Source organism: Botryllus schlosseri, chromosome 15 (genome assembly GCF_051294905.1).
Source record: "Botryllus schlosseri isolate E-star chromosome 15, Bs_hap1, whole genome shotgun sequence".
Taxonomy (NCBI): Eukaryota; Metazoa; Chordata; class Ascidiacea; order Stolidobranchia; family Styelidae; genus Botryllus; species Botryllus schlosseri.
The window spans coordinates 5,684,624-5,756,712 of NC_137250.1; the positions used below are offsets into that span (position 1 = coordinate 5,684,624).

The 72,089-nt window shown below is 40.1% G+C and overlaps 2 protein-coding genes and 1 long non-coding RNA gene across 8 annotated transcripts; 2 read left to right on the plus strand and 1 right to left on the minus strand.

Moving 5' to 3' along the window:
• Positions 1–3,933: 3,933 nt before the first annotated feature.
• Positions 3,934–5,556, minus strand: LOC145457585 (general transcription factor II-I repeat domain-containing protein 2-like). The gene has a single exon (XM_080335808.1). It carries the CDS (start codon positions 5,554–5,556, stop codon positions 3,934–3,936), a length of 1,623 nt encoding a protein of 540 aa, XP_080191934.1.
• A 14,509-nt stretch (positions 5,557–20,065) lies between these two features.
• LOC145456657 (receptor-interacting serine/threonine-protein kinase 1-like) lies at positions 20,066–47,383 on the plus strand. Of its 6 annotated transcripts, XR_013920675.1 has the most exons (16): positions 20,068–20,440; positions 26,503–26,740; positions 29,761–29,886; positions 34,404–34,473; positions 34,543–34,630; positions 34,696–34,745; positions 37,052–37,210; positions 37,292–37,389; positions 37,891–38,064; positions 38,126–38,195; positions 38,855–38,965; positions 39,026–39,205; positions 39,279–39,388; positions 43,536–43,614; positions 43,729–43,890; positions 47,025–47,162. XR_013920675.1 is itself a non-coding variant. In XM_080334748.1 (15 exons), the coding sequence occupies exons 1-15, from the start codon at positions 20,226–20,228 to the stop codon at positions 47,250–47,252; spliced, it is 2,079 nt and encodes a 692-aa protein (XP_080190874.1). In that variant the 5' UTR covers positions 20,075–20,225; the 3' UTR covers positions 47,253–47,383. The 6 variants fall into 6 exon arrangements, 4 of the variants coding, with proteins under 4 accessions (XP_080190877.1, XP_080190874.1, XP_080190875.1 ...); XR_013920674.1 differs by having other exon boundaries at positions 20,069–20,440; positions 43,536–43,890; XM_080334748.1 differs by lacking the exon at positions 43,536–43,614 and having other exon boundaries at positions 20,075–20,440; positions 47,025–47,383.
• A 12,426-nt stretch (positions 47,384–59,809) lies between these two features.
• Positions 59,810–62,285, plus strand: LOC145457647 (uncharacterized). Its single transcript, XR_013920948.1, has 3 exons — positions 59,810–59,970; positions 60,928–61,806; positions 62,182–62,285. It is a non-coding gene; the product is annotated as an uncharacterized LOC145457647 (long non-coding RNA).
• Positions 62,286–72,089: the final 9,804 nt, after the last annotated feature.

Sequence of the window (72,089 nt, forward strand, 5' to 3'; positions counted from 1 at the left end):
TGTAACTGTAGGCCCTCGGGAACATAGAGAAATCTTGGTGGAATTGAACTTTTCATAAATTTTCATACCCCCCAAAATGGCTAAATCTGCCAATATCTCCTAAACTACAATAGCCAGGAATACGCCGATAGGCTCATTCGATGTAACTTTTGAATTGCTACAATCTGGTAGCAGAGTTGTAACTGTAGGCCCTCGGGAACATAGAGAAATCTTGGTGGAATTGAACTTCTCATAAATTTTCATACCCCCCAAAATGGCTAAATCTACGAATATCTCCTAAACTACAATAGCCAGGAATACGCCGATAGGCTCATTCGATGTAACTTTTGAATTGCTACAATCTGGTAGCAGAGTTGTAACTGTAGGCCCTCGGGAACATAGAGAAATCTTGGTGGAATTGAACTTTTCATAAATTTTCATACCCCCCAAAATGGCTAAATCTGCCAATATCTCCTAAACTACAATAGCCAGGAATACGCCGATAGGCTCATTCGATGTAACTTTTGAATTGCTACAATCTGGTAGCAGAGTTGTAACTGTAGGCCCTCGGGAACATAGAGAAATCTTGGTGGAATTGAACTTTTCATAAATTTTCATACCCCCCAAAATGGCTAAATCTGCCAATATCTCCTAAACTACAATAGCCAGGAATACGCCGATAGGCTCATTCGATGTAACTTTTGAATTGCTACAATCTGGTAGCAGAGTTGTAACTGTAGGCCCTCGGGAACATAGAGAAATCTTGGTGGAATTGAACTTTTCATAAATTTTCATACCCCCCAAAATGGCTAAATCTGCCAATATCTCTTAAACTACAATAGCCAGGAATACGCCGATAGGCTCATTCGATGTAACTTTTGAATTGCTACAATCTGGTAGCAGAGTTGTAACTGTAGGCCCTCGGGAACATAGAGAAATCTTGGTGGAATTGAACTTTTCATAAATTTTCATACCCCCCAAAATGGCTAAATCTGCCAATATCTCCTAAACTACAATAGCCAGGAATACGCCGATAGGCTCATTCGATGTAACTTTTGAATTGCTACAATCTGGTAGCAGAGTTGTAACTGTAGGCCCTCGGGAACATAGAGAAATCTTGGTGGAATTGAACTTTTCATAAATTTTCATACCCCCCAAAATGGCTAAATCTGCCAATATCTCCTAAACTACAATAGCCAGGAATACGCCGATAGGCTCATTCGATGTAACTTTTGAATTGCTACAATCTGGTAGCAGAGTTGTAATTGTAGGCCCTCGGGAACATAGAGGAATCTTGGTGGAATTGAACTTTTCATAAATTTTCATACCCCCCAAAATGGCTAAATCTGCCAATATCTCCTAAACTACAATAGCCAGGAATACGCCGATAGGCTCATTCGATGTAACTTTTGAATTGCTACAATCTGGTAGCAGAGTTGTAACTGTAGGCCCTCGGGAACATAGAGAAATCTTGGTGGAATTGAACTTTTCATAAATTTTCATACCCCCCCAAAATGGCTAAATCTGCCAATATCTCCTAAACTACAATAGCCAGGAATACGCCGATAGGCTCATTCGATGTAACTTTTGAATTGCTACAATCTGGTAGCAGAGTTGTAACTGTAGGCCCTCGGGAACATAGAGAAATCTTGGTGGAATTGAACTTTTCATAAATATTCATACCCCCCAAAATGGCTAAATCTGCCAATATCTCCTAAACTACAATAGCCAGGAATACGCCGATAGGCTCATTCGATGTAACTTTTGAATTGCTACAATCTGGTAGCAGAGTTGTAACTGTAGGCCCTCGGAAACATAGAGGAATCTTGGTGGAATTGAACTTTTCATAAATTTTCATACCCCCCAAAATGGCTAAATCTGCCAATATCTCCTAAACTACAATAGCCAGGAATACGCCGATAGGCTCATTCGATGTAACTTTTGAATTGCTACAATCTGGTAGCAGAGTTGTAACTGTAGGCCCTCGGGAACATAGAGAAATCTTGGTGGAATTGAACTTTTCATAAATTTTCATACCCCCCAAAATGGCTAAATCTGCCAATATCTCCTAAACTACAATAGCCAGGAATACGCCGATAGGCTCATTCGATGTAACTTTTGAATTGCTACAATCTGGTAGCAGAGTTGTAACTGTAGGCCCTCGGGAACATAGAGAAATCTTGGTGGAATTGAACTTTTCATAAATTTTCATACCCCCCAAAATGGCTAAATCTGCCAATATCTCTTAAACTACAATAGCCAGGAATACGCCGATAGGCTCATTCGATGTAACTTTTGAATTGCTACAATCTGGTAGCAGAGTTGTAACTGTAGGCCCTCGGGAACATAGAGAAATCTTGGTGGAATTGAACTTTTCATAAATTTTCATACCCCCCAAAATGGCTAAATCTGCCAATATCTCCTAAACTACAATAGCCAGGAATACGCCGATAGGCTCATTCGATGTAACTTTTGAATTGCTACAATCTGGTAGCAGAGTTGTAACTGTAGGCCCTCGGGAACATAGAGAAATCTTGGTGGAATTGAACTTTTCATAAATTTTCATACCCCCCAAAATGGCTAAATCTGCCAATATCTCCTAAACTACAATAGCCAGGAATACGCCGATAGGCTCATTCGATGTAACTTTTGAATTGCTACAATCTGGTAGCAGAGTTGTAATTGTAGGCCCTCGGGAACATAGAGGAATCTTGGTGGAATTGAACTTTTCATAAATTTTCATACCCCCCAAAATGGCTAAATCTGCCAATATCTCCTAAACTACAATAGCCAGGAATACGCCGATAGGCTCATTCGATGTAACTTTTGAATTGCTACAATCTGGTAGCAGAGTTGTAACTGTAGGCCCTCGGGAACATAGAGAAATCTTGGTGGAATTGAACTTTTCATAAATTTTCATACCCCCCAAAATGGCTAAATCTGCCAATATCTCCTAAACTACAATAGCCAGGAATACGCCGATAGGCTCATTCGATGTAACTTTTGAATTGCTACAATCTGGTAGCAGAGTTGTAACTGTAGGCCCTCGGGAACATAGAGAAATCTTGGTGGAATTGAACTTTTCATAAATATTCATACCCCCCAAAATGGCTAAATCTGCCAATATCTCCTAAACTACAATAGCCAGGAATACGCCAATAGGCTCATTCGATGTAACTTTTGAATTGCTACAATCTGGTAGCAGAGTTGTAACTGTAGGCCCTCGGAAACATAGAGGAATCTTGGTGGAATTGAACTTTTCATAAATTTTCATACCCCCCAAAATGGCTAAATCTGCCAATATCTCCTAAACTACAATAGCCAGGAATACGCCGATAGGCTCATTCGATGTAACTTTTGAATTGCTACAATCTGGTAGCAGAGTTGTAACTGTAGGCCCTCGGGAACATAGAGAAATCTTGGTGGAATTGAACTTTTCATAAATTTTCATACCCCCCAAAATGGCTAAATCTGCCAATATCTCCTAAACTACAATAGCCAGGAATACGCCGATAGGCTCATTCGATGTAACTTTTGAATTGCTACAATCTGGTAGCAGAGTTTTAACTGTAAGCCAGAGGTGGGCAACCTTTTTGGCGTCCACGGCCGCATTTCGAATACTTCGGCGCCATACGGCCGCCAGCCATATGTGAGTTGACTAAAAAAATCTCAATCTTCCGTTTTGAATCCCGAAATACCCGTTAACGTTATTTGGGTTGATAAAGTCAACCATACCCATTGTCGTCGCGAAAGCCGAAATCCACATTTCACGCCACTTTAGTGCAATCCACAAGCATAAAGACGCGGTATAATTGCCTACGAAGACATTTGGCCGCCCTCGGAGGACATTTTAGCTTTGTTTAAAAACTTAATTTCTACTAATCTTATCATATCTAATAAATACCAAACATATTTTGAAACGAATATATTTAAGGAAAGTCTCTAACATTGAAATCAGTGACTTCCTTGATTTTGCATACGAGATGACAAACTTGCAAAATTGGGAACCTCACGCGACACCATAAGTCTTAGTTGCGACTCTAGGTTTCCGTTCAGTAAGCGAGTTCGGTACTCGTTTTTCAGGTATTTCATTTGCGAAAAGGCAGACTCGCACATGTAAGTGCTTCCGAAAATAACAAGAGTTTCTCTAGCCAATTCTCGCAAAAGTGGATATTCATGGGCCATTTTCCACGTGTCAATCAAATTCTCCTCGCACTTGAACTTTGTCACAAGCTGCTCATCATTCTTCAATTCCAACAGCTCCATCTGAAGGTGTGGCGGTGCACTTTCCGTTTCCACCAGGTGTGGAAAGGCAACAAGTCGTAATGTATGTGATATTTTTTGGAAATCTTTGAAACGATCTGCGAAATCCTGCAACACAGTATCAAAAATCCCCGAAAATAAAGTGATCGGAATCTTTTCTACCTTTATTTCGCAGCTGTCGATGAGAGACTTAAGTTGTGTAAAATGGAAAAAATCACGCTGCTGAATATGAAGTTTGAGGAGACGACATTTTTCACGAAAATCCGATACTTTTTTGTACATGGTGCATATCGTTGCTTCTTTTCCTTGTAGGCTTCGGTTTAAAATGTTAACATGGGACAGAAAATCCACAAGAAACGCCAAATATATGACAAAGCTCTCATTTTGTAAGGGGCAGTCTTTATTTTTTGTGGAATAAAATTCCAGTATTTCTCCTCGCAACTGTAGAACACGACGAGATGTGTCTCCTTGGGACAACCAACGTACTGCGGCGTGGTAGAGAATGTCTTCTGCCGACGTTTCGCGCTCTTGCAGAAGTTCTTGAAATTGCCTATGATGAAGACCATTTGCACGAATGTACAAGATGATGCGATTGACGTCTTTCAGAGTGTCATTTAAGGCAACAGATTTGACACTCAGGGCTTCTTGGTGGATAATACAATGAAGGTTTGTGAGCTGGTTATTATCGTACTCTTTCGACACGAATTCTGAAAATCTTGTCACAAAGCCATTTGTGTTACCTATCATTGCAGGTGCTCCATCTGTACAAATACCGCGAAGATTTTTCAAGTCTAATCCATTGCGAATGCAAGCATTCTTAACAGCCCCAAATATGTCTTCACCACGAGTGTGGGTGGAGAGTGTTTCCATTGAGAGCAGATCTTCGCAGAACTCAAAATTTGGAGACAGAGAGCGAATGAAGATCAATAGTTGTGCAGAGTCCTTAATGTCAGTCGACTCGTCGATAGCCAGTGAAAATAAAGTTGCTTCCTCATTAACCTTTGTCTGTATGGAGATCGTCAACTGTTTGGCAATATCATCTTGCCGACGCTGAATTGTACGACGCGAGAGAGGAATTGGAGAATAATCAGTTTCCTTACCAGGATGAATGCACCTAACAACGTCCACGAGACATCGCTTATGTAGTTCGCCATCTGAATAAGGCTTTCCCGCTGCACCAAGATGATATGCGACTATATAAGACGCTTCGCACAACTTATTTTTCGACTGAATGAAAGATGATATGCAAGATGTCTGCATTTGCACACTTTTCTTCAAACTTTCGAGACGACTTTTCCTCGACTCACCCACCATTTTTGCGTACTTGTGTGAATCATGACGACGAAAATGCTGCCTTGCATTATCTCCTTTAACAGTTTTGACCACTTGATTGCATATCAGACACATCATAGTATGGGCTGCCGTTTCTACCATAAAATAATCCAACTCCCATTTGATATTAAATGCCCTCTTCTCCTCTGTTACTGTTCTTTTTCGTTTTACTGACATATTGCGATGTAGACCAACTTTATAATGTAATTGGGCTATAAGGAAAAAGTTTCGTCGCAATGTATTATTCTCTTTCCGTTTGCTCAATACACCCACACCCACTCAATGTTATCCGCTTACCAAGGCTTTTATAACTACGGTTCAACCTATCGCAGTATCGCCAATAGGCCACTCACATTTGGACTTCGCGACAAGACTGACTAAGCTTAGTCCTTGGTCCTCATACTTAACCGACATTGGCGAAGTGTGACGTAACCATGCAATAAGAAAACGCTAGGCGAAGTCAGCTTTACCGGCAACCGGTAGTCATGACAAGTGACTACTGGAAATAAAATTATCCAATTCACTGAAGGCGTTACACAGACAATTACGGGTTCATGTTAATGGAAACTTTCAAGATTGTATAGAAACTCCTTCTGTCCACATACATGAGGATTGGTCAATTTCATAATGGTTGACTCCAATACATACAGATAAGGAGCAGATCTATATTTAGCAATCATTATTGTGCCCTCAACTCTCGATAAAGTGCACGATAGTCGCATATTCGTATCGCAGGAAGCCTAATAAGCAAATCTGAAATTGAAGAACCCGGACGAGGACGGGGCTCGTTCACTTTCGGACCAAAAACACATTTTCCCCGTAAGGATGTAGTGAGTTTGGTCCGAAAGTGAACGAGCCCCGCAGGTCCGTCTTTTAGTGGGTAGGTTGCAGTATTATATTATGTCGATTGAAGCAGCTGGAAACGCAGTCACAGAGTATGCAGTGAAAGAGTTTACCACAGTGATTCAACAATACCCTCCATCGTCGCAATAAGTTTTATCATACATGTAACATATGATCCATCAACACACGGCCGCCAGCACATGCATTTCACATCACGCGCTCACGGCCGCACAATTATGCCTCCACGGCCGCAGGTTGCCCACCCCTGCTCTAGGCCTTCGGGAACATGGAGAAATCTTGGTCAATTTCATACCCCCCAAAATGTCAAAATATGCCAATATCTCTCTAAGTACAATAGCCTGGGAAAAGTTATTGCGTGCAATCGATCCAACTTTTAGAGTTATACACTCTGATACCGGAATTGTAGCTCTAGGCCTTCGGGAACATGGAGAAATCTTGGTCAATTTCATACCCCCCAAAATGTCAAAATATGCCAATATCTCTCTAAGCACAATAGCCTGGGAAAAGTTATTGCGTGCAATCGATCCAACTTTTAGAGTTATACACTCTGATACCGGAATTGTAGCTCTAGGCATTCGGGAACATGGAGAAATCTTGGTCAATTTCATACCCCCCAAAATGTCAAAATATGCCAATATCTCTCTAAGTACAATAGCCTGGGAAAAGTTATTGCGTGCAATCGATCCAACTTTTAGAGTTATACACTCTGATACCGGAATTGTAGCTCTAGGCCTTCGGGAACATGGAGAAATCTTGGTCAATTTCATACCCCCCAAAATGTCAAAATATGCCAATATCTCTCTAAGTACAATAGCCTGGGAAAAGTTATTGCGTGCAATCGATCCAACTTTTAGAGTTATACACTCTGATACCGGAATTGTAGCTCTAGGCATTCGGGAACATGGAGAAATCTTGGTCAATTTCATACCCCCCAAAATGTCAAAATATGCCAATATCTCTCTAAGTACAATAGCCTGGGAAAAGTTATTGCGTGCAATCGATCCAACTTTTAGAGTTATACACTCTGATACCGGAATTGTAGCTCTAGGCCTTCGGGAACATGGAGAAATCTTGGTCAATTTCATATCCCCCAAAATGTCAAAATATGCCAATATCTCTCTAAGTACAATAGCCAGGGAAAAGTTATTGCGTGCAATCGATGTAACTTTTAGAGTTATACACTCTGATACCGGAATTGTAGCTCTAGGCCTTCGGGAACATGGAGAAATCTTGGTCAAATTGGAATTTTCATACCCCCAACTATCTCGATTTATGGCAGTATCTACCAAACTACATTAGCCTGATTGAGTCAATACGCTCATTCGATGTAACTCTTGGTATACCGAAATTTCATATATTCAAAGTATTCGATCCCTATGTTTCTGTGAGCTGACAGCTAAGTTTCAACTGTCATATCGTATAACACCAAGAGTTATATTGTTTGGACGTAATTGAGAATTCCTCACTAGTTCAGGAGATATTGGCCGAAATGGACATTTTTTGGTATACCAACATTTACCAAAAAAATAGTTTTATCTATTTCCCTGTGGGCTGACAGCTAAGTTTTTGAAGTATCAAATTGTATAACTCAAAAAGGTATATCGTTTGCAATCATTTTCAAATTCCTGATTACAGTAGTATAGGAGATATTGGCTGAAACGGACATTTTTGGTAAACTAACATTTACCAAAAACAGAATTTTCTCTATGTTTCCGTGGGCTGACAGCTAAGTATCAAGTGTCAGATTGTATAACTCAAAAAGTTACATCGTTTGCATGCATTTTCAAATTGCTGACTACAGTTGTTTAGGAGATATTGACCGAAATGGTCATTTTTGGGTATACCAACATTTACCAAAAATAGACTTTTCCGCGTGTTTCCGTGGGCTGACAGCTAAGTTACAAGTATCTGATTGTATAACTCTGAAAGTTACATCGTTTGCACACGTTTGCACACATTTGCGAATTCCTGACTACAGTACTTTAGGAGATATTGGCCGAAATGGACATTTAGGGGTATACCAACATTTCATGAAAACAGAGTATTCTATATGTTCCCGTGGGCTGACATCTAACATTCAAGTGTAAGATTGTATAAACCCAAGAGTTACATCGTCTGCACGCATTTGCGAATTCCTCACTACAGTACTTTAGGAGATATTGGCCGAATTCGACATGTTTTGGAATACCAAAATAATTTATTTCCCAAAAGACTTTTTGCGTTTCCCTTGTCAAGTGCTAATGGCACAATAAGAAACATACAGAATGAGATTCAAACGAAAACAAAATTGGCAAAATATGACGTAAGAACAGAGTAATGAAACAAAGGAACGCTAGCCTAAGTTATCTGTACCGGTACTCTGATAGTCATAATAAAGGTATAAGAGAGAATTATATTATACAATACACCGACGATGTTACACAGACAATTAGCGGTATATATTAATGAAATATTTAAAGATTGTATGTATAAACACTTTCCCCTTCTTTTTGTGCGGGTGACTCTTGATAAGGGAAACGTGTAAAGTCTTCGTGGTAATAAATTATACCGCAATGAATGTACTTCTGAAAGCCCTATTCAAGTAGGGTTATCAATATTACCATACGTTCTCCTTTAAAAGGATTTGTCCTCCTTTTTCGGGTTTTTAAAAATGTCCTTCGAGGAAGCCTAAATGTCATCGTTTTTGAGATTTCGTCCTCTTGTTTTAGAATTTTGGTTAAACACGGGAAAAAATTCGACCGAGAGCCCATAAAATAGCACTGAACTAACGCTCAGGCTGGTATTCCGAGAGCTGAGCGAAAGTTGACCTTTTTTTTAGTCAATCGACTACGAAGTGTATGAAATTTACCATTTTTCAGGATTTTTCACCGGTATTCTAACTTTCAAAATTCTGAAAAAGTGTCCTTCTTTACCGATTCCAGAATATGGTAACCCGATATTAAATTTTAGGGCCGCATATTTGAGGTATCTTTGCCTTTTATATGACACCGGAGCCCAAGTATCAAATATCTAGTTGAAGAATCCGGACTAGGACGGGGCTCATGCACTTTCGGACCAAAAACCCATCATTTTGTTTATAAGGCTGTAGCAGATTTGGTCCGAAAGTGCACGAGGGGATACAGAATTCGTAGTATTTATATTCTTTGCTCATACAGAAAGGTTTGTGCGTCCGTTAAATTTCCAAATAAATCTTTTTAATTGATAAATCTCCGTATTAAGATGTATATTTCAATCATATATATTTCTATAACGTCGACTTCATAACCGCAGGAGAAAACATGCGGACCAGCGACGAAGACGGACTTTAGGGTTTTCTTCCATGTTTTAGCTTTTAGCTAGCGGATTGCGATTCTTCCAATCTTCCAGAGGTACAAGTCCAGTACAATCGACTTGAGCTGGCATATCCCGCGTTGAAAGGAATGTACCGTCGATGTCAGTCGAAATATCTCCTGTTTAAAATTTGAGACATGATATTTATTGAAGACGTTCGCTACTGATGTTGGACACTAGCTTATAGCATACATAAGCTCTCAGCGCAGTGCATTTGTTTCAACAGCACTATTTTCTGCTTATGTTGGTTGGATCACTGACAAAGTCGCCGCGCACAAGATAGCCGAAATGTTGACATTTTTCTTTTTAATTGTTACGCACTGTTGTCCAAGAAACCGGGCAGTGAGTTGGTGAGTGCGCACAGACTCGTGAAAAATTAGAGTGAACATTAGTTTGGATGCAATGAGATTTAGAGACCGTACCGATGTGTTCCCATGGTATATCTGCGCTTTGGATCATATTGCGCGCCACATTTTGCCAGCATTTGATTGAAACAATCATGTGCTGTTTATTCCTTATTAAGGTCGCTGTTCATACGGCGACAAAAAGCCCAGAAAATAAGACCTGATATATAAAGTAAAAAGAGCAAGAATTAACTTCTAAAAAGGACCGACGAAGAAAGAATAACAACTGTGACATCGGGCACTAGGTCAAGGTGGGTGCTAGTTCAAGATACCCCAACTGGTTTATAGTTCGGCATCCCCTTATCTGTTCATTACATCACATTGGGTGTCTTGTATACAGAGGTGGTCAGTAACGAAGTACGTCTACTTTTTCGAAGTACTCAAGCAGTTTTCCTCTACTTCTGGTACTTACTCAAGTAGATCTGATTTTCCCTACTTCTACTTCTACTTCGTAATATTTTGTGATCTACTTACTTACTTACTTACTTTTCGCTATTTTCAGTTTGTCAAGTAGAAGTAGTTCAATCTTCCAATCAGGAAGATAGCCTGAGAAATTTCGGGGCTGTTTTCACGGAGTATCAACATTTAATTTTCACAAAAGTTGAGTAAAGCCAAGAATTTTCGTGGCGCTTCGCGCGCAGTGGATACGGAGTCGCAGGTTGGCGTGGTTCCGTCTACACCACATTGTCGCCCTGCGCCCATATGAAATAATCCACCACAGTATATATGGCTCATCATAACGTTTGAAACTGATGTTTCGCAATCTAGCATTTACTTGTCATATCGTAATCTAGCATGTCCATGGCGTGTCCTACCTAATCTGGAAACGTGGACTCTGACTTTGTTTTAGTTTTAGAGCTGTTTTAGCTCACCACCTTTGAAACTTTCTGGAATAAAGGCATGAAATACATGTTCCACTTTTAGAAGTAGTATTTATATGTCACTTTTAATTCCCAGTAGCCTATCATATACTTTGAGTTATAATTAATATCAGTTCTTTTGTCTGGATAACATACATGTTGAAGTATAAAAGCAAGTGTGGTAATGCCTTTAAGCTACAAAATATGGCATTTTTACGGTCCACCATATTTTTTATTCACGTTTACTAATTCTTATGTTCGTGCATTTTACGTTGGTATCGTTTGTTTCTTATTGGTCTAGGATTAGTAATTACCGCCAATCATTATTTCCTCGTGTGTCGTGCTTTGTATTTATAGCCTGTGTTCTGTTGTCTACTGTCTTTTTCGTTTAACTGCACTCTGGACCGTGTCGCTGCCTAAAGTTATTCTGCTGTATAATATACTGATTCCGTATTGCAACCTCGTCGTATTGAGTTATTGTTCAAACAAGATCAAGAACATAACACTAATCGCGCAAAGTGCTTACACCGTATCCTATACAACTTCTCCGTATTGCTCTTCGACTAAACTACAGGCATTATTGTATGGGGTATGGCGCCGTACCATGCTATTTTCTAAATCGTGCTATTCGAGAAAACAGAAGATTAGTATCGCATTTCCATATCAATACTATCATGATGTGGATGAATGCTTATGCTATCGAAAATTAGATACCTGTTGGTATGGATCAATAAGAATCAAGCTCGTCACCTTTCGCATAGCTCAGAGGTCTCAAACTCAAATGTGCTCGCGGGTCAATTTCCTATTTTTGATGGCGCCGCGGGCCGCACCACCAATAATAGGGGAATTCAATGTATTTCAAAGTGGGTCTTATTTCCGGGTTTCGAGCATAGCTCTACTCCTGATAACTAGGCTATATTAACATTTCATTACGGAAGTCAAATAGAATCAGCGTTTGATTTTACCTTCGAATGTTGGAACAGATCAATAACAATTTGAACATAATGGATCTGTGCAATAACAGTAGACATGTGCAATCTCCGAAGAATCCGTTGGTGTTACAGCTGTGAAGCGTAGGCTACGACAAGTTAATACTCGCCACATTAAATTGGCGATAATAACATATATAAAGATACCCAAGATGACACGGGATGTAACCAACTATACATCAAAGGGGCGACATAATGCCAATGTCGGTAGCCATACCTACATGCTTTGATATCTAAATAAGCTACGCAACTCAAGCTACGACCTTTTGATATTTTACTATTTCTCCTATCAGTTTGATAGTTTGTTCAGAGTGTCCTATATGGTGTGAACACAAGAAAATCTCACGGCTCAGTGAAATTGGTCTTTGTCACACTTTCCATTTGGTCAGTAGTTTTGGACGGTAGTAGTCAGTAGTAGTTTGACGGTAGTTTTTGATCAATGGAAAGCTACCGCGGTACTGATTGCGAAAATATAAATTTTATTCCGTTTGTGACTCTGGAACTCGCCAAAATAAGCCTCAAATGTTGCATTGTAAGTGAGTTTGGTATTGTGACGCAGCCATGCCGTCTGAGCAGATCAGAAGCAAATGCGCGCGAGAGTGAGAGTGCTCAATCGCTTGCGTAACAATGGCCAATACGCTTGCAGCATGCAGTGCTCCTCGCCTGCTCCCAGACGTCATTGCTGCATCACAATACTAAAGTCACATACAATGCAACACTCGAGGCTTATTTTGGGGAGTTCCGGGACCACGAACAGAATAAACTTATATTTTCGCAATCAGTACCGGGGTAGCTTACGATTGATACTCATTATATAAAATTTAGGCTAATACAGGACAAGCCGGACAAAAATTACCGTCAAATAGCATTCGACCACATGGAAAGTGTGACGTACACCAATTTCACTGAGCCGTGAGATTTGCGTGGTTGTACCAAACCAAGGCATTCAGAGTCACAAAAGTCCTTCTCTGATTACAACGTTTGACGTGACGAGTACGAGTAATTCTACAGAGGGTCGCGTCCAAGACCAAATCACAATTTTCAGTCACGAATCATCAACGGGTCATGTTTTACCATATTAAACAAGTAATGTCACGTAATAGTTAATCTTCCACTGAGTGGTAACTTTTGAAAGTGATGTATTAGTGAAGTTTGATGAGTAGTTTCAGGCTTCTGGAGTAGTTTTAGAGCGAATTTTAAGTTCTCAAAAATTGGTAGTAAAATATTGTCGAATACTTCGAAATCCAAAATGCCGTCGCGGGCCGCACAAAATGGTCTAGCGGGCCGCGTGTTTGAGACCTCTGGCATAGCTTAATATGCACCTTTTTACAATCCATGTGAACGAATTAGGATCGTTTTGACAACTACTTACTTACTTGAGTACTTTTAAAGTCAGTCAATTCCACTTCTACTTCAAGTAGTTTTAGGTTGCTTATGGAAGAAGTACTTCTACTCGAACTTGAGTAGATTTTTTCGTCGCTACTTCTACTTCTACTTGAGTAGCTTTCTTGACTACTTTGACCACCTCTGCCTGTATATCTCATTTTACATTGTGTGTGTGTCTTGGGCAGATGAAATTATAATCTAACCATTGATTGATCGATTGATTGATTGATTGATTGATTGATTGATTGATTGATTGATTGATTGATTGATTGATTGATTGATTGATTGATTGATTGATTGATTGATTGATTGATTGATTGATTGATTGATTGATTGATTGATTCATTCATTCATTGATTGGTGTCAGCTTCAGTCTAATTCGACCGGACTTATGAGAGCAGGTTGCAATTTTCAATATGACCATGAGTCGATGGTAGTCTTGTTTTGTGCATGTGGTAGTATTTCATAGTTTTTATACCAAATCTTCGTAATAAGTCAGAGTCGGTGAAGCAGATGTTTGCAAATGTAACATAGGGTTTCCATTATGAAGTTTTGCAATGCTGATTTTATTGAACTCAATGTTTTCTTATATATTTGTACGAGGGCGACAGTATGAGTCCGAGCTACAGAAAGTTGCTCCCCTTTATTATGTTGTATAAATTCATGTACCATGTCATTAAAGTAACAAGTAATAATTTTTTGTATGCTCCAATGTTACAGTTACCATATTTTTGTTTCATCAATTACGGACACTCTTTAGCGCCCACTAGCGGGCTTCACAATGAGGTATGAGCATGTTGTAAGTGAATATGACGTCACACTAGCAATGCTGCGCCTGTCGACTGTATACAGGAGTGCAGTGGAACAAAGGTTCTGAATTGGGTCATCTCTAATGTGAGCTCTGTTGATTGCTTGGGTCTGCAACAGATTTCTTCACCAGCCGGATGGAATTGTCTGGTTGACCTTTTCCGGTCTGCTGGTCGAGTGTTTGGCAGACCAGCTATACTGTTAGATCGGTGTGGTTATCTGGTTGTGTGCTGTAACCAGGTCCGAAAGAACATTTCATTAATAGGTTGCTTACTAAAAAGGTCAGCTTGCCGGCCAAGACTTACTCACGGTCCATTTTGGAAGCTAATCACGTCCAACATCTTTGCGATCCCCAGAATAAAGCAAACGACTCCCGGGTTTAAAACAACTGTCTCTGACTAAAGCCTCCAAACGGCTTTAACCAACTATAGGAATATACCGTTTTCTTGTAATTGCGATAATAATTAGACATATTTCAGTAAATGATGGTTATATTTATTTATTCTTTATTGCAATTTTTGCGAAGACGGTGCGTCGTCCCTATATTAATATCAATATACGTTGCACTTAATCGCGCGCAGCGTGAACAAAAATTTATAATACCAATAATCTGCTTACAAATATTATCGTTTATGATGATTTACGAAAAAAAATTGAGCCTACTTCGAGCCTTCAAAACTCCGGACATTTAGGCATATTTTAGAATTTCCTCTGGACGCAGTTTTTACAGTGAAATTCCGGATGTATGGCAACCAGGGCTGTGGAGTCGGTAAATTTTACCACCGACTCAGGCTCCGACTCCACACATTTTCAATATACCGACTCCGACTCCGACTCCGACTTCTGAGTCTTTAAACGTACCGACTCCGACTCCGACTCCTGGGTCTCTAAACGTACCGACTCCGACTCCGACTCCAGCATTATTACCAATTTACTTCAAAAATTATATGCCACATTGTCGGTTGAATGACTATCATACAACCATACATATGCAAACATATGATCAACGGTGGCATGCTAAATTGTTTCATTGTGGAACAGCTCGAATTACCCACTATGCAATTGACATGAAAGATTTGCTAAATATAATTCCTTTTTCAAGTTTTAATAACTTGGGCTCTCTAATATACTGAAATGTATGAATCATTCAAATATAGCAGATATCCAATCATGTATAATAAAAATGTAGATAAAAAATCCTAGTGTAGCTCTTGTGTATGATTCAGCAACTAATAAAGATATTGAACTTACTAATTTTGTCATTGCACACTATCCTGATTACAAGCACACGCACTCCTATTACTAATAGACATTGGTCATAAATGGAATTTAGTTAAGTAGTCAAAGATCATAGCCTATGTCTAGTCTACATGTAGCCTACTTAATCAAGTATTCAAGGATTGGGACTGGCAGTCATTCTTAATCATTTGTTCCACCCAAACAGCTAAGCTACACTACAAATATTTTTAATTTTGTCAAGTGGGAAGCATCGTTTGGTCATATTTACATCATTTTTACAATTTTACAAAACCAGCCGATGCATTTGCTCTGTCACAGTATCATTTTTTAATTCCAAAAATTGCATCAATTTTGACTGCGTCGCGAAAACGCATATTGCGATTTTTTCCCCTCTGCAACTGAGTTGTAATTTGAAAGTAATGTCTAATTTTATCTATATCAGGGGTGGGCAACTTCTTCGGCCAAAGGGACACATGAGATTTACGAACCATTGCGCGGGCAACTGGAATGTTGATAACCTTTTTTAGTCGTCCGATAGGAGCGAACCGAATTAAGTAACATTGCAAACAAGACTTATATTAATACGCTCTAAAATTGATAACAATATGTCATGCAACGGTGCAGTGCGCAACAGACCCTGGTCGCGCGAAGCGCTAAATTTTTTGCGAGATAATGACTGAATTATATCAATAAATATGTTGCTAACATACATTGGGGGTCGCATCTGTATACCACTGGGCTCATTTGGCAAGGACAGGATTATTCGACGTTTAGACATAGCAAAATCGACGGTATCAGTGAACATGCCTCTATCATTTTGTGCAAATGTTTTGTCGACGATCTCGCTGTGAGTGCAGAAGCAAAGCCGCATGTTGGACGACACGTTATCTCCTAATTGCGAATAGTTAGACTCAATTCTGTGAATAATAGGCATTTATAATTTTCAGAAGGGGGCTCAAATGCTGAATGCAAGAAATCTAGACAATGAATCATGCGAAGTACCGAGAAAAATTTCAAGTCAAATAAATCTGCTATGAGATATTCTACTTTATGGTCATATAAGAAGATCTGGGATAAATGTGGCTGGTCCCTGGATACGTCAATGCGTCAGAACTGTTATTTAAGTCATCATCAAATTTCGCGGTCATGCTAATCAAATTTTGGTTGGTCTTGCAATTGTACCTGATGTCATAAATAATTTCGAGAATTACTTCGCAGGCCAGAACTAACCTTGTCGTGTGCCAAATTTGGCCTGCGTGCCACGGGCTGGCCGCACCTGATCGGTATGGTCATTAATAACAGTGATTGGTGGTACATAAAAATTATATTGAAAATTCTTTGAAAACAGTTGGTTCGTGGTACAGAACTTGAAGATAGCTTTCAATACAACATCCATTGTAGTAAAATATTTATTCAACTCGAAGACTTTTCGGGTGCCTCTTTTCAAGAGTTAACGGCACACTGAAGGGATTTAAACAGAATGAAAAGCAAAACCAGAAAGGCGAATTATGACGCAACAATCAGAAATTACATACCATGAAGTCCGCAATGTAACAATGGCAACAATAACAAACTTGAAGTGTACGGTACTAGTAACATATCAATTTGAAACTAAACAATAACAAACACGAATTAGAACGCACTAATGGGAAATTTGTAAGTTATACAGAAAATCTATTTGTCTACATAAAATAGGCTTGGTCAATTGGATGATTGTTGATTCTAGGGCTTTCAAATGAAACAAGGATCTGTCTCGCGCAATGACAGTACACATTTGGTCATTATAGTTTTGAGCACAAGAAGGGTTCTCACTTAAATGTTGGCCAATTGCCGAGGCGTATGCTTGGTAATCGTCGTAACAGTAGGTTTTTGCGGCTGATTTACATTGTCGTGCGAACTCCGTACGGTCATTTGCGCAAGTTTTTGAGCGAATCAATTTGGGAACGTGTTGCGTTATCCGTTCAAACAATCTTTGTGATGTACGTCCCACATACCTACTATCACAGTGGCACTTAAATTCGTAGACGACGTTACTTGCATTTAAAGCAGGAAGTACATCCTTTCGGAAGTTTGGCAGAAGTGGTTTGGTTGTATACACCACATGCGCATTAACACTATAATAACAACGGTGCACCGCCGATTTGATCAACTTTTCAAACCGATTGGACACATTGGCTAGCTAAGGTAGATGTAAAAATGCCGGGCATTTTTCTGGTCCATAATTGAGAGGTTGATCCGAACGTTTTAACACTCTTGCGAAAGAGCATTTCAATATTTTTGAAGAGCTTTTTGGAGGTACAGAACTTCAATATACAATTAAATAGTATATTCATATTGAAATGAACCCGAATATTTTCGGCTGACACTCGTCAGGGGTAATCGTCTCATTCGAAATTTCATGCTGGTGACGTCATATTTTGTGATACGATTGTTGATATACAATGTTCTTTCCAATTCTCTACTAGTTGCTGACGATTACCCCTGCCGAGTGTCAGCAGAAAATATTCGGGTTCATTTCAATATGAATATACTATTTAATTGTATATTGAAGTTCTGTACCTCCAAAAAGCTCTTCAAATATTTTCAATATATGCTCAGGATAGCCATTTTTTGATAGGACAGAATGGATCTCATCCAATTCACGTGGCAATTTTTCTGGCGAACACATGCGCAAGGCCCGTTGAACAAGAGTTGATATTAGGTTGAGTTTTCGCCGCTTCGGGCAGAAAGAATCCCAACGGATATAATGGCCAGTGAACGTCGGTTTTCTATACACTGACGTCAAAAACATTTTTCCAGATCTCTCAACCAACACGTCTAAAAATGGAAGTGCTGAATCAGTTTCTTTCTCCACAGTAAATTGTAGAGCTGGGTGGAGACAATTCAATTTAAAAAAAAACATATTACACTCTCGCTCATTATTGAAAGCAACAAAGGTGTCATCGACATATCTATAATATAATAAAGAAGAGGTTTTGGGACGTTTTCAAACATTTTTTTTTCATGGTACCCCACAAATATATCTGCCAAACTAGGACCCAAAGGAGAACCCATGGCAATACCATCGATTTGCATAAACATCACGTCGTTAAAGCTGAATTCAACACAGCTTGTAGCTAGTTACGAATACATACTTATAGGGGCCCCCGGGAAGTCTCGCCCAGGCCTCCCATTCGTAGGGCCACCACTGTATAGAAGTGATAACAAGTAGAATACGGGTGAGTCGTTTGGCATGGGTGGAGATGAGGTATTGGGGGTTAGTTCGAATATCAAAAGCAAATGTTTTCATGATAGAGAAGTTGGAGTCGGAGTCGAAGTCACGGTCATTCTCACAAACTCCGACTCCGACTCCAGTCAGTATTTTCCCACCGACTCCGACTCCAGCTATTATAGTTTTCACGACTCCGACTCCGACTCCGACTCCATCAAGCGAAAATTACCCAGACTCCGACTCCGACTCCACAGCCCTGATGGCAATCACACCCAATATGCATATTGAATTCAAGCTCATTGCTCATTGATATCACAGCAGTATCATTCTCAACCCTAATGGAATCTCGATACGTTTTGCGTAATATAACAGGTGAGCAGCGATGATTCTCCAAGTTAGTGTAATTCAATAAAAATAAAAATATATAAACAAATAAAGAATTGTGTGAGCACAGGACAACGATTGCATTCCTCCCTCTTAATTCTGTCAACTACAACATTTTTGCATCAGTTATGTCAGATGAAAGCTATTGTAACATAGGATGGATGCTATAGCTATACACATTGTTTGTTTAATTTATACTTCGAAGTGACAGCAGTGTATATTTAAGCTCGTCAAAATTCGGAGATTTTGTCGAACATTATGTTTGAGATTCTTTTTGCTGAGTACCTAAACAACCAAGCGTCAGATTATATTGGCCAGGATGTGTAAATGCTGGTACACTGTTATAAGCTCATAATGTGCGATATTGAAGGTCCAGCACTGCTATTATCTAGAGTAGCCTACTAAATAATTGACTGAGGATTCGTAGAATAATATTGGACAATTCTGGGAGTAGGCCTACTCAAAATGCAGCCGTGAATAGCAATAATGTTGGTCGCATCGGCTTTAGTTGCTGAAGAGTACTGTCAGGTATCGTCCACAGCTCATAGTTCATTATAGAATTAAAGTGATGATCATGATTTTTTGTTGTATTTGTATTTCTTCAATAAATTATTTTTCTTTTGTGATAACTAAGCCCGTCGCCTACGTTAGAGAAAACAGCACTGTACTGACTCAGAGTTATCATAACGTGGTTGTTAAACTACGTTAATGCCTATTTTTTTAAACTCTAGATATTGTAGTCATGCGGCCCGCGACCTCGACGTATTTTGAAAAGTGGCCCGTGACCCGTTTTGAGTTGGCGACCCCCGGTCCAACTACCGTAGTTTAACGAATCGAATAGTCCGATGATGCTTCCCTCGTCAAATGTGGTGATTCATTGTCGTAGCCTCGCAGACATTTAGTCATATTCCCTGTATTTGCTTACGTTCGGATCATACGTGCAGCGTGCCTAGGAAATGTTGGCGACGTTCCATAGTTGACTATTGCTCGATCGAGTCATGCCAATGTTGCAACTTGATCACAAGACGACGCGTTTGCAAACATTGCTTTTTGTAAAACAGCAACATGCCCGACGATCAAAGCAGCTTCGATAATACCAACATTGATTGAATCGTTTAGTGAGAGCGTGTTTATAATTTGCATTGGTAATAAGGGCTACGGTAGTCAGTTGTGGAATATGTCTTTTCAACAACTCAGCGACCCGGTACTTTCTTGTGCACTTGAAAGCAGAGCAGACCAAAGAATGACTTTGGACGTATCTGAGAACATGACATTCGTGAAAGACATTGCGAGCGGAGGGATGTCAACCATATCCTTATACCGTACCGAAGAAGACGGAGTTCCGTGCGACGTAGCGGTTAAAACAATATGCCCCAGATACGTATCTAACAGGTAACGGATGACTATGAGTAAAGCTGAACATTAGGTGTACGCCGGAGTGTCGATATAACTGAGCAGTGAGCTTGGGTCGTAAGTGAGTACCGCTTTGCATATACCAACGATGTGTCGCGTGTTCGGATGATTTACGTCAGTATTTGAATTTTTCGAATCTTCTCATCAGTGATATGTGCAATTGTGCATGGACACTTGCACACTGCTTAGGTCTGCGTAAGTATAATATACGTATCGGGATGTTACCATTTCGTTTCTCTCAATATACATAAACGTGTTGCATAGAAGCACCTCATAAATAAAGTCCGACCGCTACTTATAAGTCTTGTTATAGTGTAATGTTTATTATTCTGACAGATGCCGAACACATTCGAGGCATATTTTGGGGATAGTTTAATAAACATGGCCCCATAATGCATTGCTGTCGTATGCAGCCGTTCATTAATTCGTTAAGTATATTTGCATCGTTTCAAAATACCGTACACAAATCAGTGATGACGTCATCAATTAATCAGTCGCGCTCTTTGGTTATTGCGGTTCTCTTATTATCCTTGCTGTAATTATCTGAAAAATAATAATACCATAAAATGTGGATTCTATCACTCCATTACGATGAACCACTATGCCGTAGTACTGTGGGAACAGCGCTTGAGTAATTATGGAGAATCACTACAGGCTGTTGGCACGGGAGAACGCCAGTAAGCCTAAAAATTGCATTGTTCACACCATGCATCTCTGCTGATGAAATATTACGCAACATGTTCGATAAATTTAGATACAAATGGCCATTACTACCGAACAAACACCGGCTACGTCTCTAGGCTGTGTAGTATCGAATTCGCATCAAAATTTACCTTGACCGATGGGCTCTGCATCAGCCAGAGGGTATTTTAACTATATACTTGTTATAGTGTAATGTTTATTATTCTGACAGATGCCGAACACATTCGAGGTATATTTGGGGCTAGTTTAATAAACATGGCCCCATAATGCATTGCTGTCGTATGCAGCCGTTCATTAATTCGTTTAGTATATTTTCATCGTTTCAAAATACCGTACACAAATCAGTGATGAGCGGAGTCTGCTTTTCGAGACTCCGAGTCCCTCCGACAACTTTGGTCTCTGAGGCAAAGTCCCTCCGACTCCGACGTTCTCAATCCCAGACTCCGATATAACCCGAAGAATATTGTCCAGTCTTCGAAACATCCATATCGGTCGAGGTAGTTATTCAAAAACATTGTCGAAGAATCCCAATTGATGTTTTCGATAGCCTGTCTGATATTCAGACCAGTATTTTTAGTATCCGTGAATTGACGAACAGTCGCAACATTAATTCTGAGAGTCAAGTTCTCTCCGACAAAATGGACAGTCAAGCTAATAAAACTGCGACCCTTTAGATCGGTCCACAGATCTGTGGTGATGCCAGCCAGCCCATACGACGACGACGACGACGACGACTCTTAGTTCCTCTGACAGCTTCTGCTTCAAAGATGAAGCCTCCTTCTCCAAATTATGTTTCACCGTAAATCTGGATGGTAAAACGTCTTCTGCACTCACTTTGCCATGCATTCCCCTCAACAGAGCTCAGTGGTCTCATATCATGGGATACAAAGGAAACAACGCCACGGCAAACCTTCTCCTTTGATTTCTCGCTTACTTTTTGTTGGAAGAAAGAAAGGAACTTTCTTCAACTGCGATCCATTCTTCTTACACGCTTCGATATGTCTTCGAAGATGCGACGTACCATCATCATCATCATTGGTTTATTAGCAATTTTATCAGTTCAATACACCACAAAAAATGCGATACAATGAAAAGAAAGGAAGATGTCGAAGCGACTAGGAGTTGTCTATGGAATCGGACACCCATCTTGGCCTATAGGCGATGTAAAGAGGAGGCATGCACACTGAATGAAAGTAAAGAAGATAGTATAGAAAAAGGAAGCGACAAGAAATAGGGCGGCATGTCATGGAAGCGAGATCGATAGGTCAGTCGTGGTCCGGTAATCTTGAGGATGGACTGTATCTATTTAGTAATAATTGCTTGTATTTCGACTTGAATGTGGACATGCTCGTCGACTGCCGGATGGCCGGCGGGATACTGTTCCACACATCAGGTCCAGCATATTTGATAGAGCGATGATCTTTTCGGTCGATCATATATGATATTTGGACGACGTAGACGCGCGTGTGTTGTACTTGTGCGCTTGTCAACTTGTGATGCTTCCGCTGAACATTGCAATTTTGACATCTTGCAAACCTAGTATACTGGCCATTATTATCATGCAGCATCAGAGTGAACTCCTTCCACGCGTCACTATTTTTTTTGCGTCTTTGTGGTAACCCACTTAGCGTCGACGGTGCTTCAGCCATTATATTAAAACGACGAAGGAAAACCAGTCAGTTCGAACTAACTACCACTAACACCACTAAAATCGACGATCACATCACAGTTTTCAGTAAATTAAGTTCCGCATCGCCACGAAACAGTTGATGGAGCTGCACTAAACAGACATGATGCATCACTGACGCACCGATCGACGCTCCTTGGAGTTGACTAAATGACTAATGACTTCTAACTTTTTTAAAGCTGCTACATGATATTTGGAGTTTAAGACAGACCAGCAGCAGAAACTTGATTGCGGTGCTGATTTTTCTTATCACATCAAAGTCATTTCTCAATCAAACCAAACATTACATGACGAAAATTCAGAAGAGTTCTGGATGACTGATTACGTCAATCAGTATTGAAGGAAGCGTAGTTGATGCGAGCTGCGAGCAGAGCAAAGCAGAGGTTTGTAGTTATTTAGTCTGGCTGTTCAGAAATTCGGAATGTTTTGTTTTTACAGGGTAAGATCAGCTTACCTTAGTGATTTATGTATTGTTGAAATCTTTGAAGCGGGCTTAGATGCTGGTATGCCTTTGTGAGCGGATCTTACTAGCGAAAATTCGTCGCAAGGTCATTAAATCATTATAACACATCGCATAAGTTATTATTGTTTCAATCCAGAAACTTGCTTGTTGTATGTATATTTCTCACAGATATCAAAGTAATATTGATGTAACACTTATTATCGATATCTGTCACTGCAAAGTGCAAGTACGATGAAAGTTGCGAAAAGTTATCACAAAAGTGGTATCGGATATTATCTTGTCTCAACTGATACCAACGTTGGGAATACATTTTCACAAAATGGACCTATTACTACGTTGAATGTCATCAGGATAATGGGATATATTCCGTTATGATCATGAACTTGCTGGAAGAATCAGGGTAGCTAAAGGTTGTACCATAGGGAACCCCCGCTGTATGTCGCTGATTGTAAATGTTTCGCACAATTGCTGGGGTAGCATGAAAATCAGTCACGAAACAAATACGCAAGGAGGAATGTGACTATAGAAGACTGCAATGACAGCAACGTGGAAAATTCTGGAGATCTTATCTCATAATATGGTGACATTCAGCTGTGGATTCAAAGACTGCATCTCAAGACAGGGAGCAAATGATGCGAAAATGCCTTGCTAGATCACTAGGTTACTCTCCAGTCCCCAATTGCAGTGCAGATGGCTGATTTTTATGCACTTGACAATCATTTTTGCATGTTACCCGTCATATTACAACTTTACAAGGCGTCAACTGTCTGTGTTTTGGTCTGTAATCAATAGTGTTTTCTGGTCAGAGTTATCGAAAGATATCGGGGGCAAAACTTACAACACTCCGTAAAACTCCGGAAAAATATCTGTAGTAAACTCCGACTCCACTCCGAGTATCACAAAATTGGCAAAACTCCGCTCCGGATACACTCCGACTCCGCTCCGATGCTCATCACTGACACAAATGCGATGCATTGCGAAACCAGGAAACTGCCAACGTTTCTCGCCGAAGCTCATTATTCAAACATACACGTACCTTTACGCGAGCTACCAAGTACCAACACTACCGCGATGGAATGCAGTCTTAAATGAAAGTCATTCTTACTGACATCGTCTTATGCCATAATATTATGTAACTTTTCGTAAGCACGATCTATTAGGCAAGATATTGTGAGATGGATATAGCCTACTTCGACAAACATTGTTAGAGTGGGGCACATTCACTTTGATATGGTAATTAAATTTGCAGTTTTTCATGAGGATGCATGTATTTTGACATGGATTTCCTTTCTATCTTCATACGCGTTGCTGCTAGAGCTTGAGTTGCATTTGGTTTGAACGAGACAATGCCACACTACATCTGTTTTGTTAGCTCATCATCATCATCGACGTTTAATTAAAATTAATCAAATCAAAACACCACCAGATTGAGAGAAATTGAAAAGATATGATGGTGCCGAAACGAGTTGGAGTAGTTTTTCAGTCAGGCACCCATATTGGCCTACGGCATGTAAATAACAGCCATGCACACTGTATTCTAGCTAATAGCTTGGAATATGGACGTTCAGGGTTATTCTGGCTACATCACTACAGAATGCAGCACTTGACTAACTTCGTTGTATCTCCGAGGTCGGTATTTCACCCACTAGACTATAGAAGGTGATTTCGCGGAAGATATTCGTGTCTCAATATATCTTGTCGAAAGCAAAAGCGATGTGACCTGACTTTACCCACCGCCATACTGGATGTGATTTCAAAATGCTTTCAACTAGGGATGGTGTGAACCTCTGAAAGGTTCAGGTTCGTGTGAACGCGAACCTTTTTGGAAGGCTCTGTGTAAACGCGAACGTGAAACTCATGACGTCACGTGACGTCATATCGCTAATCCCAACCCTACATTTCAGTGAAGTGATAGCCTATATACTTAGCGAGTAGCGACGACTCGGACCCCATGTTACAATGCTGAAGTGCATATTGGCGTTCTAAACGTCGCCAAATGCATCAATTGGGACAATCAAATGGTGTATTAATCCCATAAAATCAATATCTTCCGTCCCTTTGCCAACAATTTCGACGAGGACTTGCAAGGGAATATAAGCTTACGCCTCAGCGGTCTAGGCCAGACCGGACAATGTATTCGGCGTATGAGTATTGCTACGTTGATATTGAGCACCGTGTAAAACGGGTTTCTATGCTTACTACCGATATTACCACATTAACAAGTTATACAGCAGTACCCTACACCCCAATCGCACGGATTTAGTTTTTATGATACAATAAACACATGAAATCAAGATTGATACCGTACGCCTGCTAGATATTTTATATCAGACAACGATATCAACTTCATTGATTGGTTGAATAAGCATCATTCGGCGACTACCTACATGTAGTGTATTTCGCTCTTGATGTTGTGTGATTGCGGGTCAAGCTCACAGCAGAGACACTATATTCGAGCAAACTTTTGTAACAAAGCAAGTGAAATTTTTGAGATTGTCAAGGTGCATGCTTGGTTAGTTAGGATTTCTTTTTATATGCTGCCAGCGCCATGCATATAGTGGCCCGCAGTTGAAATGCAATAATCTTCAACCAAACATGTTATAATGAACTGTAAATTGAAATATATGGAAAAGGTTCTCAGTGCAGAACCTACCAAGGTTCGTTTCTGAACGTGAACCTCTAAATTTCTGAGGTTCACATACAGAACGCGCACGTGAACCTCACGTTCACACCATCTCTACTTTCAACCCCATGTTATGGCGGTCAACAATACTTCATGCAGGCAGATATTCAGTGCAAAATATAGATTGCACAAAAACATAAGAATAGTTAGTATGAATTTTGATGCGACCACGTTGTGGATGGTATTGTCATTAAGTGAGCTGCAGTCTTAAAGCCGCGATTGCTATATTATACAAGATAAAATGCAGCAAAATATGGGAAATTCTTCTTTTGGTCAACGAAAGCTGATCCAAGTAAAGGTGCAAAATCCGCTAACAATCAAAGGGGTAGAATTCGATTTAATTGGGTGATTCCAGCAATGTGACTTCGGTCATATCAGGTCTTCAAGCCTATACCATTATATATATATTTAGGCAAGTAAGAAGATTATGTCACTCTTGGACGTTTACATTAACAATAGTGTAGGCTATTTCAAGGTTGACGCAATATACGCCTGCAATATTTCAGGGACTTGCGTCTTCTTGAAACAGAAGTGAATATCCTGCGCGCAGTGGACCACATTAACATCGTGCGAACTTACGGAATCGTCGAAATGGAATGTGTGTACGGATTAGTTTTGGAGTATTTCCCATACGGCTCGTACACGGACTTTTTCGGAAGCCTTTTGGACATGATGCCGGAACCAACAGAACACGATATATTTGTATCCATTGTAGCGCCACTCAAAACAAGAATTATAGCGGAGGTCAGTTTTTCGAACAATTTCTTGTGATTTCCTGTTGTAAATTTGACGTGTGTAGGTAGGTCATTATTGCCTGGGCATGAGAGTATGTCCACTTCCATGGTGTACCAACTGGTGTCATCGAAGGTAGGTATCGGCAGTAGGCTACTATACCGTGATCGTAAGATCCCAAATTAATTAGCTCAGATTGGCGACTAGATATCGTATCTGTAAGAGAGTCTTGCGGCTTCTGAATTGCAGGATTACCAGTTACCACACCCAATCAATGATGAAGCTCAATGCACATGCACTGCGCTCGCGACCCGATAAAACGTGAGAATCGCCCATATCTGCGACTAGGCAATGTGCAATGGAGTTGCTGGCAACTCGCAACGTGCCAACAGGGTTGCGCAACTCTGCCACAAAGTCGAAAATTTTCAACTTAGTCGCGAGTCGCGAGCGCGGTCTCAGCAGTTACTGGTTGTGGTCTCTATGGCACCGCTGTAGTTTACGCGGTTGTTCGCTTGTTTCGGTGTCTATACCTGTTTCGTCATTGAAATAAAATGATTTGAGGCCATTTCAGTCCGGTTTATTATTTTAGAACTTGAATCCTAATTGCGAAAACGCATTTTGATGTAAGCACTATCGGTACTTGGTAATCAACAAAACCAGACCCGTATCGGCAGTGGCGTCTATAGTCATATAAGGCAATTGAGGCAATGACTTACTTAAAATTCTGTTCAATAACAATTATTTACAATATATAGACGCTCAGCAATCAATATATACCCAAATCACAGCGAAACCCGGATTCTTCTTGTAATTTCGCTTGGAAATGCCCATACATAGCGAAGTCTTTGCGAAAATCGAATTATATTCTGTGTTTTCGCTTTGTGAATGCCTAGCCGGGGTTTGCCCCGGTAGCGCTTTCATTATCTATTCTCTCAAAGCCGCGCACAATAAAGAAACGGTGACATGCTCTCTCCTATCCATAAACTTACCGCGCAATTGCGGCAACTAGTGATGAGCGGATGGTGCTTTTCGAGACTCCGAATCCCTCCGACAACTTCAGTCTCAGAGGAAAAGTCCCTCCAACTCCGAAGAGCTCAATGCCAGACTCCGACATACTCCGTAGAATCTCGTCAAGTATCCGAAACATCCATATCGGTAGAGTTAGGCTATTCAATAACATTGTCGAAGAATCCCAAACGTACACATTGTAAAGCTCCGCTGAGAACAGTTATGCACCAGAATATCACTAGTTGTATCTCTGAAACAGAATGAAAGAAAAATGAATCTAAGATTGTACTGGCAAGCAGAAGAAGGAACTAGCAAGGGTAGCACACAGAGAGAACACCGTTACCTTGAAGCAGTGTGAATGAAGCTCATCTCGTTTAGGAGGTATTGCATCTAAGACCAACAGCAAATGACAAAAAAAAGATTATTAGAACAGCAATTCATTTTGTATGCTACTCATCATATTACAACTTTACAAGGTGTCAACTGTCTGTGTTTTTTTTTTTTACGTAAAAGCCGCTATTGGTATCTATTGATTTTAACGATGCTCCATACTTAGATCTGTCATGAGCTTCATAGGCCTTCATAGGCCTGCATAGGCCTTCATAGGCCGATATCGATGATCGGGAAAGCTCTAAATATCGGCCTCGATAATCGGCCATGTCTATAATCGGTCGACCTCTAGTCGCCAGTCCTACATGTATTGTAGAATGTAGAATTGCAACGGCTATCAGTGTGCAAAGAAAATTCTCTTCTATACCCGTTGCTATTGTTATTCACATTTTAGGTCTCTTTATCAGGTATACTTTACGTGCGTGCGTGTTTGTGTGCGTGCGTGTGTGAGTGTGTGTGTGTGGGGGGGAGGGGGTCCGTGCCTCACCAACCATGAACCTCACCGCACGTCACTGATACATAGTACATACGTTACTATTCGAAACTAGGCATAGGGGGGATTATTATCCTGCTGCGAGGTAGTGGCATCTGCAGTGAATTGATAGCCTGACATAATGCATAGCGAGTTATCTTGCAATCACAGCACTACATGTACATCGAATTTCAATATACTACTTGCGGATAATTCGGATGGTTACGCAATGAAGAACCAAGCTAATACTTTTGACGCAATAATGAGCAGAGGCGTTGTTTGACAATCCGATATTTCTGCTATCTAAAACCTTTTGAAATCGCACTCTTCATTGTTCACGAATGTTCAGTTTATGCCATGTCATGGGCCTTGCACAAATGAAAAGTAATCGTTGTTTCACAAACAAATCGATTATATATGTGAAGTAGTCGATTACGATTACGATTATTTCGGATTTGTTTTGAATGTAATCCATTGCGATTACGATTACTTGGAAATGCTGTAATCGTCGTAATCGATTACGATTGCTAATCACGATTACCCCATGTCTGCAATAAACCTCATCTATATATGCTACAATCGTTGCGTCGCTCTACCGTACTTTCATTTCACGACGATGATAATTCTACCCGTTACAATCGCAGTGTATGTTATCAGCAGGCTGTCGTTTAATTCACTAACCTGACAATAAAAAGTCAATTATGCGTTTTCGCAGTATGATGCAGCAGATAACATCGCACACACCAGCAGTTACTTGATTGACAACCCAGGGCATCTCGCGTAATTTCACCCGACTTTATACTTCACGATTAACAGTTTTAAGCAGACGATAAGCGATCTTCCGGATCAGCTAACTTAATGATCTCCGCCCTAAAACATGTATACAGACTGGTGACACGTTTGAGTTCTATTCCAAACATCAACTTAATCAAACATAATATCAATTAAACGACAGATAACGACTTTGTCAGGCTTGAGTAAATCCTTTTAGCGTGTATTATACATGATCTCCTCAGATTTGAGATTGGAAATGGTGCTCGTCTTAATAAACCTTGTTTTGGGGTTTTTATTTTATGCAGAAATGTGGTTTTCTCATGGTCATACGTTTCGCAGGTAATAGTTATTTTTAATCGATCATAAAAACGTGATTTTAAAATATTAGGTCATCGACGCAATGGAGTATTTGCACCGCCCACGTATATTTCCGTATTCCAGCAAAGAACTCACCGTTCTTCATCTTGACTTGAAGGGTGAGAACGTGTTACTCGATCAGCAATTACATGTTAAGGTAACATTGCAACTCTAAATTCTATATTATTGTAGCTAAGGAAGTGATGCACGCGACTGCTATACCTACTTTACTGTGAAGTGATTTACTTCGATAATATGTGTGGAACAACTGCATATAATTTGTAATTACAAGGGCAAGTTTTTGTTGCACTAAAATTGCAAGAAACTTGCTCTTAATTTTACCAAAAGTTGCTGTATAAATTTGCATTTATAATTTTTGGTAAATTATGAGCTTATGAGATACTCGAAAGCAATGTTCCCTCTAAGCTGCGCACAAAAAATCCGGAGTGATGTTTTTTTAGTCGTTGTGCACTGTTGTCCAAGGGGCCGCGCAGGCGCGCAGACTCGTGAAAAAATACAGGAAACATTGCCAGGGGCGAATAGTGTTATCGCTGAAGTCTGAAACGAAGGTACAAGTGCGGCCCGCAAGGGTAAATATTGCGCTCCGTGAATAAATGAGAATTTGCAATCACGGGCACCTCACGAAAGAGATTTTTTATTTTAGTATGGTCTCGTACGCGTGAGCGATACTGATATCATTTCAATAGCGCATTATTTTCTGGGAATGGCAAAATAACATATATGGTTTACCAAAGTTGTCTAGCTCGAAGTTAATCTGCGAGAAACTAACGAATAGTCTTCTCCGCGTGGCATAAACATTGCGTAAGATTTACTCAGGACCGTAACTGCCGTAGCAGCGAGAGAAGCTTGGCCGAATAGGACTGCCCTTGTGCTAATCGAAAACTTCGATAGGCTATATGTACAATTATACTAGGCTTACCATACGTCCTCTTTTAAGAGGATTTGTCCTCTTTTTTGAGATTTAGAGCAGATTTAGTGTAAATTGCGAGTGATATGCCGCATATTAAAAACGGTGAATTTAGCTCTGAGCGAAAAGATGACCTTTTTTTTTAGTCATCCATCTGGCAATGTGTAGTAAAAAACGTTATTTTGAGCTCTGAGCGGAAAAGATGACCTTTTTTTTTTTTTTTTTTTAGTCAACCGATCACAAAGTGGGAAAAATTAACCGGATTTTGAGAATTTCACTCCGGTTTTGCAAGCTGCAAATTTCTGAAAAAAGTGTCCTCTTTTTTGATTTCCAAAATATGGTAAGCCTAAATTATACATATATGTTTAATTGTCCATATGCGCCTAACGGCTGGCGCTAAATGTTCCTGTCCTTGCGATCCGAGTCCTACAACAAAACAAATGCCATATCGAGGGAACATTATTTGCCAGTAAAGAAATACCAATTTGAAATCGTGTAGGCCTACGTCTTATAGTTTAGTACGTTTTGGCGATTTCAATATCTTAATTTTGACATAGCAGATAGGAGGTCGCGAAATATCATCATGTAACGAAGTCATTATACCCAAATTGATAGCAATATATATGCAATTCCCGATCATATTGACCGATTCAATCATGAATTATATAAATTGTTCGCTTCGCGCGTTTAGACGAAGTAACCATGAACGGGCACCCAATGTCTATGTTAAGTACCGGCAAAAGGCGCATAGCCCGAGGGGGGTCTGGGGGACGAAGCCCCCCAGATGTTCTGCTTATCACCCTATATGTGGGCCTGGTTGCGCACTGTTGTCCAAGGGCCGGCGCAGTAAGTTGACGTGTTTGCGCAGAGTCGTGAAAAATTAGAGGGAACATTGCTCGAAAGTCGAAAGGTCCAGTTTTATAACTAGTTACTGCACAGCTGTCAGATTTCTTACTTTCCCATTTCACCGACGTTCTGGTGAAACCGCATAAAAGTTACATTTTTCCTGGTACACAGCAAGAAGATGACGCCATGTGGAAATAATTTGTCCTTAAAAAGCCATACAGCATAGCTATAATCAACCCTTCGCCTAGGCTACTCCTGAAACAAATCAAATACCACACGCCACCCCCCCTAGGTCTGCAAACTTGACCCAAGACATTGCACAAAAACTCACTCTTGGCGTCTTTAACAAAATCATTAGCCTGAAAAAGCTGAATCAGTGAAAATGTAATTTTCAAGGTCTTGCCTGGGCGTTCTTGAAATGGGAAACTATCTCTAAGTATACGACAGAATGAATAAAGCGATCTATTTACGTATTGTTCGGCACGGTCGTGCTTGGCAGGGGTAGTTGGACTTCTTGCTTGCAAGCCATTGTGTCACAGATAACAATGAAATGCAACTAACCCATCAGCTACCCAAAAGCTATTTGCTATGTATATCAAAGAGAATAGAACCATACTAGAAATTGTTTGGAGCAATGGTTCTCAAACTGGAGGGCGTGATATAATCTGAAGGAGAGCGCGAAGCTGGGGTCAACTAAATTTTTTCGCGCCCTGCGTGATTTACCCCAATTCATGGTTATTGGTCTGTGTATAGTCTTAATTTCTTATTTGAGAATTATCTCATCAACAGTAGCATTCTTGTTGCATTTTGTGACATGACGATAAGAAGGGCATCAACTTTTTCACTGTAATAAAGCGTGTCTAAAAAAGTTTGAGAACCACTGGTTTAGAGAATGCTTTTTAAATCACTACTTAACATTTTTAGGCAATATTTGATAAAATTGGCAGTAAAAATGGGCATAAAAATAGAGAAAAGTTGCAAAAAGTTGCACTTTAAAACCCCTCAAAACAGCTGAAAATATCAGAGTAAATAGATTCCGAGTATCTAGGAAGCTACCGGAAGCTGTAAAAAAAAGTTGCAAAAGTCGCAAAAACTTACCCTAGTAATCAAAGTTTAATAGACTAATACGACTTACAACATAACATTTTTCTCGCACATATGTTGTAGCATTTATGAGACTAAAGACTCTAACAAAAACGACTACTGTTCTGACGACATCAAGCTTCGTTATATTCGCGCTTGCGGGAACAAACGACAATCCCTATCTCGTTATGACGGAAGTGTGTTTCCGTGGGACAGGACATAGTATAGCATGGAACTATGGTATGGTAACGAAATTTCCAAGTATGGTATGAAAAGTTTTTCCATACTTTCATACTTTGGCAGCTTTCCCGCAACCATGACAAACATCCTACTTTTGATTTGTCAAATCGACTCCGTTCAAATCTCAAATTTTGACTCAAACTCACTTCATCACCCAACCTAGTCGATATATTTTTGAAGACAACAAAGTTGTGCCACACGTATACGAAGGAAACTCATATTACCGTTAAATATTCTCATAATCTATATAATTTAAAACCGAAAGATAGCTGCCGCGTCCCAGCATTAGACATCGTTTATCGTAACTCAGATTCAGCAAAGTACCAAAAGGGGTCGTAAAATCATAAACTATCAAAATGTTGCAGTTACATGAATATTTATATGAACTTGTTAAACTTGAAAATTTTATTCGACGCCTCGCTCGGAATATCATCACGGTATATCGATTTCGACATATCCATAATTATAATTCACAAATATATATAGGTTCTCCGATCCATGTTAAGCCATATCGGCCCCAAACACTCATCGTAACATCATTGAATCAGCTTTTTTCTGATTGAAAAATGTATACCGCTGGTTTTGGCTAATGAATCTAATGAATGTGACCGACGCATGGGCAGGGGTATCGGACATTTGACCCGCTATCCCAGCTACTCTAGATTTGTAAAATGGTATTCTGGGATATATTCTAGTAGTAATACAGATTTTGTTTAAGTAAAATTGTCGATTGCAACATAATATTACTAATAACAATGCGTTCGTACACTGGTTTTACATTTCACGACATGCCGTGACTCTATCTCGCTCCATTTTGTGATTACGAAAGAATGCCACATATAATTTAAATTCCGTCTTCGTTGATTAGGCAACCTACATCGCCGACATAGGAGTCAAAAGATGCTGATAATTGAATGAATGCATCAAGGATTTGAAAAGGATAATTTCATCCAAAATAATTAAAATGTAAACGCTGAATTTCCATACATCAACAATAGAATATTATCTAAGATATTGGACAACTGACAAAGTATGGAAATGTATCAAATATGGTAGCGTATGTAAGAGTGTTGCTATGGTGTGAAGAATTGAAGATATTTGAATGGAGAATTCGTCCGGATCATAAATGATATTTTTATGGACTATCAATCTGAATATGACAGTATCTTGAAAATGCATATGATATTGCAAAATTAATTATTTATCAGTGTTTGGACTTGGGGCACCAGATAATAAAAACTGGATGACAGAAGGTAAAAACGGGCGCTATATGCTAAGTCCTTATCACCAAGAAATCAAGATTATTATTCTTGCTGGCAGTTTATTTAAGTAGACTTGGCTGACTAGTGTATTTATTCACATTTTTAAAGTTATATGGAGCCCTAGCATATGCGGGAGACAACCACATGCAGATCCGGGTTGAGAGTTGCAATATGCAATGTACAATAATGGGAGTGACATATGGTGGTATATTCGCCTGGGTAGACAGGTCACCCCTGGTATTGAGGGTGTTTGTAACATTAAGGAAGTGAAGATAAAATATAATTTTTATTCACACCTCGATTTTCGTGTCACAGATATGCGATTTTGGATTAAGTATGATGACGACTCTGACAAGGTTAAGAGGAAGTGAAGCTAAACACAGAGGTGCATTAACGATCTCCAAGTCTCCACGTTCTTTGCAGTGTCATTTAATTCATTTCTCCTATTATTTAGAGGCAAGAGGTGGAACGCTGGGATTCATTGCGCCAGAAAGATTGCAGGATCCTCACTGTACGCCCAGCACGAAATCCGATATATACTCGTAATGTCTTCGACAAAAATACGATTTGTATAAATTGATTTTAAATGGAGCTTTCGACTTTTTAGATTCGGAATTCTCCAGTACGCAATACTCACAGATTATTCTCCTTACCCAGGTTTGGAGGTGTATTTTTTCAGTTGGCGTCGATTGGTGTCACTCCTTATAATTATAATCATTTGCATGAATTTCATAGGAATTCGGCTAGAGCCGGGGCTCTTAAAGTATGGGTTGCGACCCAAACGTAGGCTGAGATGAGTATAAATTTTGGTCGCGGCAAGACCCGAGCAATCGCTTGATATGAATATATAGCAATTTATGATTTTCCACCAACGAACATTTTTCTTCGAGTTTCACGCGATCTCCCGTTGATAATTTGTGCATATCAAAGCTCAATGTGTTGGGTACTATAGTCAATAATAAGCACCGCCAACAGAAAAATTAGTGGCGACAATATGGCTTATCTTGGAAATGTATCGACCATTGTGTTACGAAAGTCAGTCTGACGTCATAGTAGTATTGGCCTTAAATTTGGATTTTCTGGAAGTCTCTAATTAGCGGGTAGGGGTGACTGAAAAAGACCCGTTTCGGTCGTGGGAGAGAGCGTCAGTGTTGGAATTGCTGATGCTAAACCACATATATTAAGGTTACATTTTCCAATTTGTCATCAATTATTGCCGTAGCGAGTGGAATGAGGATGGAGAACTGAATACTTCTAGAAGTCACAATGTTTTTTTTGAGTGCTTGGTTTCACAAAATCAATCGTCAATTTCAATTATTCAGTAGAACCTTTCCCGAGGGAGGTTTGTAAATAGAAAACCGCTGGCCTCACTGCATCAATGACTTTTTTGTGGTTCAACATGTTTCATAGACGGGCGTTGCGTAGCGTACAAGTGGATGTCTTCATCTTATCTATTTCATACATATCCCCGTAGATACGTAGCATAGTAATGTCTTAAATGCATTAACTTCGATATGGCAGGTTTGGGTCGAGAGATGTCAATAAAATTCCGATGTGGGTCGCGCTAGAGGAAGATGTAGAGATTTTCCAACCACGACATTGAGAGCATCAATTGAACTACCCGTCTAGTTATATAGGAGGCCATGATGTAATTAATTGACAATATCGAACACTGCAGCGGTTTTTGCGCTTGCGAAACGTATCAAAATGGTCCATAGTGAATACCTACTATGCCAGAGAGTACACACACAGAATGATAATTCTTTGTATTTGCTACGCATGTTGATATTGTGGATGAGAACAAACAGTCCCAGGAGTCAATAATTTACGACGTCTAATCGTAATGCTAGATACAATAGGAATGGTGTGAACGGGAGGTTCAAGTTCGCGTTCTGCAGGTGAACCTTATAAATTCAAAGGTTCACTTTCCCAAACGAACCTTGGTATGTTCTGTCTGTGAACCGTTTTCATAAATTACAATTTTTCACGTCGTTATAATATCTTTGGCTGCAATTCTTTGCATTTCAACTTCGGACAAGTCTATGCACGGGACTGGCAGCATAAAAAATCAACATCAACACTAAACGGGCATGCACCTTGCCAATCTCGAAAAATCTACTTGCTATGTTACAAAAGTTTGCTCGAAATATTCAGCTTTCAGTTTGCGAATATTTAGTGACTCTCTGTTGTGTACTTGACCCACACTCACACAACATCAAGAACAACATACACTGCGTGTATAGGTAATCAGGCAATGATGCTTATTGAACAAACCAATGAAATTGACATAAAGAATACATCGTTGTCTAATGCAATATTCTAGCAGACGTACGGGATCCATATTGATATGATAAAAAGTCAGCATGTACTTCAGCATAATATGGCTTGAGTCGTCGCTAAGTATTAATATATAACTTTGCTGAAATGTAGGATTGGAATTTGCACTATGACGTCACATGACGTCATAGGTTCACGTTCGCGGTCACACAGAACCTTTCAAAAGGTTCGCGTTCACACGAACCTGAACCTTTCAGCGGCTCACGCTATCCCTAGTATACAACCTTTGTTACCTATAGTCGCCGCATTTGTGCATGAGTATTATGTTGTCATGAGACTGACTGCTTGGTATTATATTCAAGCGACTGAACACTGAACAGTGGGCCGGATAAATTTTTATAAATGCCAAATCTATGCATCTCTTGCAACTAGGAATTATTTGCTGAACGTGAACTATTATTCCATTACATTCTTTCCACCCTTATAGCCTCAAAACCTGGGGTGGGTGTGGATGTCCATCCAAAATACGTACGGTAACATAAGACTTCAAGAAAACTGGAGATGTGGGGTAGGCTGAAATCAATGTTGCAAATGTCATGCAATCAATCGTCACCAACTTCGTAATTCTAATATAAGGCAGCTCTGGAATACAGTCGATAACTATCAAATGAACATCAAATGCTCAGGTGATCTGATGCAGAACTTCGCCTTATTCGCTCATCACGTTACGGAGTCGGACTTTCGACCAGATGTCGGAATTATATCGCCATCCTACTCAAAATATCTCATCAACATGATGCAGAAATGCTGGTCACGATTGCCAGCGGACAGGCCAACTTTTAGAGGTGATGGTGATACACGGATATCAAATTCGTGATATTACAATAATTGAATCATGCATAGATATTACTAGGCGAATCTTGCAGAACTCCAAATTCGTGTTGCCAATTATAAAGCGAGCCTTCCGGACTTTGACCAAGAAGCATCTATATCTGCGACCAAAGTTCTCTTGATGAGGCAACAAGTACGCTATGTAGGCTATCTGTTTTGCTATCTTAGATATGCTAAGATCGTGACGGTATAGGAATGGAAAATAAGTTCGAAAGTTCGCAACGATGATAATACTGTGGCTTCATTGTGCTTCCAACAACACAACGGACGATTGCACTTTGCTCAATTCACGTGGTTGATCCGTGATAAACTGATGTACTGCAGCACGTAGCTATAGCTAGCATACTTATATTCGATTACTCAAAAATAAATTAAACATTCGGTATGCTTGCAAATAACTTGGTTAAATTTAGTGACTTCCATAGTTTTGTATATCGTAAGTTGAGTGATATTATATCTATTTTTTAAAGCAAGTACCAAGACCGACCGTCATTGAGTGAGGCTAGACACTAGACAGATATACAACATCAAACACTTAAAACCTTTTTTTGAGGGCCCAAGTTGACAATTGTTTGTATATATGACTGAAATATAAAAGAGTAAAGATATATACACAAATTTTCTCCTATTACAGGTATATTCGAATGAAAGATTAAAACCGCCGTTGCTTACTACTGAGCTCTTACAGTCAAGTGAATCTCTACTTACGAGGCATCGTCAAAATATCTCCACCAGCGCATCTTTCTCGAGTCATCTTACAAGTTATGAAACCACGATAAAGAGGCCCTCTGTAAGCTCCATAAGAGACGTATAGCGCTGGTGAAAGAATATTGCTCGACAATGACGCTTTGATGCATATGTTATTACAGTCTCGACGTGGCGATGACGACAGAATTTCCACAGCAAGCGAGACGCATGAGCTACCTAGAGAACCAGCTTGTAGGTGTATTTTTTTCAGTCCCGGGGTGTTTATTTAATATTGTTTAGTTGACGGTTTCTCAATGCTCCTTACTGGGTTCTCTATGCTTTTGTCTTCAACTTACTTCCTTGAATACTACTGCGCGCTCATTGTTTTCGTAATTCTAATTCTGACCATTCGCAAAGTTTGCTAAATCATAGCAGATAGCTCCTTTATCTGTGAAATCCTATTATACCACACCTACTGCTATTTGTACGAATCAAGATGCAGAGAAACAGATATGGATTAATTGAAATTATGTTAAAACGTAAACAATTACGTTGTAACCAAAGTAATTATGTACTTATAATGAGGAAAACACTACTATGTCATTATATTTGCAATTACATTCGAGGGAAATTCGAGGCATTTTTAAATTGTATTAAATCTGTTCAAGTATAATATCATTAGCACCAGGGCGATGACATCGGTGCGTGTGTCCTATTAGATGTAAATGAAAAAGATAATGTTAGGGAATTTAAACGCAATATACTCTAATGATTAAATTTTTATCCATTGCGAAATCTGATGCGAGATATGTTCACACGTAAAGAGTATCTGTTATTGCTGTTGTTAAACTTGGAATCCAAGTAAAATACTTCGATCTGTGTATTTGGTCGCTCTGATCCCCTCTTTTTAGATACGGAGAGACCACTGTGCCCGTTACAATTCGTGATGCTTGGTGTTGGTCTTACGTTATGTGGTTTGGCAGTGGGTGCTGTTATTGTTCTCGCTTTACTTCGTAGTGAAGGTTATGCATTCTTCCTGATTGTCCGTTCGCAGTATCTTAAAACGTATTTCAAATGGGCAGGTGGGCAATGTCAGTCCTTAAACAAGCCGGAACATGGCAGTGTCATATGTGCATTCCCGACCATCAATGATACTGAAAGGTGTAAATTCACTTGCGACACCGGATACTTGATATCGGGCAATGATACCATCTCTTGCGTCGGTGTTAAATGGACTAATACGGAACCTTTATGTATAAAAGGCAAGTGGTTCTGGCGTATGAATCTCCTGGACATGCTTTTGTACAAAGTGATCATGGAAGATTTTTTACGTAGCATGCGAGGAACTTCCAGGAATAGAATACGGAAATCCTGTACAATGCACCAACCGACGGTATGAATCATCACAGTGTTCTTTCTCTTGTAATAGAAACCACGTGATCCAGGTATGATGAGCGAAATGGGATTTCATTTGTTAAAATTGTATTTTTGTTATCTCGAATTTGATATGTGTGGAACATCTCTTCCGGAAGTTCAATTAGTCTGACGACAATGATCAACATACACAATTTGCACATGCACGTAACGGTACATTAGCGATGTTAAAAATATGTCTCCTAATATACAATGGATTAAACGCAGTACACAAAATCTGGCTAAATTCAAACTAGTAACAGCGGACTAATTTCAATTTGACATTTGAGCCATTCTTTTAAACATTTTTTTAATTCCGGAACACCCCAAGCTTATGGATAAATCGGCTTGATTTTTTCCGAATGAAATTGATGCTGTATTTCGGAGTATAGCTATAGTAGTTTCAAGATCTATCTGTATCATACAGTTCGCCTACATGACACATATAACTGAGCTTGTCCATGTGTGAGGGCCATTTTTATAAGAAAAAAAGATAGATGGATAAAAAAGATTAAAAAAATCAATAATATGACTTAATTTTTTGGAAAATATGACTTTGTATGACTTTATGTGAAAGTCGTGTATTTTTACATCCGAACAATGTTACTCGCGGAACTAAAGAGTAAAACGTACGCAACATAACAGTAATACACACTCATTTTTATTTCAAACCACTGTTGTACTACAGTTTCATGTAGTGCGGAATGTTGGAGACTTTGAAGTTACTATTTGGACGTAAAAATTAGTTTAGTAAGGAAAATGAGCGCTCCACAGACGCTGATGTGTGTTGACACTTCCGCCGTTTTGCGTAAAGCGCTGGTGAAATGTCTTGTCTTTATAGCTGCATAATTTGTTTTACATCGTTTTTATCCAATTGCTTCTTCATGTAATTTTTGAGCTCAAGCGGATCTTTCTGAAATCAAGGGCATTTAGATCAGTATGGGCATCTTTGATTGTATACGTACAACTTTCCATTTTTAGTATTAAGTTTGAAATATTGTTGTAAAATAGACATATTTCTTTTAACTGACTAGTCAACTTTGGATCGTTGACTGAATATTGACGCTCTTTACAATAACTCCTTCACCTTCCCATACATTGATTATTTCTTTCACTTGTGGAAGTCTCCCGGCATAATATTGAGAAGCATTCAGCCAGCTACCCCAACGAGTAGCTAACTATGGGCTGTGGTGGTATGTCACATGAATCGAAATCGGCAGCTCTCCTTATGTTCTTGGAGATACTTGCTTTCACTTTTGCAAATCAAATTGTTTACTTCGTGGTGGGAGGCTTTTATTTTCACCGCCTAAATTGGTACTTTTTATTTAAAGTAGACAACGATATGACGTTATAAGTCAAAAATGTGACTATATAACCTAGGATCTGATTTATGGCCTTAGGAGGAAGTATGAATTTATATGACTTCATAACTTTCCTAATATACATTATAGGGATGCGGTTTTCGCGTTAAAATTGATTTCACGTCTTACTGATACATAGAAAAAAATTACCTAATGACTTTAAATGGCCTTACTGATAACTACCTTTCAAACTTGAATGTACACGGATAATTTTCAAATTTCATCATTCGTTCTTTCCAAGCCTGCCATGGATAAGTACATTTTACTCGAGTATTACTTAACAATTTCATATTATGTTGCTCTTGCGAAAAACATGTTTTTGATACTTCGGGGGCATGACGTCACTAATCTTTAATTGTGACGTCATACTGATTTGACATTGAACATTGAAGATATGGGGTAAACATGGCTCCTTTGACGAAATAGGCTTCCAACCCATGTCATAAACGAACCAAATATTTAATCAGGACAACATCGCCATGCAGCATTTTTACGGTCTCTGGTCATTATCATCAGAACATCCAGCATTCCGTACCAATGACCTATATATCTATGCGCTATATAACTGTTGAACTCAAAACGGTTTGGAGCAGGGGTGGGCAATTTATTTTCTCCGCGGGCCAAATGAGAAGGAGAAAATATGTTGGCGGGCCGAGTCAGAAATTTAAGCAGTGACCTGCACTAAATTTGGCTTAAAGGATGTCTTAGTATTGGGGAATGAGAAAGTGACGGTTAATTACCAAAAATATATTGATTTGCCGTCATATTTTGAAACAATGTTAAAAATGATACATTTTGAACTCTCTTTAAATCCCTACCCGCGTTTTTCTATCAATACAATAAATGTATTTGGGATGGCCGAAACAGCCCGTCTTCATCCCCCCAACGTTGGTCTTTGGCCACCTATAGGGTTGTAAACCAAACTCCTCGGGCTTCTCCCCCCAGAGCGGACCCATAAGGAGACAAGTTTTTAGCACTACTTCTGAGCGAGATTTCTTGTATACACTAATTGACAACGTCCTATGACCTAACCGCGCAACGCGCGGAATTTTTCCATGATTATGATTCAGTCGGTCGATAATATTGGAAATTGCATGCATATTGCTATCTTTTTTTAACCTTGCTCAGCCCACGTACTCAGTTTTACCGCTAAAGCTGAGTGAGGCGCTGTCTTGGAAATATTCGGAAGGGCACGTTGGTATAATTGCTTCGATACATGTTGTTATTTCGTGACCTCCCGTCATTTTGGGTGGCCTTCGAGCCCCCCTCCAATTGGAGGGTTTGGGGTGCCGCAGTTACGGTCCTGTGGAAACTATAAAGCTTATTGTCTTGATGGCTGGTTCCTGGGTTGTGTGCAGCTTTCCGAAATGGCCTTGTTGTTGAGCCAAGCTCGCAGTTATTCCGAAATTCGCCGTTCCTTGATCGAGTGCATGTCTTCGTGATTTTGTCATATAACCGACTTCAATTATACTCTTTAAACACGGCGACGTGCTCGGCACTAACTACTAAAAAGACGGGTAGTAAACAAATATTTAGTCATCCGAACCATCTTTGAATTTCAACTTTCGATTCTCTTTTTTTTACATCTTTATGGATGGTGATATACTAATAGAAATCGCGGGCACTGATTGATTTGTTTTACGAATGAGGGATTGGGACACGCATAACGTAACAATTTGAAACACAGCTCGTGTAATGCGTAATGGGACATTGGAAACAAAGAAGTTTTAGTGAATTCTTGTGACTTTAATTATACCGGCATAATTTGCTACTTTGATTTTACTTTGAATCTGGATTAGGCATGTGAGGTACGTATAGGCTGCGTAATCGCGGCATGTTAACTAACAGGCTTGATAGTAAACGAATTTCCGGTTCAGTTTATACATCAAATGGTTTTAGTCCACGAAGCAACATTAAAAAGTAGGTTTTATATTTTCAATTTAAAGGAACCTTTTGCAGGCCGCACAGAATAGCTCCGCGGGCCGCGCTTTGCCCAGGTCTGGTTGAGAGGGTTCTAACCATTCCATATCGTATACGTCGAATATATCGGGTTCAAATAGTCCGTGAGCTCATACTACCTGTTTTTGGAGAGTATTTACTCAATTTTCGCGTAATAATTATACAACTTACGAATGTAAAAACATTTTTATTTCAAAAATGCATTGCTTTAAAGCACTGTGTGTGAATAATCCGTGAAGTCGCTGCAGGACACCACATGTCGAAAATGTTCATATGCCACATTATAACTGTGCAGCGTAGAAATGTTGTTGCTACAGTATGGATTGATCATGAAAATGTGCCGTTCTTTGCATTACACTAGGGAAAACTACATTAGGGACCGTTGGAATTTTCAAGAGTGTGGGTGTGAAACAAGCAGGTGCGAGACTATGATACGCAGACATTTCGCGGCCAACCACTTCCGCGCCGGTACACCTGAAAACATAACGGTTTGGCCAACATACACCTGGGCAAATCGCTGTGCTAAAAAGATTAGCGGCGATAATACCTCCGCTGACCAAAATTCAAATGTTGATCGTCGCTGGCTGGCTAAAACCCGCGTTATTGTATGTTCTATTGTCGAAAGGGTCGCCATTACATATAGCCCCTTCCTAGGAATTAGAGTCTACATCAATACAAATGCAGTATAAATGGGACCCCCACAGGTACATAATGCACCCCAATTACAAATCTGGTGTTTCAGAGATGTTACATAAAGCTGTGTTGAGTAGGCCTACCACTGTTGTTTGTGCGTTCTGTAGGTCATTCATGCCCGTAAAATCGTAAAATCGTACTAATGTTGCTTTCTTTTTGATGTTAGAGGCTTGGGTCGCGGTCTAAAAAGTATAAGAACTCCTGTTTTATACTAATCAACTACCAATTATCTACATTGAATGCAGGTAAGTACAAAGGGTTTGATTTTGTCCCAACGATCTTCCGAGTTCACAACTCCATAAAGGAAGAAAAGCGACGAATTATATTCAATACGTCGCGAACGAAGTACAAATATTTAGGGTGCAAACGCTATAACTTGCTTGAAGAGCGGCTATTGGTCAGATCGTCCACCATCTTGTGTGTGTGCAAGTTGCAAATATGGAAAAAATTGTGAGCACTCTGTTACTTGGCGCGAAGTCGCCGATGATCTGGAAAATGCAAAGTTTGGCCATTCCATTCAGGTAAGTTCGGAAATATTCGTTGATTGAATTTTGAATTGGCGTTGGCGAATTACTAACACTACGTAAGTTTTGTTTCTATAAATAAGTGTTGCTTTTACACCACTTCCCGTTACACGCCAATGACATTTTCATTCCGAATAGATACCTTTGGAAATATGTGAAGTAGTAGGCCTACCTAGTGTGTACACTGTACAGTAGTAAACTGAAAAGCCGGTTTAAACATCTAGCCACACATTACCTTTCTAGCAGTTGCGAGACCCATCCTTTCATTAAGAATTAGTGGCCCTAATAGGGGGAATTATCAACATATTTCTATTTATCAGATTTCACATAGCAAATTGATAGGAAGAGGTAAATCGCACTAAGCGCGAAATAAATTTTCAGGTTGTTGTGTAAATGTTGTGAAAATATTCATGGTCAATCACAGCAAAGGCATATAGTAATAGATAATTGAATATTGTAATTGTATATTGAAGTTCTGTACCTCCAAGAAGCTCTTCATGTAATGGATGAGTGTTTAGCTTTCTTCTAACCAACTCGACCTTAGCTACCAAAGTGGTTTTCAACATTTTTGACATTGCCGACCGATAACACATCAAAAAATGCTGCGGAGAGGTGAACCTTCGAACATCAAAATTGACACAAAATGTAATTACGACAAATATATGTAACTTGAAATTAAGTATTCAATAGAATTCATTTATTACTACCTTTATACGTGTAATATGTGGTTCAATTGAAGTCTCTGGAAGGCGAAGTCTTGTTAAACCCATCTCTTGATATTGACCATTCGGCTTGTTTCGAGAGAAATTTACAATCTTACTGCCAAAGGTCGCTAAATTTAACTGTTGGAATTTACGAATTTTCTCAATAAGTGTTCTTGGATTTAACGTATAACTTGTCTTAAACGAGTAGTAGTTTGACGTTTTAGTTCTCTAATTAATGGCAAAGTACAACACTTTTTGAGTTTTTCAATTGAGGTATAACTGTTTATTATATTTGCCTGACCGGCGGTCAATTTGCCACGGCCTGGCACCTATCTGCGGAGCGGAGGTTGTAAACTATTGCTATAAACTTCATAAATAATTTATCTTGTGAGTTATTCGCCTTTCATAACCGGCAATTAATCGCGGGCTTTACAATTGTTTTCTATGGACTCGGGGATTAATACCTCTGACGTTGATTTGGCATTCTCTTCAGTCATCTTCAAATCTGTGATGGAAACCAAGCGATGGATCTCTGTCAGTCAGTCCTCCAGTTTTATTAATATTTTCATAATTTTAAAACACCCACAAAACTGCGATACAATGAAATGATAGGAACGTGTCGAAACGACTTGGAGTAGTCTTTTGAGATCAGAAACGCACCTTGGCGTGGTGAAGTAAAGAACAGGCATGCAAACTGAATGAAAAGTAAAGCAGAGGATATAAAAGGCAAGCGACAAAATGAGGTGGCATGTGGCGGAAGGCGATATCGATGTTAGGTCGTGGTCCAGTAATTTTTAAGGCTGACTAGTATTCATTTAGAAGAAATTGCTTGTATTTCGACTTGAATGCGGACATGCTCGACAACTTTTGGATAGCCGGCGAGATGCTGTTCCACAATTAGGGTCCGGCATACTTGTTAGGGCAGTGGCGAGATAGCGCAGTGGTATAATCCGCGACTGCAACGCCAATGGGTGCGGGTTCGAGTCCGACCGAGGTCGACTTCCGAATTACGATACCTAAGTGTTGGAGGTTTACCTAGGCTCCTCCTCGCCACCTCATCCGCGTCAGCGGTGTCTTACAAAAGCCTAGAGGCGGGCCGAGTCGGCAGTTACAGAAAATAGGAAGTATATCGGTAAATGACCATAGTAGTCGACAAACACCATGAATACCCCAAAACAATCAATGCCTTCTTTTCATATTTCGTCCTTATTATATGTATCTGTATCGCGGCATCATGACAATCTATGTTTGTCACATGACTTTTTAGACTATATTAGTCATATTGCAATTTCTCAGCTGGTCAGTAACGAAGTAGCCTACTTCAACATTATCGAAGTAGTCGGTTACGTTTTGCAAACTCCCACTACTCAGCTTATTCGAATGATGATAACTTCAACTTCGTCTTAACAGCTTTTGGTTGTTCAAGAAAAACTAGGCAATTTTTTACTGACCTACAACTCGCCATGTCTACTTTTAGGGAAGTTACTTCTGAACAGTGATGAATACCTTGATCACCTGTGCAGTCGTGGGTGTTGTAACTGCGACTCCTCATCCTCGTCTACGGTATAAAATCGTCATTCTCGTATTGCTCTTTAAATAAGATACATGAGACATAGGCTATATGACATACATGTGACACCGTGCATATGCGAGTAACATCCATAGCAGTGGTTCTTAACCTTTGTTGACCCGCGGAACACTTACGCTCATCTGTAAGCCTTCGCGCAACCACAAATTTTCGCTAAGTCTTATAACAAAAATCGACCACAATGCACAAATTGCATTGCACATCTATCTACACATCCAATACATAACTATAGATTGCTGAAGCTCAAAATAATTTTGTGCATCAACAGCGTTAGGCCGTTAAAATAGGATTTCCACGCAAAACGAGAACATTGTAATGAATATCCATTGTGAATCTGCTGTTCCCTTTTAGATAGCAGTTCGGAAATGCGATACTTCACCTTGTAAACTGCCATCGTATTGGTTGGTCGAATTGTACCAATTGCTTGAATATGAACCAGCTTAAAATATTGGCTATATACATAATATACATTTCAGGAAGGCTGGTTTATATGTCAAATCCCAATCGTCCCATCGTGCGACATTACATACGCCGTAGCCATAATTCGACTACCGATTGGGTCTAAATCTCAGCAACCAATGATGCCCAAGATGGGAGTATCATCATGAATCATATGTATTCACAATGTATCAAATCCTCGCGTTTTTTGCCTGCAACCGTTAATGCGGTGTCTTCACCAATCATATGCATGAATTGAGATTGGCTCGCGGAAACCCTGGTGTTCTGTAGAACGCCGGTTAAGAACCACTGATATCTAGCTACTTGTTCCGCCTCTTATCGGCGACGCATGTGAGTATTGATCACTCACTTGGAGTACCAATACTCGGACATATCTTCAGGTGAACTATGGGACGCACATTTTCTCCTGTTCCATCAAATTGCATATTTTTAAATTGATTGGAATATGCAATGACCTTCGCACGGCAACAAAAGCGGAATGTAACGATGGTCACGGAAGTAGATCGGACACGGCGAAGGCGGCGGCAGCGGAGCTGATTCGTATCTTGTCTTCTCAGAAGATATATCCAAAGCCCTGCGATGAATACAAAATGCCCACAGAATGCTGATCTATATAGAACTGCATCTTGCAAGTTACATGGTTGAGATGTCGAGGGAAAGCAGAATGCATATTATACGATATCATGCTTCTGTGATCGCCATTAATTTTCGCAGTTTTTTATAAATTTCTTCCCACTCATTTATTGACCGTTTCGCGTGATTCCAGGAGGATGAGGGCAGTTTTTTCTGCGTCGTCGAGATGTTTGGATGATGGACATGGAAGAGAACTGTAAGGTTATCGATTCATCAGTCATCACCGCCACTTTTTTATCCGCGCAATCACCGTGCACTGCGCGTCTAGGCTGGACGCTCTAGCGTCAGACTTATACAGACTAGTGGGATTTTTAAAAACGCTACTAGAACCAGAATTACAACTCCTCAATTTTCAAAATCCGAAACTAGTAGTATATCCAGAACAACCCAGTTTTCAAAATCTGCAAACTAGAACTAAAGCTGGAACTAGTCACTTTTCAAAATCTGCAACTAGAATCTAGAACTATAACTATAGTCACTTTTCAAAACCCGCAACTAAATCCGCAACCAACTGAAACACAACTATTAACTAGGTCAGTGTTTCTTGACCGGTGTTTCCGGGCGCACAATATAAGTAATGCACTGCAGTTTGTAGTTATTGTGTAGTGTGGCGGACCTTTGTTTCGCCACACTTCGCGATTTACCTCCAGCTCATCGATTTTTCTCTTTATATAGTCCGAACCTCATGTTTGACTATTCTCTAATCAACAGTCGAAACCTTCCATGCCATCAAACTATCCATAGGGATTGCTAGCATTCTGGTTACTGTTTTTACTATTTTGTGATAAGACGATAAGAGGGGCGTGTCTAAAAAAGTCGTTTCGTTTGCATTTTTGAGACCGTCTTTATCCAGTTTGGACTCATTATCTGCTTTTTCCCATTAGCGAACCTGACTACGACGTCGAAATCACCGTCCATTCCTTTGACCTTACTAGGTAGTACAGTGTTTCTTAACCTGGTCGCTAGCGCCCCCATGGGGCGATTTGAACTTTGAAGGAGGCGGAAACACTCAGGTGGCGATTCGGCTAAGGGGGCGGTATTGGAGCGGTGAAGAAAATTGGCGTCGCAGCAGAGGGTACAGCATGAACATATGATTATATAGAAGTAGATCAACAGTTCTCATTGCAAATTAACATCCAACAAAATCTATCACATCTTAAAATTTTTCGTCGCGCTGCGCGTGAAATCTATGCCGACAGTGTTTGCAATATGTTTTCAGGCATGCAGTGGTTCATTATAATTCCTGTTTAATTATTGCGTGTACTTTTACATCGTCAATTCCCCATTAAAATACTCCCGTCACAAATATATCACAATTTTTTATCACGCGCTTCTTGATATAAGAACTAATGCCAACGCAGTTTTGCTTCAGTTAAGATATTGCGGTATACGTTGAACATAAGACCATGTCAAACTATTTGTTTCATTAGGCCGTTTATGATTCACAATGAGCAGACTATGGGCCGTCTATAACGGTAGACCTAAACAGTAGGCTAAAAGCTGTAAAATGTCAGATGATAAATTCATCAACAGCCTATATCAAGGCTATGGTTCATTGACAGGGCAAACATCTACGATACAAACGAATTGCAGGTTACAAAAATATTTTGACTTTGTAAACAATTTTGACAATTTTTTGACCTAACAGTACAATTTTGACAAAATCTGACTTATTTTGACATGTAAAAATTCGCCCTAGTTATAACAAACTTGATTTGATCCCGAATATAGTACATACAGGTTAATTAGTTGAGTGGTCCTCGGGTGCGATTGAAGCTGTTTCCAATAGTGAAGTCCCAACCCGAAAAGACCGACCGGACTTCGTACTCTTACCGCTTGTTTTTACGACCGACCTTAAAATATGGATAGGTGTTCAAAATGACTTTTTTTCTTAAATTGTACTGGTTACTTGATAAAATTGTTAGGTCACCAAATTGATAGCTGCACACCGAATTTGATTCAATTCCAACCAGGAGCCGCATTGCTACAGGAGAAGAAAGTTTCTACTTTATTACATAAATATGAACGTAAATAATTTCATAATTTTCTGTTCACCCCATGAAATTGTTGGTTGTCTATAGAAACGATGCTCACCAAATTTGGCTCAATTCCAGCCAGTGGAAGCGGAGTTGTTGCCATCGAAAAATGTGGATTTGAATAAAATATTATTTGCGATGGCAAAATGTTGATGTCGATACTTTTACGAGCGCTTCGGTTATACTGCGAATAAACATTTTCAACCTTTCTTTGGATACGGTTTAATTGGTCCAGAGACCGCATTAAGGCTCGAAGAATTACTGCGCAATCTTCTACCACTTATAGGGATCTTTTACTCTAGGTAGCTGTAAGCTAGGGGTCAGGAACCTTTTTTCGTCCGAAGAGCCATATTGACCCAATTTTTCCATTTAAACTCCCAACGAGCCATACATGTCAATCAACTGTTACGTCACAATTGAAAGTTCGTGGCGTCATGGTAGCACTTATTTAGACTCACTACATGGGATTCGTCGTTAGCGCCTCATTTTCTCTTTCAAACTCGCACTCAGAACCGTAACTGCCACAGCCCGCCTAAAATTATTTCGTGAATTTGCATAAATTATAGAGTTTTCTTTGGAAATTTTTGTTACTTAAAAAGAAATCGCGCTATACGCGATTCAAACTGACCAAATAACTTGATTTGTGGGTACTCTTTCCCGAGAAAAAATACGCATGATTTATAGAAATAGGCATTTCGGCGTCGGCCATTACCGCGCCACGACGCACCAAGTCCTATAAAGTTTTAGGTCATGTAACATGCGACTGCAAGAAGCGACAAAATATTGACCAAAAAGAACTGCCTTTATGTTGACCGAAAACTTCGATATATATACGCCTACACATAGCTTATGTTTAATTGTCTATAGGTTCCTAAATGGCTGGGGCCGAATGTTCCTGCTGGCCAGGCAACCTGAACCACACAAGACAGAAATTAAATTTACCCGTGAAAGACTAGCAATTTGAAATCGTGTGCGTCTTAGTACTTTTGGGTAAATTTAATATCTTTTGACATATCATACAGGAGGTCACGAAATATCATCATGTAACGAAGTCATTATACCAACGGGTCCGCCCGCCCGAAAATGTTTAATTATTATTTACGAGCTCAACAGTTTTCTAGACACCTCACTAACCTCTACCGGTAAATCAGATGACGTGAGCAGATTGGATAAAAAATTGACAGTGATATATATGCAACTCCCGATCATATTGACTGATTCAATCATGACTTATGAAAAATTGTCGCGGTTCGCGCGTTTGAGCGAATCAAGCTGAGCCACTGAACAGTACATCAAATCTCGCAGATAAGTCGTGGCAAAAACGAAGATGCCAATAGAGGCAAATCTGAGGGAGGTCTCACCGTTGATACTGCAATTTATCGTAATTAGCTAATCATTTATAATAACTGATATCAGTCGAATGTAACTGTCGCGCTGATTCCGAAAATCTAAATTCTGATCGACTTCTCAATCCCTAAAAAGCATTCGGTTTTAACATATAACGTTGCGCTACAAAAATACATTTTATCGCCGGTACTGCAAAGCTGTTTACCAATCAAAAACGTGAATAGCAATGGCGTTGTTTGTGATTCGAGTTTAAAATTGTGAATGTCACTTCCACGTCAGCGCATTTCACGCCGTAGAAAAGAAAGACAATGTGCATCTGATAACTGCGTTGCCTATGGGCAACGCCATGTCTGCTATTCTCTTTGATTAATCAACGTATCGTTTAATCTAAGATTTCGAGTTGAATACATCGAATTTGCGAGTGCATGATATTGGTCGTCGGCGCGACAGTAACTAAAATTCAAGGATTTTCAAAAGGGTGGTCTTTCTAACCCTGAAGACGGCATTGTCTCTACCTCTTGAAGAGATGTTTATGCGGCCAGAAGAATAATCATTCTTGCCGTGATGAAATTTTACCAACAATGTTGATGCAATATTGATCAATTCAGTACAAAGATAACTGTTTGGTAAAGAGCAATATCTTATACCAAAAAGAGCCATATATTGCTCGCGAGCCACAGGTTCCCGGCCCCTGCTGTAAGCTATAGTCGATTATGACGTCGATTGGCGAAGAAACTTTCGCGATGGATTTAAACAAATTCATTGGACCTCTGAAGAGCGACATAGTCAAGATTTAAATAATTTACTGACGGAAAGACGTTTTTGTCAATCACTAACCTCCTTACGTAGAATCTACAGTAGTTTATGACGCACCGTTCAATATTAATTTATCAATATCTGTCAAGTCAATACTGAGTCAGTATTACTGACTTTATTCATACAACGGACGCAGAATTTAGCTAACATGTTCAGCAGTATGTAGAGGTACATATGCTACAGCCTTCGCGATCTACTCGGCAAAATTGAGTATAGTAATTTCCTTTTCAATAATTTGCAATATTAGTGGAAATTCTCAAAAAACCAAGCCATCATAGATACGCATTACTAATAGCTTAGACTTGACTTATTATCCCGTCGGGCTTTGGAGACAGATTCGAAGTTTCGATAAATTTACTCCCGATGGAGTATAATCAACTTCATTATAGTTCACTAAAATCGTATTCTTCCAATTTTGTAACTTTCTTGCCAAACTAAAAACGTGAAGTCGAATCTGTTTCCATGTACATACGGGGGTGTAAACGGACGGACGGACGCATTAGTCATTGGTTGTTATCTCTACGCGTAACATATGCTTTATATGTCAAATAGATGCTTGAAAAGATACACATGTCGCGCGTGCGCTGCACATTTAGTATTACTTGTTGTGCTTCAATCGCAATTAGCCCTGTCGTCGCACGAATCTTGTCTATGGTTCACAGCCATAAAATAATCCTTATTGCCGATTTGTAATTACCAGTACCAATAAACGGCCAATCGTCCACGCCATTTTACACGTTGCGTGAATCATATGAGAGGGACATAAGATATGTTCATTGTTCAGTGGAATATGATCAATATATCACATACCACGATACTTTGCAACACTGTATGGAAACAATACGGCAGGAAATAGCATTTACTGAACATCAGCTCCAGTCAAATTATGATATGCATAAACACGATAAGTTGTATGGATTTACTAAGGACGCGTTGGCCTGCTACATATATAAGTTTGTGCTTGCGACAACGCTAGATCATGCGCAAGAAATTGTTAGTTAAGGGCTATGCATAATGATTGTAGTACTCGAATATGAATCATGTATGATCTCTAATGATTTGAGTCGAGTAGTAAAAGATGAGATTTTCGAGTACCGAAATTATACCCCGCTTATGCCACTAAGAGTTAATTTAATATAACGACAATAATAGTTTCGGTACTATTTTCCACGGAGGAAGTCTGCAAACCTCTATTGGTCGCATCGCAGCATACGAAATATGTAAGAAAAGCTACTCAATATCAATATCGACAGTGTCGGGTAATATTAGCTGCATGAATGTTATAAAGTTTGGGCCTATGGCAGGGGTGTCAAACACACGGCCAGCGGGCCGCATCCAGCCCGCCAGACGATTTAATCCGGCCCCGAAGCTATTCTGAGTAAAGGTAAATATGTTTGTATTATGTTGCACCAGTAAATAATTAATCTCGCAAGACAGCGAATGTCGAACATGGTGACTGGCAATGTTCCCTCTAAGCTGTGCACGTGCGAAAATGCGCAGTGCTGACACGGTCTCTGCGCACAGAAAATCTAAGTTGCGCTCAAAAAATCCGATGTGATGACCTTTTTTTTTAGTCGTTACGCACTGTTGTCCAAGAGTCTGCGCAGTGAGTTGGTGAGTGTGCGCAGACTCGTGAAAAATTAGAGGGAACATTGGTGATAGGCCCCGTTATAACTTTAGTGTTGAGTTTTCGCTCAATTCACTATTAGGAACAAGAACATTGACACCAAATTACGTCCATCCACTTCAGAGTTTTCTTGAAAATGAGCGAAAAATAGCTATTTACAGAGACCAAAACGCCATCACGATATTGGTGTATCTATGAGCTAGGTTGCCAACATGAAAATTATAATAGTTACACGAGGAATATAATTCAAATATCGTTTGTAGAGCCATGCTTTGCCAATCCATTGAACGACCCAAAAAACGTTGGTTTTGGTCCCTCAAAAATGTAGTGTACAGAGTAACACACAATAGTTGAAATGACTTATCGCTGAAATATCATCGGCGATGAAACCTTTGCACAAAATGATAGAGGCACGTTCACTGGAATCTTCGACATTGATAAGTCCAAGCGCCGATTAATCCTGTCCTGGCCAAATGATCCCTGTCGTGTACAGAAGCAACCCTCAAAATAGGCAACTAACATTATTATTGACCAAATTCATTCACTAACTTTTACAAAATATCGCGCATTGCGAGGCTAGCACGTATATACACAGAGTTTTAAGGACATGATTGTTATCGATTTTGGTTAGTAGTAATATAAGTTTCATTTTGACCGTTACCTAATCCGGTTCGCTCCAATCGGACGACTCAAAAAAGGAAATCAACATTTAGCATTACGCTTTACCGGCGCGTTCGCTTGTTGTATTCCCTCAATCCACATCCACCAAGCAGGTAAGAGGGAGCTACCTATATGTTACCACTATACGGATTATGGACCTGTGTGATTTTATATATGAAGCCTGAACTTCACACTCACATCGTACAATGAGACGATCTCATTGCTATTTCTCCGACATGAGCTCAAGTCCTGCATAATATTTAAAGTTGTCTCGAGACCAATGTTCCCTCTAAGCTGCGCACGTACGCAAATGTGCAGTGCTGAAACGGTCTCTGCGCACAGAAAATCTACGCTGCGCACAAAAAAATCAGATATTATGTTCTTTTTTATAGTTGTTGCGCACTGTTGTCCAATGGACCACGCAGGCGCGCAGATTCGTGAAAATTAAGATGGAACATTGCCAGGGCCAAATAGTGTTATCACTGAAGTCTGAAACCAAGTGCGCCCCGCATAGGTAACTATTGCGCTCCGTGAAGAATTAAGAGTTCAAAATCACCTGCGCCTCACGGAAGATATTTTTCAAGTATGGCCTCGTACACGTGAGCGATACTGGTATCATTTCAATCGCGCGTTATTTTCTGGGAATGGCGAAATAACATGGTTTAACAAAGTTATAAATAACAATGGGCTAGCTCGAAGTTAATCGGCGAGAAACTAACGAATGATATAGTCTTCTTCGCGTGGCATGAACATTGCGTAAGATTTACTCAGGACCGTAACCTTCGCACCCCAAACCCCCCAATTGGAGGGGCCGAGCTCGAAGGGGGTCCAAAATTATTTCGCGAATTAACATATCTGATTATTGGGTACCCTTCCCCAACAAAAATTACGCATGATTTATAGAAATGGGCAGTTGAGCGTCGGCCATTACCGCACCATGACGCGCCAAGACATATGAAGTTAAAAGCTATGTAACATGCGAATCCAAGTAGTGCGCCAGAACGATCAGCAGCTAGAAAACCTTGGGCAAAAAAGACTGTCCGGTGCTGATCGAAAACTTCGATGTATACAAATATATGTGTAATTGTCCATGTCCATGGGCGCCTAAATGGCTGGCGCCGAATGTTCCTGTCCCGGCGATATGAGTCCCACAACAAGGCAAATGCCATATCGAGGGAACATTATTTTCCAGCTAAGAAATACCAATCTGAAATCGTGTACGTCTTTTACTTTAGTACGTTTTGGCGATTTCAATATCTTTTGACATAGCAGATAGGGTAGGCTTACCATACGTCCTCTTTCCCTTTGCGACCGGCGGTCTAGTATACTAGATCGCGACTGTTTAACGCAGAGGAGTCGATATTTAATCCAAGATAGCTAGACTAGGGTTACCATATTTTTGTGACACAAATTCCGGACGCTCTTTAGCGCCCACTAGTGGATTTTTAAATGAGTTATGTGCACATTGTCAATCAATATGACGTCACACCAGCTAAGCTTTGTCCATCGACTAGAGGTGGTCACGATGGTGTCAGGTCAATACCGAGAATGCTATTACCGAGAATGTCATTACCAAGAAGGACAATACCGAGAATGGACATTACCGAGAATGGAAAATACCGAATTTAACATTACCGAGATTGGACACCACCGAGAATGGACATTACCGAGAATGCCATATATGCAATGCAGGCGTGTTATGCATATGAACAGGTCTTGTGCGTGCATCAGGGCGTGGCCACATTCGGTATCGATTCTCAGGCATAAATTTCTCGACAACGTCCGTCCCAGTAAGCTAGATTCTTGGCATTGGCCATTCTCGGTAATGTCCATTCTCGGTAATGTCCGTTCTCGGTAATATCCATTCTCGGTAATGTCCGTTCTCGGTAATAACTGTTATGTTCTTGATCTTGTTTGAACAATAACTCAATGCGACGAGGTTGCAATAAGAAATCAGTATATTGTACAGCAGAATAACTTAGGACAGGCGACACGATCCAGAGTGCAGTTAAACGAAAGACCACGAGACAACAGAACACAGGGTATAAATACGAAGAACGACACACGAGGAAATAATGATTGGCGGTAATTACTAATCCTAGACAAATAAGAAACAAACGATACCAACGTAAAATGCATGAACATAACAATAACATTCTCGGTAATAGTATTGAACCGAACCGGTCACGATCCGGTTCAGGAGTATGTGGTTGTGTGTTGTAAGTTGTAACCAGGGCCGAAGTAACATTTTATTGGCCCCCTTCCGAAGAAATGAACACTGATTTTGGGCCCACCCTAGGGTAATCGATGCAACTTCTATGAGCTTACTATATGCATCTGGTCGTTATGGATTGAATGAAGTATGGGTTCCATACTATTACCATGAATGCTATTACCGAGATGGACATTACCGAGAATGCTATTACCGAGAATGGACATTACCGAGAACGGACATAATATTGGACATAATATTGGTTCTTTCATATAATACTATATAATTTTGATCCTCTCTCCGCCCACATGATCAGGGTTAGCGGTAGGAGCTGGTGGAGGATGAAGACTTCGAAAATGCCAGGAGTGTAATTGTACTGTACATCGTTAAGTCATGTTCATGTCACACCGATAAGAATATTTATCAGCCTATTGCCGGCACTCACTGCACCACTGAGCTATATAAAACACCACACATCCGGTGGTTTCCAACCTTTTATGGTCGCGACTCCATTTCCAATTTGCCGTTGGCCAGCTCCAATAAATTTGATAAGCATGATTACTAATTAAAGATCGGCACATTTGTCTAGACCAGTGGTTCAACATGGGCGATATCGCTCCCCCCCCCAGGGGGCGATTTGGCGGTCTATAGGGGGGCGAAAATGACGGGGGGGCGACAGGGGGCGAAAATGGACAAAGGGGGCGACGGGGGGAGAAAATAGCGAAGGGGGCGATAGGGGGGCGATGACGCGTCAAAACGGCTGACCTTTTTTTTTTTTTAGTCAACCCACGGAAATTTAGTTACAGGAAAGTGTGTCAAATTAGACATCGAACCGAAAATTTGACTTTTTTTTTAGTCAACCCACTGGTGAGCCGGTGATTTCAGTTTGTATGCCCGATTTTCGGTACAAAAAATTTGGGGGGCGATGATCGGTGTTGACCTTGAAAAGGGGGCGATGGGTAGAAAAGGGTTGGGAACCACTGGCCTTGACTTAATCACGGCCTATTTCGGAAGCTGATTACGTTCAACATCTTCGCGAATAACGGTAAACTACCCCACGTTTATAGCCAATATATTTGAATAAAGCATCCAAATGGCCTATACCGACTATATGAATATACCGTTATCTTGTAATTGCGATTAGAATTAGACTTATGTCTGTAAATGAATGCTATTTTTTATAGTTTTTGATCGCAGTTTTTGCGAGGGTGGTAGTCCCCATATTAATACCAATATATGTGATGCTAAATCGCAGGTAGCAGGTAGGTAGCAGAAATCTGCCCAAAGTAATATTGTTTATCTTGATTTACGAAAATATTATGAGCTTACTTCAGGCCTTCAAAATTCCGGACATTTAGGCATATTTTAGAAATTCCTCCCGGACGCAGTTTTAACAGTGAAATTCCGGACATGTCTGGGAAATTCCGGACGTATGGCAACCCTAAGCTAGACCTGTATTGGTCATAAACGATTGCAATCGGTTTGTATGTATAGCTCTTATAAATACGCAATACGCATACATCAGACCACGTATAACCTAATGTTGCAATGTATATCCTGCTTAAAATGCAGATTGAACAGTGAACACTCAAAAATGGTTCCCGTAAAATCGAATCTGTAATGATGTTCGCGTGAGTGACCGCCTGAAAGATAAAACATTGTATCTTCCGTTCTAGACGTTATATAACCGATTACAGTTATCTTCTATGACTTGCTGTTGGTCATACTATTCTATGAAAGTCCTTATATCGAAGATTAGTACGTAGAAGATGTTTCAAATTGACATGGAAGAAGCATACCTTATTACGTGAAAATCATGGCTGCGTAAGATGACCTGACTCGTTGCGGTTTCAAACAGATGTACAATTGCTTCAAGCAATAGCAAATTATACATATGATTAGCCATTATCCTGGCATATCCATCAATATCCCTATCATGGAGCTTAGTTTTGTATAAGAAAGCCGACACCAGCCCTAACACCGCACAAATAAGCGTGCGAGTTAGGCTATTTTGTACCCGAGCCTGTGATAACAACATCATAATTATAGAGGCAGTTATATATCTGTTTTAGATGGCCCACGAAGTTACTGTTGGCTTCTATGACTACTGTTGGTCATACATGGAACATTAGCCGTGTAGAATACAGTTCAAATGGATGCGAAATAAAGCAATGTATCACGTGAAATGACTTCCCGAGTGTGTATGGGCACAGGGCAGTGTCGAATAAGGCAATATGTGTATACTTACGGATCCCTTGCAGTTGCAAGTTACATATAACAAGCAACTGGGGTTGATAACACTCCAATAGTATGGAGATGTATACTAACGGCAAAATTGGCAAGGCAGCTCAATGCCTCCAAAACCAAAACTCTCGTGTTTCATACGCAAGTGAATCGCAGTGGAATTATAGTAAATAACGCACATCTTGATACACATAAAACTGTTAGATATCTTGGCATTATCATTGATGATAAACTCGGATGGTCGGATGGTCTGATCGTATCAACAATATAAAAACTAAAATCTCGCGTGGTGTCGGGGCTCTCTATCGCCTTAAAAATTTAATTCCTCATCAAACTCTCAGATCAGTCTACTATGCCTTAATTCACTGATATCTCATTTATGGGATCCTAGTTTGGGGACCTGCTGCGAAAAAACATCTGCAGAAATTGCAAGTCTTGCAAAACCGAGCCATACGAATTCTCTGTCGGAAATCTAGATATGAGAATTGTAATAGCATGTATCGTAGCGTTAAAATATTGAAAGTGGAAGATATTTTCAAATTCGAGGTAATGAAATTCATGCATAGCTATCATCAGGGTGAACTGCCACTATATTTTGATAATCTGTTCAAGATACCTTCAGATACCCACCAACATCATACCAGATTTTCTTCTAACTTGTCTCTGTCTGTGCAACACCACTCTACCAGTCTAGTACAAAATTCAATCAGTTTTATTGGTGTCAATGTTTGGAACAAGCTGCCACCTAATCTCCGCAATTTAGACTCTTGTGCTTTTAAAAAACAATGTTTTCATTCTCTTATCTCTAACTACCGGTAAATTGTATTTGCGTTGTATTTCAAATTGGTCCATGATACTGTGTCTTATTTTTCCTTTCGTTCGTTAGTTTATTTTTTATTTTTTCATTAGTTATCGACTGTGAAAATTGCTCCTGTCCCGGGTGGCTCGGCTCTGAAGACTATGTCATATCGAGCCTCCCGTCTACCTTGCATGTCTCAATTCACTGTTACATTTTTGTAGTGTTATGTTGATATGTAATGTATACGAATAAAGATTTTCTCTCTCTCTCTCTCTCTCTCTCTCTCTCTCTCTCTCTCTCTCTCTCTCTCTCTCTTATGTAGAACTGGACGCGTGTTGCCTTCAGCGAGAATACGAGATTATGTAATCGATTACTCATCGGCGGCGGCCGCGTGATTGTGCTTATCATCTCTACCTTTCCAAGATCGTAGCGCTGGGCTATGAAGCGCAATAGCAGCATCATAGTGTCCTATATGGTGTCGACACAAGCAAATCGCACGGTTCAATGAAATTGAACACGTCACAGTTTCCATTTGGCTACAGGCATTTTGACGGTGATTTTTGACCGGCTTGCCGAGCATTAAATTTGATGAATCGGGTATCAATCGAAAGCTGACACTGTACTGCTTGCGAAAATATAAATTTTATTCCACTCATGGCCCTGAAACCCCCACAATCAGCTCCAAATTATTCATTGTCGAGTAGATTGGCAGTGTGACGCAACAATGCTGTCTGGCGAAACGAGAGACTAGCTCAAGAGCAAGGATGCGGCCGAGCGGCGAGAGTGGGATCAGCTGACGTCGCGGCAATAGACGATTTCCAGCGCTCTTGCGCCAGTAGTGTATGACTGGCCAAGATTAGAACCAGCCACATTTTGCTCCCCTGACGAGGTTATTCGCCGACGTTTCTGAATACCTCGCCATTGGAATGTAAGGAAGCCGCGTATACATGAGGTGATTTAATATTATTATATGCTAATATCTTGTAAGAAGTTTAGCTTGGAACTGTAAAGAACGTAGTTCTTGGCTTCTTATTGTCGCGAACAGATGCATGGCTACCGGTGTAGCCTATGCATATTCAACAGTTTTTACGTTTGTGGACATTGAAAAGCTTGCACTGAAATTCACTTGATCTGGAAATAATAGATTATTAGCAATGTTCCCTCTAAGCTTCGCACGTGCGCAGTGCTTACACGGTCTCTTCGCACAGAAAATTCAAGTTGCGCACAAAAAATCTGAAGTGAGGACCATTTTTTTAGTCGTTACGCACTGCTGTCAATGTCCAAGGCTCTACGCAGTGAGTTGGTGAGTGTGCGCAGACTCGTCAAAAATTAGACTGCAGTGGGTCCCAACCTTTTTCGACCCATCGCCCCCTTTTCAAAGTCGACACCGATCATCTCCCCTCAAATTTTGTGTACCGAAAATTGGGCATACAAACTATAATTTCCGGCGGGTTGACTAAAAAAAATGGTCACATTTTCGGCTCGACGTCTAATTTGAACCACTTTTGTAACTAAATTTCCGTGGGTTGACTAAAAACAAAACAAAAAAGGTCAGCCGTATTGACGCGTCATCGCCCCCTTCGCTATTTTCGCCCCCCGTCGCCCCCTTCGTCATTTTCCTACCCCCTAGACCGCCAAATCGCCCCCTGGGGGGCGATATCGCCCACGTTGGGAACCACTGAATTAGAGGGAATTAACATTGATTATTAGGCTACAAAATGTTTGTAGAATACATGAATTTCTGTATTCTCATTTTCTCAGACACAGTACCGGTACATATTAATTTACTGTGTTCGTTTATTGGCATTAATGCTGCATGAAACTTATTTGGAGATGATTGCCTATCTTGATGTAGCATAACCAAAACGGCATAACAATATTGACTCCTATATGCTCATTCATTCTTTAGTTTGCAAAGACGAAGACATACATGATTGCAGCCAAGTGCCTGACTGTCAGCATTCAATGAAGCTCCATCGCATCGCAGGGCATCTCATTTTAGTAGTGAAACTATCGAATGTAAACAGTCTCTCAAGACTCTCCCGTTACAGTAACAGCTGAATCCATCGTCAATGGCGAACTCGAACTGAAGGACGTACATTTCACGACATTATGATCTTACTGGTCTAATAATTGATTTTCGAGCGTAAAATTGACCTGACGAACACTCTGATGACCCCAGGGGATGCTCGAAAACCCCAGATCTGGGTGGAAAAACCCAGGGGTGGCCTGTCTCACTAGCTGAAACATCTTCGGCGATGGTAACAACATTTAATTGAGACAGAACCAGCTGATATAAATGGGTGGGGTATCTTGGCTTGACGTGCGACGGCGGATCGAGATACTGCCAAGACTGAGAGTCTTAGGCCCTTTTCATACCGGGGTTCCGGGAATAACATTTCTCGAAAATGTTTACCGGAACCCCTCTATGTGAACATAACACTGGTGATTCAGGGCGGTATGAACGCGCTTATTTTCGGAGATTTTTACGGGACCGACTGAGTATGAACACGAATGGCGCAGCTGGGTTCCCGGAACGCTGTCAATCAAACTTTTAGTTACCGTAACGCGCTGTTCATTCAGGCTGCTTGTATTTCGAGGTCAGATACCTGCGGCATTTTGATCTTCTTGGTAATGGTGTTGGGAATGCATTATTCTTGGATTTATATTCTGTATGCTCACAATACGTAGTCACTGACTACTAGTCAGCTTCTTTTTTCTGTGGTTTTGTAAACAGAGCACGGCTAAAAAGATAGAACTTCACCATCTCCAAATGATGCAGCATTGGGTGAGTTGCCTGAAAACGTTAGCACTTCAACACTAATTTGGCTGGTGATCTTAACCCTTACCAAATTTGTTACATCAAAGGCAAGTTTCTAACCATGGATATGGTGTGTGTAGGTTGGTCACCGTCATATACGCCTACTGAAAAGGGGATTTAGTAACATCTGCTGTGATAGTGGCAGCACAGCAGAGAATGATGTCCTTAGCTCTGACTCACTAACCAAAAATGCAAATTGTACCAACAGGCTGGTAAGCCATCGTACATCATCCGAGCCATAATTTGGTTTTCACCTATGCCTTCATTTTCTTGTTACAACCAAGTCATTCCTTTGTTATGCAAGGTTAGGCACAAGTGTAACTTAATTTGATCTTTTCACAGGTCTAGATGGAGGATACTGATGAAAAAGGTGAAAAGGCGGAACTGTGCAAGTGTGCATTAAGTTATAGTTTCTCTCATGAATAAAATGAAACAGCACAAACACATTTGGTTAAGCAAGAGCATTGTTTATTGAGAAAGTCACACAGGGCATTTCCGACATCTGGGCCACCGATACTTGGATCACCACCATGTCTTGTCTTCATTGCGTATACCATCCTCTGTATCATTCTGGCCTTAGCGGATTGCAGTTTATGAGAAAAGCTGAACACCGCGCCTTCAGTCGACCAAAATCTTTCAACCTTCATGTGTGCTTTACAAAGTTTCTGAAAAAGCAATTGTGAATTTTAAGGGCAGCAGAAAGGAAATTTATATTACATATTTGAAATTAGCTTTGGCTTATGCTCTGTTTGTGTTTCAGGGAAAAGGCTCCATGAGCCGGGGCCGAAAGGGATAGGCTGCGTCATCAGTTATGTAGGCTAGTACGGAACCCTCTGGCTCCCAATCATGAAGTCATCCTGAAAAAACTTGAATGCAGCAAATGCATGTTTGGTACAAATGTTGCTGTGGTAATTTTTGATCCACCCACAACACTCAGACTTGTACAAAGTACTGGAATTTCAAAATGCGCAACTTCAACTAGAACTACTCAATTTTTTAAACTAGCAACTAGAACAGCGGTGGCCAACGTTTTCAGCCAAATCACCACATTCGATTGACGAACTATTCTGCCGGCCACTAGCCGCGTGAAAAACGAAAAACTTTTGAAGTTGATAAATTAATAATATTGTCACTTGACTATATTGCAAGACTGCTGTATATCGCTGGGCTCAGTTTGCAAGGACTGGACTATTCGGCACCTGGACATATCGATATCGAAAGCTTCGTCCAACATGCGGCAATCATTTTGTGCCTAGGTTTCATAGTCGACGGTCTTTCTGCGAGCGCAAACGGGAGGTCGCGAATATATATATATATAGTTAGACTCAATCCGATAGATTAGGTGTTCTTTAATTTTCACAAAGGGGTAACAATATTAAAAGCAAGAAATCGAGTGACAAGATGTTGCGCTAAGCCGAGCGTGTAGAAAATTTTTACTTTTGAAATCTATCGCAAAGTATTCTGCTTTATTGTAGTGTATGAAGATCTACCAAAATGTGACTGGCTCATAGACCTACCAATGCGTAGGAACTGATATTTCAGTCATCACATCTCAAGTGTTGCGGCCAGACTAATCAAATTTTTGGTTGGCCTTGCAAGTTCACAATCTGTGCAATCCATTTTTGATAATACTACTAATTTCGGAAATTAACTCGCGGGCCACGGGTTGGCCGGCCCTGAACTAGAACTATCAACCTTTCAAAATCTGCTATTAGAACTAGAACTACTCACTTGCAAATATCCGCAACTAGAACCAGAAACTATTCACTTTTTCAAATCCACAACTAGAACTACATAGTTTTAGTAACTTTCAAAAGTAACTAAATAAGTAGGTTGATGTGCATGTCTGACTACACTACAAAAAATATACACATTTGGTCTCATTTTCAGCAATTTCAGTCAAGTCACAAGTCGATCCCACTTCAATAGTTTTGACTAGATTCAAGTCGAGTCATTTTCAATTTATCACCGAGTCAAATCTGAGTCCAACTCATCGAGCAGAGCGTCGAGTTCGAGTCATGGTTCTATGACTCGAGTCCAAGACATTGCGTTGATTGCTCAGTTTCCAGTTTAAGTCTATTTTCCATCAATTTGGGTCTTACTTTTGAGACAGAAAGTAGCCTACTTGGCAAGAACAATTGGTCTTTCAGACTTCTTTTTCTGACATAATGATTCAAGACCAAATTTGTCTGACCTTTTTGCAGTGGTATGCTACGCAAAAACTGGCTGACATTCCGCCATGACAAATTTTGAAATATTACTATGCACTAGGGCTGGGCAGAATTGAGTACCTGAGTGATTCGATTCTGAATCACTTATTACGCTTCGAGTCGAGTATCACCATGATGACATCACAACACAATGTACCATGCCAAAATTCAAATGTGTAGGCTACCTTTTATGCCACCATAAAGAACACAACGCCTATTGTCCGTCACTTTAAAGATACTTTAATGTTTTTTCGACCATATCGTTTTCATTGCACTGCTTGACAGTGTTATATGGGATGGTCATGACTTCGGAAATGTGTTATGGTCTCAAAGGTCGTCGCAGAGTATACCAAATGTTTCTCTCACGAATTTCTCGATTTCCCTGGTTTCTCTGTACAGTGCAAGATTAGATTTACCCAAACCATTATTATACAGCAATCACAAAGATAAACTAACTTTGTCGTACCTCATACGCAGATGTGATCGCCTTGGTGGTTCTTTTCATTCCAGGACTCTATCCTCTTTGCTGGCTTTCAGTTTCTGCTCTCAGCTTCGGTTGATAATATACAAGCCAGGAACATGCTCGGGCTCTATTACTGATACAGATATTGAGTATAGAGCCCCATACACTTCGAGAAGGCATATCCGCAAAATCCCATAGCTAAAAGTTGGAGCCAACTTCTCCGTATCTCACGTATATGCCTCTCCCACATTGTTTTCCACAAGCATATTACAACTGGAACACCCCACAGACATGGTTTCGTAACTATCAACACTTACGGAGAATCGCGTTCATACTGGCCATTATTTCCCGCGAATTTACCGAAAAAACGACCTGTATGAACATAAGTTCGGGGTAACTCTAAATAGGTATGAACGCGCCCTTTTCCCGGAACTGTTTCGGTAATTTTTTCTCTATGTGAACATCACCTGTTTCGGAACTTGTTCCCGAAAGAGTTTCATAAATCCGGTATGAAAAGGGCCTAAGAAAAGCACTTAGGGATTCCCACAAGATTAAGAGATGTCTTTCAGATAGTACTGTTATGCAAACTGTTGTCAGGTATCGTACGCAGCTCATACTGTAGAATAAAATGATATTCATGATCCCGATATTCTTTGTTGTATTTGTATTACTTCAATAAAATACTAGTTCTTTTGTGGTAACTATATGTGTGACATATTTCGTCTCGATGTTGCCTTGAGACTGGTATTGAGTTGGCGAACCCTGCTGTACAAACTAGTTGGATATGTCTGTCTCTATGAGTATATAGAGAAATATTCACGTCAACACACAATCTGTCAGATATTCTCTTCATTCGGTGTTGCTCGACTGAAATCTTTTGCCACGGAAATTTAGATGAGACAGAGCCATATCTCGTATTCTGTCTGCAGCAATGCGTTAGCCTGATGTTATTATAGTGGAATTGTCTTCGATATACTTTTGTATTCCGAGAGCTCTAGTAATGTAAATCACTGACTGAGACAAGCCTGATATCACTATTGTGGAAATGTCTTTCACAGACTCTTATATTCTGAGTGATCTAGAAATGTAAATCACAAACTACAGGCATACCGTATTGACAATTTATTGCTTCGTCAAAAATAAACAAATTTACAAGTTTCTCACAAATATGCCAGTGTTACATTAACCTAAAATAAAATCCTTTCCACAGTTCCAACGTAATACAATCTTTCTTTATAGCTTCTTGTCCTTTGCGATGGAAGCTACCGGTACCATTCACCATTCTCTCATTACTGCATAATGCTCATAGGGACGCAACAATGAAGGTGTGAGACACCATTCGGCTTCGTTTTTGCATGCTATATGCAGGCACCGGCACATATAGAGATCTACAACTATAATGACCTACGTTACGCCTCTTCAAAAGTGATGGAGTATCAAAACCTCCGATCCGACATCTGGCCAGCCTTTCGTAACAATGGCGCCACCCATGCGCAGCCAGTGGAAATCGTCTATAGCAATGTGCAACCGCGCCACAGAGAAACGCTGCGCTGTTGATACTTTTTCTATGCGCTCGGTACAAGCGAGCACACACCAGCCTTTCCTTGACTTGTAAGGGTAGAACATGGTTCACAGAATGTATTAGGGCCCTACCAATTTTCGCGCAATATCCTTCAGCTGATAGAGATATGTAGGCTACGTCTAAGTAGTCTACATTGGATATGTCAGAGTATTATGATATCGATTGCCTTAGCCCGCTTGTTGCGTAGGGCTGCGAGATGCGTGGCGCTGTTGATACTTTCTATAGGCGCTTCGCTAAAAGCGAGCACACACCAGCCTTTCCTTGACTTGTAAGGGTAGAACTGGGTCCACAGAATGTATTTGGTCCCTACCAATTTTCGCGCAATATCCTTCAGCTGATAGAGATATTTCTAGTAAGAAAAATATACTTTCAAGTAATAAGATTCACTCAAGACAGCAAATTTAGATAATGTAAATGTATCATATTGTAGTAATACAACTACAGTGTTGAGTTTTCACTCTAGTCCCCATAAGCACCACGTCGGTGACCTTGACACCGAATCCTGAGAAGGCGAAAAAGTGCAAACTCTGTTGGGCCGAATGGACAATGGACATTAAGTTATTCACAGATGCGAAAAAATAATGCAAATCCGTTTTACGTAAGTTACATTAGGAATATAAATACAGGCTACAGAATGAATATAATTCAAATATCTGTGATACCACAGTATTACTTTTGACGAAAAATGCTAAACCAAATTCCAACGTCAACGTTTATAGTGATATCAGATATATTCCAGTGAAAAACAAAGTATGAATTTGGTGGTAACAGTTTGGAATCATTTGGCAGGTATGGCCCGCAAGCTGTCTAGTAACGGATTGAATCCGGACAGCGATACCAGTTTAATTCGACCCTCCTGCTGTTAAACTTTATTCAACAATCAACATTTTACCTGCTGCATTCGCGGACCAAGTCCTACCCATACGGATCAAATAAAAGCTTGTAATGTATGCTCATTAGGGTTGTCCATAATTTGGAAAATCTCAAAATTTATGCGTATCTATGTCTCATTCTATAGATTATAGTTAAAAAACGTCAATGAACCTACAGAAAGCTCACGGGAAAGTTGTTGACATTTGTCTAAATGCGTTTGTAAGTAGCTGCCGTAGAGTGGGCGCGTCAGCGACCATAGAACGGCAAGCAGACTAGTAATCACGAAATCACTACGTTTGATTAGCTAATCTGCTACGCTTCAATGATCACGACATTGGCGGCTTGTTGATCAGCTGCATGGTCAAGGAATCGACTAACGGCGGTGAGTCTGTAAGCGCATTATAGGTTGGTCCGCCAATCATGATTTAGGATTAATTCAGAACATGTTGAGTAACGAAACACATGATGAACGAAGAACAGCTGCCTCACAATATCTTTAAATACATGACATGATGGCTTATTGTGAAGGTAACCGTTGTAGCCTGTATGCCTTGATTTCATTGATGGAAAGCACAAAAACAAGCGGAAAAATATGGCAAAGGCGCTTATGCAAGTGACAAACGAATTTCTAGTTTTAGAGGGGATGTGCCATCATTGAATACAAATAGAAAGCTTGACATTTACACTACTTTGTCTGATCTTATTAGGCTCTTGTCGTAGTATATAATTGAATTCTTGAATGCTGTAGGGGCTGGATGAATCTGTCATTTATGCTCGGCACTTGTCAGATTATTGCAGCATAATGAATCATATCCGCAAGTGCTGTCAAAGTCCTCAATGATGCTGCGAAAAGAGGTCTAAAGATTAGCACAGACTATGCTGGTAGGACCAGCAAAATGACAGTTTGCTTGCATTGCTTAGCATGTCCTTAATGAATCTTAGATCATTACCGGCTGCATCTCGACTAATGCTTGAATCTAATCAGACATGGACATAAAAATGATGTATTGAAGCGGTGTGGTAGTTACACTCTTCTTCGGAAATCCAATGTAAGCTACCTGGTCGGCTCACATATCTTCTGAGCATACAGGATTGTGTCCAGAATCCATATCACATGGTATGCGGCACCAGTTTGGCGATGTCTAATATACCTTACCTACACCAAAAAAAACAGAACCACTTGGTGTAATCTCAAGCATATCAGATATGTAGGCAATTTCTGGTATCTAAACTTACTTCTATAAGTTCACATTCATTCGCTGTTTCACCTCTGTCATGCCTGCAATAGGTTATTGTTGCACTAAAGCTATCGGTACCTAGTTTTAACACTAAAACATGCAATGACCAGATGTCTCATTTTATTATTAAATCACCAACGTACAATGCGCTTACAGAATCATTGCCGTTAGCGAACTTCTTGAACTAGTATATGCACATAATCAGCAAGCCGGTAGGTCGGTAGGTTGTGGGTTCGATTCCCGGCCGGGTCAGACCAAATGCTTAATTAGTAACACCGGTATCCATGGCTTCCCTGCTTGGCGCTCATGCATTACTGGGATAGCATGGAGGGGTGGTGCACGACATAGAAAGCCGTAAAGGCTATATCTGTACTTCCTTGTCCAGCGGCATATGCACATCATGCACTCATGGTATGCATATGCGCAGATGGTGTGTATGTGTATCATGAGTCGGTGTATATGCCGCAAAAACATCAAGGACAAAAATAAACTACGTCCTTTCCTTTCCTTACTTTCCGCTGTGGTCATAACCATTCATGCATAGCTGATTAACCAATCAAGAGACTTGATTTCGTGATTACTAGTCTCCTCGCCGTTCTATGGTCGCTAACACGCCCAATCTACGGCAGCTACTTTCAAACGCATTTAGACAAATGGTAACGACTTTCCTATGAGCTTATTGCAGGTTCATTGATGTTTTTTTTTATCAATAATCTACAGAATGAGACATGGATACGCATCTTTTTTGAGATTTTCCAAATTATGGACAACCCTAATGCTCATGCTCAATGCTCCTTGCTCACACACCATAAAAGCGACTATAGAAAGTATCGACACCCGCCATCAACAGCGCGACGTGTCTCTGGAGCAGAGTTGGATCAATTACATTATTTCAGTTCAATTACAATTACAATTACAATTACTTTCATGCATGTTTCAATTACATTACAATTACAATTACTCCATGCTAAAAATATCAAATTACAATTACAATTACAATTACTCCTTGCATGCTTCAATTACATTACAATTACAATTACAATTGCTGCTGTTGAACATGTAATTGAATAATCATAAATTCAACAGTGCTCCTTGACAACCGTAGTGTCGTATTTAACAACAATTCAAGTCTAGTTCAGATTGTATAGTAATAAATGCGTTCATGTGGGTACATAGTATGCTATGTAAGATGTCATTGTGACGTATTATAAGCGTGTTTTGTATGCCCGGTGATTATGGCTCACGTAATTGGAAATGTAAAATGTTATTTACCTAATTTCCTATGGGTTAGGATTAAGGATAGGGTGCAGTATGTCGTTGAAAAAGTATTATAATATATGCACGCGTTGGATTTGCGTATATAGTATATAATTAAAGAAATAATATTATTTTTATCGAGGGACGTAGGAATTAGGATGAGGAGTAAAAACAAAACCGTGCTTTGTCAGATAAGACGTTATATAATATCCAGTGGTCTGGTTAGCTAGCCAGACGAAGTAACGATGCAGCATCGTGATCTGAAATCGTATTGTAGATTGCCAACCCACGGATGGATGCGCAAGATGTGAGTCACGGATGAATGCACCGACAAACGTACTGCAGATCCGGCTAAAAGCAGCAAACTTTGTAGTCCTAGAGCTGGCGATCCATGCGTCCAAATTTGATGCATCTGGTATTTATCGTAAGCGATTGATGTACTAATTCCGAAAATACAAAATAAAATCTTGTCAGGGCAATGTAACTGCTCCAAAATAGCCGTTTAAGGCCGAGTGTTCTGAAAAGTGAGAGCGCTGCAGCAGCATGACCACAACAATTACCAATTACGCCCAGTGATTGTTCAGAACAATGCCGATTCCCAGACTTTCACGACTATTTTGGGATGGTACCATTGCCTGGAAATATACTTTTATTGCGGAATCAGTGCGACACTAGCTTTCGATTAGGACCATACATATCAAATTTCGACGCTTGGATCGCCAGCTATGGGACTATCAATTCTGCTGCTTTTAGCCGGCTCAGCAGTTCGCTTCTCGGCGTATTCAATCGTGAGTCACGTGTTGCGAATCCATCCGTTGGTTAGTAATCTAAAAATTGTATACAATGGCAGCCAAGGCCAGCATAGCGGTAAAAATAAAATAAACTTCGCCCGCAAGGGCGCAGTCAAGGGCTTCCGCGAATGGATCCACCAAATTCCTTGTCGACATTTAAAGAGAATGCATTATAAGTCAATTATTTTATGTTGTGCTTGTCAGGTCTCAATAGCAATTTAATGTAATTGAAATTGTAATTGAGCAAAATTTTTGTCAAAATACAATTACAATTACACAAAATAAAAATGCTTCAATTACAATTACATTACAATTACATTGAAAAATGTAATTAATTACATTCAATTACAATTACAAATTACAATTGATCCAACTCTGCTCTGGAGCCCTACGCAACAAGCGGGCTAAGGCAATCGCTATCATAATAATCTGACATATCCAATGTAGACTACTTAGACGTAGCCTACATATCTCTATCAGCTGAAGGATATTGCGCGAAAATTGGTAGGGCCCTAATACATTCTGTGGACCCAGTTCTACCCTTAAAAGTCAAGGAAAGGCTGGTGTGTGCTCGCTTGTACCGAAGCGCATAGAAAAAGTATCAACAGAGCAGCGTTTCTCTGTGGCGCGGTTGCACATTGCTATTGCCGCGACGTCAGCTGATCCCACTCTCGCCGCTCGGCCGCATCCTTGCTCTTGAGCTAGTCTCTCGTTTCGCAAGACAGCATTGTTGCGTCACACTGCCAATCTACTCGACAATGAATAATTTGGGGCTGATTGTGAGGGTTCCAGGGCCATGAGTGGAATAAAATTTATATTTTCGCAAGCAGTACAGCGCCAGCTTTCGATTGATACCCCATTCATCAAATTTAATGCTCGGCAAGCCGGTCAAAAATCACCGTCAAATTGCCTGTAGCCAAATGGAAACAGTGACGTGATACAATGTCATTGAACCGTGCGATTTGCTTGTGTCGACACCATATAGGACACTATGGTAGCATGTAATTTTCTCGTTGGAACGTAGAGATTTATGCGGAAGGCAATCAGGTGGCCATATACTAAGGAAGGGCCTAGGTATGACGTCAGGAGATTTAGAAGAGCAAAATTGTGTTTTATTTTCAAGAAATCGAGAACATTTTCTCGCATAACGCTATTCCCTCTGGCGTCTGAGCCGTGAGAGTATCTCAGACCGCTAGGCGGCTATACTTCAGGTTTACGGCAATATATTGGGCGTCGATTTAAGCCATATGGATGACATTTTATCGTTTTTTATGTGGATGCAGTAAAATTTTGGTCAGTAGGCCGGCCGGTTACAAAGGATTTGTAAGAGGATTTGTCCTCTTTTTTTGACTTTTTGAAAGTGTCCTCGGAGGACGCCCTTTTGTCCTCTTTTTTGAGATTTTGTCCACTTTTTTGAAAATTTAGGTCAGATTTAAAGCATATTGCGAGTGCTATGCCGCAAATTAGCACAGAAGTGAAGCTCCGGCGGGTATTTCGGAGTGAAAAACGGTGATTTTAGCTCTGAGCGAAGAGATGACCTTTTTTTTCTTTAGTCATCCACCTGGCAATGTGGAGAGAAAAACGGTATTTTGAGCACTGAGCGGAAAAGATGACTTTTTTTTTCTTTAGTCAACCGATCACAAAATGGGAAAAATTAACCGGTTTTTGAGAATTTTACTCCGGTTTTGCAAGTTGCAAATTTCTGAAAAAGTGTCCTCTTTTTTGATTTCCAAAATATGGTAAGCCTAAGATAGGAGGTCACGAAATAGCATCATATCAACGGGTACGCCCGAAGACGTTTTATTATTATTTAGAGGGCCTATCTCAACACACCTC

Coding starts and splice junctions, on each gene's coding strand:
- LOC145456657 (XM_080334748.1), top strand. CDS start 20,226: ATGTCTTTTCAACAACTCAGCGACCCGGTACTTTCTTGTGCACTTGAA. Junction 34,474..34,542: donor AAGTGAAGCTAAACACAGAG/GTGCATTAACGA, acceptor CCTATTATTTAG/AGGCAAGAGGTGGAACGCTG. Junction 34,746..37,051: donor AGATTATTCTCCTTACCCAG/GTTTGGAGGTGT, acceptor TCAAATGCTCAG/GTGATCTGATGCAGAACTTC.
- LOC145457585 (XM_080335808.1), bottom strand. CDS start 5,556: ATGGTGGGTGAGTCGAGGAAAAGTCGTCTCGAAAGTTTGAAGAAAAGT.